The sequence below is a fragment of the Brassica napus genome, chromosome A5 (assembly GCF_020379485.1).
Source record: "Brassica napus cultivar Da-Ae chromosome A5, Da-Ae, whole genome shotgun sequence".
NCBI classification, from domain to species: domain Eukaryota; kingdom Viridiplantae; phylum Streptophyta; class Magnoliopsida; order Brassicales; family Brassicaceae; genus Brassica; species Brassica napus.
Window position 1 is genome coordinate 15795540 of NC_063438.1, and position 72089 is coordinate 15867628.

The window sequence follows — 72089 nt, forward strand, 5'->3', positions numbered from 1 at the left end:
ATGGTAAATGTGAGTATACCGAAAGGATGCTTGAAGGAAATTGAATCTCTGTGTAATCGGTTCTTATGGTCTGGGGACATTCAGAAGCGATGTTTAGCAAGTCGCGTGGCAGTCTAGCTGTTTACTGAAATCAGAGGGGAGACTGGGGTTGAGGAATTTCAAAGTTTGGAACAAAGCGTTTAATATCAAGCTACTATGGCTCCTTTTTGCATCTACCACTTCTTGATGGATTGCTTGGATGAGAAAGCACAAACTTAAATGACGAATACTTGGTCGCTTAAAGCAAAAGAAACAGATTCGTGGATTTAGGAAACTCTCCTATCATTCTGATCTCTAGTGAGTCAGATGTTGAGTGGTAGAGTAGGAGATGGAAGGAAAATCAATTTCGGGTATGATAATTAGTCTATTCATGGTCTTCTGGTTCGTTTCATTGACTCAAATGGACCACTTTTAATGGGTATCCAAGATCAATCATCCGTTGCTGAAGCGCTTTCAGTAAGGGACTGGCGGGCTCCTTCTCGAACTCGAAATCCGAATATTTCTCTTGTAAGGGCAACGCTTAGGGACTGGCCCCACCAAGCTGTCCCATCTGAACCGGATACATTCCTGTGGAGTCTTTCGAATAGTTGTAGTGATATTTTCTCTACAAAGAAAACTTGAAAATTTCTTAGGCCAAGGACTGAGGCAAAAGAATGGTCACAGGTGGTATGGTTCAAGAACATGGTTTCAAAAACTGTTTTTAATTTCTGGGTGGCTAATTTCAATAGACTCCCAAAAATGAGTGTTTGCACCAGTGGGGCTTGATGGACTCAAGAGTTTGTACTCTATGTTCCACTGACCAAGAATCAAGAGATCATCTGTTCATAAACTGTAGGTTCGCAGCAGATGCTTGGGAGTGCGGTAAGCAAAAACTCGGCTCCCCAGGGATTCGAACTACATCATGGAATGACTTGATTGAATGACTTCTTTTGAAGACTGGCTCAGTAAGGCGACAATGTCTCAGAAAGATTGTGTGCTAAACAGCAGTCTACTTCATTTGGAAGGAGAGAAATGACAAGAAGTGGGAAGCCTCCATCAACAAAATTGACAGAACAACTAAAGTCTCTCTTGGTTGCAGATAAAAATTAAAACTAAAGACATTTTTTTTGTTAACCATTGTATTAAGCCCTTGGGCTAAACAAGATTACAAATGAAAATCAAAACTTAAACCCAATACATTGATAAGCCCACCCGAAACTTAAACTGTAAAGATAAGATGACCAGATACAAACCATCTGTCCACTACGTGTCAACTATCGAAACAAGGTGAGAGCTACGTGTTATGCTGGGGCACTGAGTCGATTCTTTGCCAGAACCGCCGCCAACTCTGGTGGCGAAATCATTTCCAATCCCAGAAAATCAACTCTAATTTTGATTCCATTTGCTTGCCTCACTCCTTTATACGCCTTTGCCTCCAAAGATCTTCATCACTTACACCGAATGTGGATTCACCAAGAAGCTTCAATCGATTGGGTTCAGTCATCGTCGAAACACTTACAAAAGCAAGTTTTAACTTTTCTTAGACTGGACCAAACGATGAAGACAAACATGCAAAACTCGATTCTTTATCTCATTAGAATACTTTGCTTAAGTTTTAACAAGCAATGATTGACATCTTTTGGAGATAGAGATCAAGCATAACCGACAATAAGGAATAGGATCTCAGCAATAGGGAATTAAGATGAATAAAGAGAGTAGAAGCTTAAGACTTTATTAAAATCAAATCAAAACCGAAGATAAAAGATAAAGAGTGATGAAAAGCTTCAGTTTGATTTGAAGAGAAAAAACATGGTGAGAAGAATAGTATGTTCTGTATTCGCTATGCTTTGCAGGCTAGTATTCATACTATATGGAGGGAAAGAAATATGATCAGACATGGTGAGAAGCCATTATCATTATCAAAGTTGAAGAAGTTTATTGATAACGGAGTGCGAAACAAGTTAAATCTGATGAGATCTAAAGGAGTAAAGGGAAGAAAAACAATTCTTCAGTTTTGGTTTGAAACTAGATTGTAAATAACAATATAAAGGATGCAGTAGTTTTGTGTTATGGCAACTCTAATTGTAACAAAGTGTTTTTTAATGAATAAAATTTAGTATTTATTCAAAAAAAAAAAAAACACAACAAAATTCCGACAAGCAGAAACTACAAATCGCCTAAGCGAAAAGAGAATTCGCCATGCAAAAGTCAAAATCGATCCTAACATCGAAAATATTCACAACCAAAAAAACGATTCAATTGATAAAATTGAATCGAATATGAGACATCTCATCTCTTCTTCCCCGTGAAAGATTCAGAGAGAGAGAACGGTGAGAAGAGAGGGAGAGCACGTGATAACCATAATTTAATTCAACACTTTCCAAATAAACTAGACACACTTGATACATCCCAAACAATCATAACGCCATGTATTGTTTACAAACAATTAAGACAAATAAAAATTTCCAAAAGAGCGATGTAAAATTCTATACACTTAACAATTGAGGGGCACAACGTAAGTAATGAACAAAAAGATAAAACATTAAGTACAGAAAATCACACCCTTGTTTTTGCGACTGTCCTAGCTCCTAAAAGACCAGAATACACCTTCAATTCTGAAGAGTTCTTACACTTTTTTGTGTATACATGTGAACTCCAAGTTTTCCTCATAAAAATCTCCTCCATATCTGATTTGCTTGCTTTCAACAAGAGCAAAAACAACGTTCAGGACCTGGCTCAAAGCTAAAGTGCAAGTATCAAAAAGACTTTGGGACTACAGTCTTGCAGACGTCATGATGTTGGACGTTGGATGAAGAGCTCCAAGATTCTGGATGTTTCCAGTAGTCGAAAAATTGGAAGACAGATGAAAGATGCATTCACATTCGGGTAAAGGGTATGTGTAAATGGAAGTTTTCCGATTGATCTTTCTGAGTCTAGGTACCATTACTCCCTTTCGATCGCTTTCCCCTAGCATCTGTTTCATCTCCTTCTTGAAAACTTCCCATCTGTTAAAGGAATCAGATGAAATATTTGTACAAACTCTTAATCAATAGTAAGTCTCATAGGAGCTTTAAAAGATGCCAAATTCATTTTCTTGATTATTTCTTTATCAAAGCTCAACAAAATGAACGTAAATATCTTCAGGCATCTGTTGCCTATACATATCATCTAGGAAGATTATAGTACCTCATTTCCATGTCCTGAAGAAGGAGAACGAGTTTTGGCTTGTCGGGTATGATAGTTTTTGCATGTCCACCGAAGAGGAATCTCCGATGGCCCATCAAAAAATGAGGAAAATTTCCTCCTTGAGTTGTCACAAACACTTCACTTAGCAAACTCACTGTGTAGTCCAGAGCAGCCATTCTGGAAGAATATCCCTAAATAACCGGAGAAAGAAGAAAATATCAAATTTTACATGTAGCCGCCAACATAACTGCTTAGATTAATGGATTTTAAAGTAAAACCTCAAAGGGGGCAAGCTCCTCTGGAGTTGCGAGAGACTCTTTTGTGTAGAGACGAGGAAACATTTCCTGTAGAGGAGCCAAATGTTTCTCGGGTTGGTAGATTCTTCCCGAGGCCAAATATATGGAAGTGTTGTTATCGAACCCCATACCACGGAGCATCATACCGACCTATCCTGACGTGAAAACAGCAATTTGAAAGCTCACCAAAATAATAATACCTGAAATAAAACTGAAACTGAAATGGTGTTTACCTCTAATGGGGTAAGGGGACATTTTCCAATAACGCGGTTAAGGTCAGGCCTAATGACACGATCTCTTCGTTTGAACTTTCCTTTCCAACTTTTCTGCCGGATCACATCCATTTCAGATTTCTCAGCTCTTCCTCCTTCATAAAGACAACAAGAGAAGGCCACCATGTCCTAAAAACAAACAAAGGTTTTTTTTTAAAAAGAAAAAAAAGTATTAGACAAGACTAATATTAAACTCTTGAGTGAGGCAAACCAAGAGAAAATTTACCTCCTCAAATCGAAGGTGGACTGCGACATACTTTCCCCCGGTGTCTGAGCTTTTCTCAACCATCCGATCAACTAACTTTTCAGCTAGTGTTGATATTGGTGAAGAAAACTTCAATGCTTTGTAATTAGCTATGCACCTTAAAAGTTGGATATACGGTGGGACACTCATCGCTAATCGATTTGCGAAAGGAGAAATCCGTATAACCCTGAGTTGAATAAACAAACCCCTTTCAGAAACATAAAGAGCTAAAGTCACGTAACAGATTCAAGAGTAAAAAAATAAACCTACCCATGTTCCTTTAACATTGGATAGACTTCCCCGTTATAATACTTGACAGTAGCCCAAGCTTGAACGCGAATAGTAGGGATAGTTGTAAGATTGTAATCAAAACGGGCCATAACTTCATTCGGAACATGTCTCAAAACTTTCACATATCTTTCGAGGCTAGATATGAAATGATCTTCGTCATAGATATCCCCAAAGGTGCTGCCAGAAAATTTGCAATTCTTAGTCCAATATATATATTTTATTTAACAAGACTTGAGAAAGTTAATGCAAATTTTTTCTGGCTTCTTACCTTGAATCCTTCCAAATGGCGTGAAATTCAAACTCCGGTATGACTAAGACTGCGTTTAAGAGTCCCGCTACAGCCACAGCATTGCAAATCTGAAGCAATCGAAAAAACAAAAAAAAAAAACAAAAAGCAAGACAACAACTTAGGACATAGTGGATAACAAAATCAATGGTTATAGTGAAAAGAAGGTGTTACCGCAGAACGCTGCTGATTAAGACCGCCATTTGCCTCCACAATTAAGTAACCACTAAGAGTAAGAGCAGATGATTCTGGAAAATTTCATCAAACACATTAGTGCGCAAAGCATTAAAAGTAAGTCAGATTTGTCTAACGACGAACAAGAAAACTCTTAGGAATCCACACAATTGAATAGTATCCAGAATCTAAGGAAATTGGTTTGGCTCCTTACCTCCGTTAAGAGCAAGATGTGATGTAACTGTCGAATTCGGACAAGGTTTTTGCATTTTTGGTCTCCTTTTGTATTTCCACACAGAAGATAACTGGTTCCATAAACAGAAAGAAGCATTGACATACAAAATTAGAAAGCAAAAACGGATTTTTTTTTTAACTGTAAAAAACCTCGACGTCGGTGGAATTGTCAGCGAAAATGTCATCTCGGAGTTTCCGGTAAATCTCGGGGCTCCGATAAACAGACCCGGGAACATAGACCCAGCCGACGAGACCCGAGAAAGGACCGACACACATGAGAAGCCCAGAAGCGTAAATCATAGGAAGGAGAAGCAAGTAACGAAGCTTTCTCCGGAAAGAAAAAGAAGAAGCTCTGAACAGAGTTTGCCGCCGTTGACGACGAGGGACCCGGCGGTTCGGAGATAGAGGTGGGCTTGGAGACTCGCTTCGGCAGCCATTATCGCTACCTACAACACTATTATTGCTGTTTTGCTGGTGGTAGATTTTGCTTTTCATCGGAGACAAAAGAAATAAGCTTTGATTTTTATTTTAGAGGGAGAAAATAGGTAATGTATTAGAGAGAGATCTCTTGGAGTAGTAGCTACAGAGATATGTTTGGGAAGATGGATCTGTGGAAACTTCAGTACATTGAAGTTCTTTTTTCTGTTCTGACGCACAACAAAGACAGTGAGATTCTTAAAGAGGCCAAACATGATTACACTTAGAATATATTTAATCACTTTTTTTTATCCTTTTCTGTTGTTTGTCAAATTTTCGAAAGTTAATCTAATACGCCCCTCTAGCTGTCAAAAAAAAAAATTCTGATTTATCCATGTTATGAAATATAATTTATTTATTTTTTAAAAAATTTAAGTCAAAAGATAACTAAAGATAGAAAAGTCTTCGATGAATTAAAATATTTATCAAAATGTTCGAATCAATATTTAAATCCACTACTTAAGGTAGAAGATTTAATTAATCCAGTCGATCTCTCTTGACATAAAGTATATATTCACCAGGACGATGTGGATATTATAAAGAGTCGTCTAGCCATTAGCCGTAACCCAAAACCAGATTCATATGGATGGCATTTTACGGACCACGGTCGATATATGGTTAAATCAGGGTATCAAATGGATAAATTATTTCTGGATATGGGTTTTCAGGATAGAGTCTTGGGACCAGATATTAAACCACTTTTGGCTCATTCTTGGAAGCTTCACTGCTCACCAAAACTGAAACATTTTGTCTAGCAGATACTTTTGGGTAGTTTACCGGTAACCAAGAATCTTCATTCATGAGGAATAAAATGTGATGTGCAATGTCAAATATGCGGTGTAGAAGAATAATCTATTAATCATGTTCTGTTTCAATGTCCATTAGCACTTCAAACGTGGGTTTTATCTAATATCCCCTCATGCCCAGGAGTTTTTCCCACCTCGTCACTTTTCACAAATATGGACTATCTTTTCTAACGGTTACCCAATGAACCGGATTTGAAATATTTCCCATGGATATTGTGGTATATCTGGAAGAGTAGAAACGCTAAAGTTTTTAAGAATCAGATAAAAACCCCTTTTGATATTCTTCGGATGGCGGAGATAGAAAGTGTTTTGTGGGATGAAGCCCAGACAGAGGAGACTATAAATTGTGAATCTCTACATATTGCAGCGAATCATTTTCCACATGGAGTTAACAAGTGTTTTATAGATGGAGCATGAAAGGAACATGATCCTTATACATGGCAGAGATGGGTCTATAGAAAAGATGGATCAACTGATACTATGATGGATGCAATGTCTATTCGCACGAGTCTCTCACCTTTACATGTTGAATGTGAAGCTTTGATATGGGCGATGGAGTGCATGAAGACCCTACAAATCTCAGAGGTGGTGTTTGCAATAGACTGTTCTCAATTGGTGAAGATGGTGTCTACACCGACAAAATGGCCGGTGTTCACTACACACATGGAGGAGTTTCTGCGATGTAAGGAATTATTTCTTAACTTTACTATCCAGCATATACCGAGAGCGCAAAATACTCTGGCTGACAAGCTGGCACGAGGTGCTAGGACTTTGCTATTTGCTATGGTTTATGTTGATTATGTTCCCTCGAGGTGGCTCTCGGACCATGAACCTTCTTAGTTTCTTAGCCTTTTGTTGTAAAAAAAAAATTAAACTATTTACCAACCTTATCGGGTTTAAATCCGGATAACCAAGCCTCAACCACATCAATTTGGTTATACTCTCCTCTCTCTCTCTCTCTCTCTCTCTCTCTCCCTCTCTCTCTCTCTCTCTCTCCTCTCTCTCTCTCTCTCTCTCTCTCTCTCTCTCTCTCTCTCTCTCTCTCTCTCTCTCTCTCTCTCTCACTCTCACACACAGCTCTGGATATTTATCAGAGAGAGCAGAAATAGAAGAGAACATCGAGCAAATTTTTTTTATCAACTTAGAGCCCTCAAAAAGAGAGATGCAAAGCTAAAAAAGAAAGGTGAGCCTGGAAAGTTCGTAATCCTGTGCACTGTAACAGGACATGTGATATACCATGGATTTTACCACTTTTAGACCATGGTATATGTTCTTTCTTGAGTCTACTATATGGTTTTGCAGTCTGCTTTAGAGTATTTTCAGGTTCAAGTACGTTCTAGAGAACATTGGTGATTATGAAGCTTTTTGAGGTGAAGAACTGCACAGACGTGTCAGAGATTTAATTATGGATGGAGGCCTTCCTATGGTGATATTGAGGCCATCGAGCAAATTTTTTATCAACTTAGAGCCCTCAAAAAGAGAGATGCAAAGCTGAAAAAGAAAGGTGAGCCTGGCAAGTTCGTAGTCCCGTGCACTGTCACAGGACATGTGATATACCATGGATTTTACCACTTTTAGACCATGGTATATGTTCTTTCTTGAGTCTACTATATGGTTTTGCAGTCTGCTTTAGAGTATTTTCAGGTTCAGGTACGTTCTGGAGAACATCACAAACGTGTCAGAGGTTTAATTATGGATGGAGGCCTCCCTACGGTGATATTGAGGCCATCGTTTGACACAATATAAAGCTTTGAGTTAGATTTCCAATGCCACCGGTTTGAAGTCAATCAACATCATATAGAAGAAGTTAAACCCGCTTTACTGAAGTGTGGTATGTCTGCCTCGCAAGTGGAAGTTGTCAAGGATTAGAAGGAATGTCGATCAAGGACACAGCCTTGGTGTCCATATACACTGATGCCAGAAGACGGGCTGAGCCTATTTCATGACCTACTTGGGCCCATAAGTCACCAAATATTAGAAGAAGGCCTCTGGCCGATCTAAAATCCTATTTATGGATTTTCTAAACTATTGTTGATGGCTACGCTTTATTTTATTCATATTCATTAAGTTAGGAGAGAAGAGAGGAACTCCGTCAGATTCCTCCAGGAACTCCTTCAGAGTCCTCCTAGAACTCTTTTGGTTTTGGTTTTGGTTTTTATATATATTCATCTATGATTTATGTGACAACTATCATGTCTCAATAGTGTTAGAGGATTTTTGTGTAGGCTATTTGTGAGTACTACAAAACGATGGATAAGCTGATAGTTTATTTGTATTTCGTGAGGATTTAGAGAGGATAGGCTTGAAGAGACGTATTATTAATCATACAAACAAAAACAAGAGAGGTTACAAAGTATTGAGTAAGAACCCTAGTTCTAGCCGTCTAGTTCTAGTCTCTAAGCCTTGGGGAAGTCTATCCTTTGCTTTAGGGTTTTAGTAGTCCTTATATAGTCGTCTAGGAGTCGGTTTCCTGAGGTTAAATTCTTCCATATTCGGAAATATGGAAGGTTCTCCTTATCGGAAGTTTTTCATTTCTTGGAAGGGAGCTTGGTTCCAGGGACCGAACTCAGGGTTCCTTCTAGCGGGGACCTGGAGGGTCTGGGTCCTGCTTGGAGGCTGGAGGAAATGATACCGGAGTATTTTTCGCCCAACATTTTGTCTCTTATTTCTCGTTTTCGTCATCGAAGTCGAGGAATAACCTGTGCAATCAAGTCAACCGGAGTTGCTCATTCTCAGAAGGCTCCCCTTACGCAGGACCCCGTTCCGCTAGTCTTGCTAGCCTGGGTTCCACTCAAGCCGGAACTCATTCTGAACCCCGGCGAGGATTGGTTCCTTCGTGTTTGACCGAAGTCTAGTAGTAGTTTCTCTTATCTTCTGGAGACGATGAGGCTGGAGCTCTGAAGGTTTAACAATACGCGGGGCTGGAGATAATTCTTGCTGGGAGAATCTAGGGATCTTCGAGGCTATGATCCTTTGTTTTGAGGAAAAAAGGTAGAAACATTGCTTCCCTTGGAGCCTTTCCTTTTTCCAGGCCGGTCGTTTCTTTCGTAAAAGACTCTCCTAGAGATTTGGAAATATCTGATTTCCTTTTTCCTGGCTCCAAAAAGGAAAGAATCAGGCATATATTTAGGGTGTATGATGCGTAGAGTTTCATTTATCCCTTATTCCAGAAGATGAACTCTGATCTTCCTGTTTCGCTCGTGGGTGGTCGCGTGAGACCTTGCCGCCTGTTTACTGATCCTTTCTTCCCCCCTGTTGCTTCTTTTGGAGAAGTTTCTGAAACTGATAGCGAGGTGATTCCAAGAGCGCATTTGAAGCAACGTGGTTCCCTCGTTCTCGACGATGGCCCGCGTTTTGAAATTCAGGAGGGAGATCTGAAGGTGATACGGAGGAAGTACGGGATCCACTCTTCGATGAAGATGAGGAGTTCTTTGGAGTTTGAGCGCGCTCATGATGGGGGGCCAGGAGAGATAGCCATTTTTGAGGCATATTTGGTAGCAGGTTTTCGGAGAATCGTCCCTTCGCTTGTGGCTGAAGTATCGTCGTTTTTCAGTTTCTGTCCTTCTCAACTTACTCCTTCATCCTGGAAGACTTTAATGTCGATCCAAGTACTAGGGGAGCTTTATGGCCTTGATACCAGGGTACACGAAGTTCTATACTCCTACTATTTCGCCCCTCTGACAATCATGCCTGGGTTCTACCACCTCCAGCCTCGCGACGGCGCTCCCTTGGTTTGAAGAGCCTTCGGGAGGTACCTTGGGGTAGTTACCCCTTTGGGGACAACTGGACCAGTCGGTACGTGTTTATGAAGATCTAGGAACCCTTCTATTACCCTACGTTCTGGCGTACCGTTGGTAAACCTTGCTCCGGGCGCCTTTTCCTTTTTTAGTTGCTGGTCTACTGATAACTGATTTTTCTTTCAGATGTGTCTCGTCCAGTATCCTTTCTTTAGTAGAATCCCGTCTTGGTAGGGTCTAATTTCTTCATTTTTTACTCCCCAGGGAATATTGCGAGACTCCCTGTTTCTGTCTTCTATGACGAATATCAGCAGGCTGGAGCGCGAAGAAGACGCCCTTTCTATGCTCCCCCACCTCGTTTGACTAGGGTAACACCGCCAGCTGCTAGGACTAGGCCACTCCCCTCCAGGACCGTGATTGGAGATTCACTATTGATGGGCGTTCGACAGAGGCTTCTTTCTGAGTTGTTTATTCTTCGTAACCGGGTGCGAGACATGGCAGCTCAGCGTGACTTATTGGTTTGGCAGGTGAGAGCTTCAGCTAGATGGGAGCTTATGAAGGAATGGATGGAAGGAAGGACAGAATGCTGGTTTCCTGAAGAAGAATATCGTCGGCATCTGCTTGGTTCTGAAGGATCGGATCATCACTTTGGAGGGTGCCCTCAAGTAGATTCGAGGTCCGCTGCAGAGTCTCGAGTCTCGGGCAGTCCACCTTTCTAGATGTTTGTTGCTTTTTGTCGAGTCTGTTTTTTGAATAATGGCTTCTTGTTGCCTTTCTTGATTCTTCTTTGGAACGATGCTCTTTTGTATTGAATTTCTTTTCCTGCAAACCCTATTTCCTTTTTTCCCGTAAGTTCGGAATTGAGAACTTAGCTCGAAGGTCTTTTGAGGATCCGGAGGTTTTATCTTTGGATCCTGAGATCGTAGTCGGGACCGGGGGTTAATAAGAACCTGGAGGTTTACCTTTTCCAGGCCCTGAAGAAATTTGTTCAGGACCCTAAGACTGCATGGGGACCCGAAAGTTTTAATTTTAAGGGACCGTATTCTGCCATCCTAGGTGAGACCACTACCGGTACCTGTTGGGATTTCGTATTCTACCGCTCGGAAGCTGGTCACTATCGAGTTCCCGTCCTGCATGCTGCTTTCTGTAGAAAGCCATTATCAAACTTAGAAGGTGCTGGTGTAGGTGAAAACCCAAGTGCCAGACTTTGCTACTTTTCACGTTTGGAGAAGTAGAGTATTATGTGGTGCTCCCGGACTTTTGCACTTGTTCAATGGCAATTATACCTCGTGTCCCTTATATTATTCTAGCACGTAGCGTTTTGTACTTTCACATTTTTGGTATTTTTGTTCGGGACCCTGATATGCCTGAGGCTATACAGAGGTTGTAGGTAGTATTGACGGAATACTCAGGTTTGCGCAGACCCATTCCTACCTTATGTCTCATACCCGTTTTGCTTTTTCGTGGTAGTACCACTTGTTATTAAGGGTTTGTCAGGATCGAAGGTCTCTTGGACCTGATCCAGCTTGTTTGCACCTTTAAGTATTATGGCATTCCTACTACTCTTTTATAGTCGGAACTATTTTATTATATAAGCTTTTAGTCCGGGGACGTTTCAGCATACATAAGAGTAGGAAAACATAATGCTTAAACAATGGATATAGTGAATATGATCTAGTGATCTTTATTAGAAATGATAAGCTTTAAGGTGTAGGGCATTTCATCAATTGGGTTGTATTTTACGTTTGGCGTCTTGAAGCATGTATGCCCCTGCTCCACGTACCTCTATTATCTTGTAGGGTCCTTCCCATCCGGGGGTGAGTTTCCCAGTTGTTTTTTCTGTTCGTCGCAGGACCCAGTCGCCTTGCTGAAAAGTTCTGGTTCTGACCTTCTTGTTGTAGGTCTTGGCTACTTCTTGTTGGTAGGACCAATTTCTCAGTCGACCATTTTCTCTCTTTTCGTCGAGTAGGTCGAGACTTAGCGACATTAGCTCGTGGTTTTCTTCCTGAGAGGTAGTCTCCGAGACTGTGGTCTTTACGTGCATTTCAGTGGGGATTATAACCTCTGCTCCGTATACCAGTGCGTAAGAGGTTTTCTGGGTTGCTGTCTTGGGGGTGGTCCGATAGGCTCAGAGGACTCCGTGCAGCTCCTCTGCCCAGTTTCCCTTGGACCCCTCCAAGCGCTTCTTCAGCATGTTCACCACAATTTCATTTGTGGACTTCGCTTGCCCGTTAGACTGGGGGTGTCGCGGCGTAGCGAAGGAAAGTCTGATGCCCTAGTCTTTGCATAACTCCTTGAAATTGTGGCTCGTAAACTGGGGTCCGTTGTCAATGACGATTTCTTCTGGAACTCCGAACCGTGTGATTATGTTTATCCATATGAACTTTCTAATCTGGAGATCGGCTATTCTGCTGAGTGCTTCTTCCTCGATCCATTTCGAAAAATAGTCTGTCACTATTAAGAGGAAGACCTTCTGCCCCGGCGCGATGGGGAACTTTCCTACTATATCCATGCCCCATTTCCTGAACGGCCAGGGCGAGCTTATGGATTTGAGATTCTCCGGAGGTAGTCTGGAGACAGGCGTGTTGGGGAAAAATATCCCGGTATTATTTCTCCTAGCCTCCAGGCAGGACTCGGATCCCCGGATCCCTGGTAAATGGGTTCCCCGGGTCTCCACCAGAGGGAACCCTGGGCTCGATCCCTGGACTCTACTCCCTTCCTAGAAATAGAAAACTTCCGACAAGGAGAACTTTCCATATTTTTGAATATGGAAGAGTTTAACCTAATGAAACCGACTTCTAGACGACTATATAAGAGCGACAACAGCCATCAAACAAGTGATCGACTTCTCCAAGGCTTAGAAGACTAGGGTTAGATGGCTAGAATTAGGGTTCTTATAAAACATCTTGTAACGATACCTTGTTCTTGCCTAATCATCTAATAATACGTCTCTTCAAGAGTATTCTATTATTATTCTCTTTAAACATCCTAAAACCCTTACTAGGTAACAACAAACACTCGAGATTTACCAGCTTATCCATCGTTTGTGGTACTCTAAAAGAGCCTACACAAAAATCCCCTAACAGTTTGGCGCTAGAAGGAGGGGAGTAATCTTAGCTACGTGACGATGGCGGTGGATGAGCAAGACAATACATCAGAATTTACCCCAAGAGAAGCCGAGCTTCAACGACAGATCGACGAACTGCAGAGCCAAGTAACCGACTTGCATAAGGCTCGGGAAACAACCGAAAATCTAGAGCTTTCCTCCGAGGTTCAGAGCCTGAAGGAAAAACTTGGTGAACATTCCAAACAGCTGGAGTTAAGCGCCGAGAAACTCAACCAACTACAGACGGAGAACGTTGCACTCCAAGACTAGAACAAAGCTCCCAACACAGCGAGCAACAAGAAGCGTCGCTTCAACACTCGGGTTCGACCTATGGGAAGCCTGAGCACTCCCAACACCGGAGAAGGCACCACTAACGCGACTCCTGCATCCGGAGCGGCCGGGGAAACACGAGAAGGGATCGAGGATCACCAGATCGACGACCTAGAGGAAAGTGATTCCGAACCTGAACCCAAGAAAGAAGAACCCGAGAAGACGGCAGCCGAGTCTTCCCTAACCGCCTATCTGGAGCAGATGTTTTCCAAGAGGTTCGACGCCATGCAATCCATGGTGGAACGTCTACCAGGAGTAGCTCCCCCAATCCAGAGGAGCAACCCCGACTCGTACACAGATACTCCCTTCGCGGAGGAGATCGCCTCAGTCGAGATGCCTCAAAAATTCTCCTTCCCCAGCATCAAGATGTACGATGGGACCGAAGACCCCGACGATCATATCGCACAATATAAACAGAGGATGGTAGCGGTTGCGCTCCCCAAGGAGTCTCGTGAAGCTACCATGTGTAAAGGGTTCGGCTCCACTCTAATTGGACCCGCCTTGCAATGGTATATCAATCTCCCTACCAGGTCCATCTCTTCCTTTGCCGCCCTGAGCGACAAGTTTGTAGAACAATTCGCGAGTAACAGGAGCCTGGAGAAGACTTCAGATGGTCTCTACGAGATCCTCCAGCATCGAGTAGAACCCATGCAGGACTACATAGCCCGTTTCAATCAAGAGAAGGTAGCGGTCCCTGAATGCAGCATCCCTACTGCAATCTCTGCCTTCAAGAGAGGCCTACTTCCAGACGGAGGGCTCTACAAAGAGCTAACCATGTACCCTTGCAAAACCATGGACGATGTGCTGTCCCGAGCGTGGGCACATGTGAAGTGGGAAGAGGACGTCGCTAGCTGCACCAAGGCTCAACCCAAACAGGATCAGAGGTCCACCCGATCAAACCGGGGAGACCGAGAAGAAAGATCCTCCCAAAAGGGATCCAAGGACTCCAGAAGCAGGAACCGGGGCACGTTCCAATTCCGGCCATTAGAAAAAGAAGAGGGGATGTTTGTGTCTACCAGGCCCGATATCTCCCATCTCTCAATATCCACACCAGAGCTGGTCAACACGCTGAGGCAGATGGGCCAACATGTCAAGTGGCCCCCAAAGATGAAAGCACCTGACTCATTCCGGAACCCGGGACTCTGGTGCGACTTCCATCGCAATCACGGCCACAAAACTGAAGACTGCGTCGCCCTGAAGATCGAGGTCAACGAACTGCTCCAAAAGGGGCATCTCCAAGAATTCCTTTCAAAGAAAGCCAAGGCTCATCTTAGCAAAGAATCATCAGAGCAATCCAAAGGAGACGCACCAAGCTCACCACCTCACCAAGACCGGGTGATTCATGTCATCTCAGAAGGCTCTGAAGTAAGTGGCGTGAAACATGCAGCTGCGAGGAAGAGCACCCGTAATGCTAAACACGACCTGGAGACTGCTCACCTTAAATGCCTACTTCTAGGTACTGACGAGATAAGCTTCACAGCCAAGGAGCAAGAGAAGATATTAGCCCCCACCATGACACGCTAGTTGTCTCTCTCACCATAGTGAACTGTTTGGTGAAAAGTATACTAGTAGACAATGGGTCCTCCAACAATATCATCTTCCTGACGGCGTACCAAGACCTAGGGTTAGAGGAGAATACCCTGACGCGCAAAGTAACCCCACTCATCGGGTTCAACGGCAAGGTCAAGCAAACCGCTGGGGAGGTTGTTCTGCCAGTATATGCTGAAGGGATCAACCTATCTACCAAATTCCTGGTCGTGGACTGCCAATCGGCATAAAACATGATCTTAGGACGACCATGGATTCACGACATGGGAGTAGTCCCCTCAACCCTCCATCAAAAAGTAAAGTTCCCTACACCCTGAGGCATCAGAGCAATCCAAGGAGACTAGGAGAATTCTAGGTCCTGCTACCAGACCACCTTAAAGGGGAAGACCAAGGTCTTATAGCAATTATAGAGGAGACCTCAGATCCCGAGGAATCGGGAATCAGGGGTCAACAATAGGGGCAATTAAGGAACCCTCTGCATAGTCCGAACCCTACATCTAAAAAGCTTCCATAGAGCTTACGTCGACCGCTTCCCATGGTCTCCCCTAAGAACCTGCAAGGCTGCACCTGCTCGCGAAATCTGGTCCCCACAGGACCCTCGTCCTCCGCCTCACATAGATAAGACAGCCAGAAGCTTCAACAGTTATCAACCGGCGATCTCACAGATAAACAAGTGGGGCACGAACAACTCGACAAAACCCCCTCGGAAGAGAGCTCCCAGCAGGCACCAGACGGAGATAGGAGACCTCCGAACACATTTGCTCCAATGGATGAATGTGACTACATGCTTCATGGTAGCGCTGAAAACATCCATCGATAGGAGACAGTGGCCCCCGAACGTCAACAACACAGAGATCTGCAAGGGCTGGGGCATAAAACAACTTCCAAACGAGGTCCCTAGATTCAAAGATATGCAGAAGCCTACAGAGGATGAGGAACCCTCCAGCAAAGACATTCGTCTCAAAAGCAAGTCAAACCCCACGGGTCACGCAGAAATAAGAGGTAAAACATGGCCTAACCACCGGGGTATCTCGCAAGCTGATATGTTGTACGGTCTTCGGACCATGATTTCTATATAATTATTCTATCTTTTATTTAAGCATTATATTTTTCTACTCATATGTACGCTGAAAGTCTACGGACATAGCCTATATAATAAAATAATTCCGACTATATAGAGAGTACGAATACCATAATACTTAAAGGGGCAAACGAGCTGGATCAGGTCAAAGAGACCTCCGATCCTGGCCAACCCTCAATGATAAGTGGCACGACCACACAAAAACAAAACGGGTATGAGACATAAGGTAGGAATGGGTCTGTGCAAGCCCGAGTATGCCGTTAATATTACCTAAAACCCCTGTATAGCCTCAGGCATATCGGGGTCCCAAACTAAAATACCAAAAAAGTGAAAGGTACATGTATTAAAACGCTACGTGCTAAATTAATACAGGGGACACGAGGTATAATTGCCACTGAGCAAGTGCAAAATTCCGGGAGCACCTTAATAAATATCATGTTTCTCCAGACGTGGAAAACATCGTAAGTCTGGCACTTGGGTTTTCACCCACACCAGCACCCTCTAAGACTGATAGTGGCTTTCTGCAGAAAACAGAGTGCAGCACGGGAACTCGATAGTGATTAGCTTCCGAGCAGTAGAATACGAAATCCCCACAGGTACCGGTAGATGCCTCACCTAGGATGGCAGCATACGGTCCCTTTAAAATACAAACCGAAAGCCCCAGGGTTATCGAGAACTTTCGGTCCCCATGAAGTCTCCGGTTCTTGAACAAATTTCTTCAGGACCTGGAAAAGGTAAACCTCCAAGTTCTTTATAATGCTCGGGCCCAACTCCAATACAAGGACAAAACCCACGGGTTAGATCAATCTTTAAGAAGACCTCAGGGTCCAAAGACCACGAGTCTAAATCCAAGACCTCAGGGTCAAGAAACCTACAGGTTTTATAGAAAAGATTCCAGGGTCCAGGGACTACGAGTCCAATTCCGGACCTCAGGGTCTGGACTCATGGGTACCCTAAGAAGGGACCTCCGGGTCCCAACACTATTTATACTCTCTAAGCGATCCCAGAGTCCCCAAAAAGAGATTCAATCCTACGGGACCTATGAGGTCCGATCATCTGAAAGGCCTAGAAAGGCTCAAGGTTACCAAACGATTGGATCAACGCTTGACTCTCCAGTTCTTCGAAGATGATCCAAGATCCTAAGATCATCAGATGACCTGCATTTTTTCCAAAAGAAGAGACGTGCAAACAGAAGCAGAAGATCTCAAAAGGAGAAAAATGCGAGTCCAAAAAGAAAACACATCAAAAGACCACAGCATGGCCATTGTTCAGAACGATAAGATAAAAATGCACGAAGGCCCGATCCAAAAGTTCTAAAAACCCCCATCGGAGGTAAATACAAAAAGATATCCCTTGACGGAGTTAAAAACGCAACTAGCAGAAATAGAGATCAGTTGATAGGAGGATCATCGGCAGGAGGTTCCGATGCCCCCTTCATCTCATCACTACCAGGAACTTTAGGCTTATACTCGAAGGAAGGAGGTGGAAGTCCAAGGAACTCGGCTTCACTGATCTTCACCACCTTATATTGCTCAAAGGAAGTTATTGGATCCCAACGGTCGGTCTGATCATCAAGCCACTCCTGCATCAGTTCCCAACGAACTACAACCTTAGCGTCATTCACGACCTTTATCTTATCAGCATCAAATACTTCAGCGGCATGCCTAAGTTCGCATATCTCCTCCTCCTTATCCTCTAGCCGTCGCCTCAAGGAAACATCCTCCGCTTTCAGACGTTCCCTTTCCTCATCCAAATCCTGCACTTTGAGCTTCCAAGCGTCAATTTCCTCATCCTTGGCCAGGATAGCGTCCTTCTCTTCACGAAGCCGGATAGCCAACGCATCCCTTTCAGCCTTAGTAGCACTTCTGTTTTTCATCCTCCCCTTAAGGTGGAACAATTGAGACGCCACCTGTACCAACAAAACTCAGCTCTGAGCTCAAAAAGAAAGGAGTTACGAGAGTAATCGGAAGATTATTACCTGGAGAACATCACCCTGAAGGGAGCAGACAACCTTGGAGGTATCCTCATCTAATGACAGACGTGTGGGAGTCATAGGGAACACCTTCGAGTTCAAACTAGCCTGAGCCTTAGAGCAGCTGCGAGAGGCGGAAAGGGAAGGCTTGAAAACAGAGGCTTTAGACCTCTTCTTAGAAGACAAAGGAGCCACAATAGGAGCTGCTTGGTTCTTACCACTTCGGGTAAACTGAATATTACTGCCTCTAGCAGGAACTAACCGATGAATCACAGCCTTCCTCGCAGCCATCACCTCAAGAGCTTTCTTATACTCCTCCAACGCCTCCGCACCCCTAGGGTCTGATATCACGCATGAGGGACAAGAATCATTCAACAAACAACGAGAAAGAAACAAGGAAGTTACAAATATGAAGCTTACCCCTGATACTACACCGATCTAAAGCCTCTTCACTCACAAGAAACGAAATCTCACAAGGATCAACAGGAAGCCCTAACATTTGCTCAATTACGTACCTCCCTGAAGAGAAATCCGCGCGAGAAATATCTATGGAAGGAAAAATGAACGTTAATATCATAAAAGTCGATAAGAAATGCGATACTCTGCGCGACTCACCAGCCGTGTGCCAAGTTGAAGAAAATCCTGGAAGAGACATAAAAGCAAACTTCGATGCCCAAATCCCTTCAAAAACCGGATGATGCTTTTTCTCCGACCTCGATAGCTTCTGAACTGGGAGCATCCCGCCGCGAGGATGCAGATGATAGCTACGTTCTCCACCATTTAGAGGAAAAACAGAGTAACAGTACAGAACCTCGGCGACCCCAACAACTAAACCTTCGAGGTCACCAAGATTTTGCATAGCTATCAAAATCCTCCAGGCTGGAGGATTCAGCTGTCCCGGAGAGATATTCACCGCTCTCGAAACTTCGACAATCAAAGAAGGAACTTGATCCCTGAAACCAGATTCAAAAAAGCCTTCATAGATCAGGACTTCACCTGCCCTGAAATCTGAAACCGTGTCGAGAGGACCGGGAATTTGGATAACAAGATTCTCGGAGAGATAGAACTTCTGTCTCCAAAACGCAACCTCCTCTACTCCTATCTCCGATATGGGACCCACCGGCAAAGATCCACCTCCTTCCGGAAGCGGCGAGGTCTCCCTCATGCCTGCGTTCTTGATCTCTTCTATTTCGGCGGACAGGCCCAGAGAAGATCCCGAGGAGTTCATCGATTCGTAAACTTCGTCTCCAATCTTGCATCGAGAGCGAACCCTGACGCCAATCAATGATGAGCCGGAGGCAAAATCAGGCTCGCTTTTCATCTTACGAGATCCGGAGTAAAGAGACAAGAAAATGGAGAGCTGTCGAAGAGTCTAAAAATCTAGGTTTACTGCGGGAAGAGCTTTGAAAAGGAAACTCAAGAGTCCAAATAAAAAAGGGAAAAAGCCTTAGGATCGACACGTGTCAAGAGAGTGTGATCGCGCGGGAAAACAATCTCAGGATTTAATAAGGGATCTTTTCTTGAAGACCCGAGGGAACGACGAGGGACCAGTTACCAGCCAAATCTCCGATCCGCGCGTGAACCGCATGACAAAGCTCCAGCCTTGTCATCTAAGAAGACATAAGAAATTACTATCAGATATCGACTGAACACGAAGGGACCGGTCCTTACCTAGGTTCAGAATGAGTTCCGACTTGAGTGGAACCTAGGCTAACAAGATCATCGGAACAGGGTCCTGCCTAAAGGGAGCCTGCTGAGAATGAGCAACCCCGGTTGACTTGAGTGCACAGGTTATTCTCCGAGTTCGATGACAAAGTCAAGAAATAAGGGGCAAACTGTTGGGGAAAAATATCCTGGTATTATTTCCCCAGCCTCCAGGCAGGAGTCGGATCCCCGGATCCCTGGTAAATGGGTTCCCCGGGTCCCCACCAAAGGGAACCCTGGGCTCGATCCCTGGACCCTACTCTCTTCCAGGAAATGGAAAACTTCCGACAAGGAGAACTTTCCATATTTTTGAATATGGAAGAGTTTAACCTAATGAAACCGACTTCTAGACGACTATATAAGAGCGACAACAGCCCTCAAGCAAGGGATCGACTTCTTCAAGGCTTAGAGACTAGGATTAGACGGCTAGAATTAGGGTTCTTATAAAACATCTTGTAACGATACCTTGTTCTTGCCTAATCATCTAATAATACGTCTCTTCAAGCCTATTCTATTATTATTCTCTTTAAACATCCTAAAACCCTTACTAGGTAACCATAAACACTCGAGGTTTACCAGCTTATCCATCGTTCTGTAGTACTCTAAAAGAGCCTACAAAAAAATCCCCTAACAAGGCGCGTGCCTTTGGCATCTGTCACAATGTTTAGCTTTTTGGTTGGCGTCGTCGGCCATCGTGGGCCAATAATAACCTGCTCTTTTGGCTCTCAGCACTAGGCTCTTGCCGCTGGAATGAGACCCGCAATCTCCCTCGTGTAACTCCACTAGGATTTTGGTCGCTTCACGGGGTGTAACGCATCTCAGATATGGGCCAGAGAATGACCTGCAATATAGCTTTCCCTGAGAGAGGCAATACCTAGCGGCCTTCTTCTTGATTTTCCTGCTCTCGTTGCGGTCTTCCGGAAGTATTTCTTCCTCTAGATATCAGACCAGGGGAGTCATCCAGGTTTCTTCTTCTTCGATGGCGGAAATCTCTTCGTTTTGTGGCTCTAATAGGGTGGCTGGCCATCGGAGAACCAACAGGGGGATGCTTATCTGGGTCTGTGTCTCGAGGGCAGATCCTAAGTTCGCCAGAACATCAGCTTGTGAGTTCTGCTCCTTGGGGATCTGAGTGAGCTTACAGTTTTTGAACTTCTTGATGAGCCGTTGAGCGACTGCCAGATATCGGATCATATTGTCGTCTTTAGCCTGATACTCTCCATGTGCCTGGTTGATAATCAGTTCGGAGTCGCTATAGACTTAGATGTTCTCTGCGCACAGCTGGTGAGCGAGCGATAACCCAGCGATCAAGGCCTCATACTCGCTTTCATTGTCCGTTGCTTTGAAGTTGCATCTTACGGCCCTCAAGGCTGTGTTCCCTGTTGGGGACGTGAGTACGATTCCTACTCCTGCTCCCCGAACGTTACTGGAGCCGTCCACGTGTAGGACCCATTCCCCTTCTTCCTTTGTCCCACTCTGTAGGCGTACCTCCTGCTCGAGAGCCGGGAATAAAGCTGGAGAGAATTCGGCCACGAAGTTTGCTAAGACCTGGGACTTAATTTCCGTAGCGGGTCAGAAGATTATGTCATATTCTCCCAGTTTCACTGCCCACTTTGCCAATCGTCCGAAGACCTCAGGCTTATGTAGGACCAGCTTTATAGGGAAGGAAGTGACGACCACTACCGGATGAGCCTGAAAGTAAGGTCGTAATTTGCAAGCAGTGACCATCAGGGCCAGGGCCAACTTCTCCAGGTGACTATAGCGGGTTTCTGCGTCTAGAAGGGCTTTGCTCTCATAGTAGATTGGTAGTTGCTTGGTTCCCTCTTCTCGAACCAAGACGGCGCTAAGTGCATGCTCTGAGACAGCGAGGTATAGCAGTAAGACCTCGCCAAGCAAGGGTTTGGATAAGAGAGGGGGAGTAGTAAGATAGTCCTTGAACTCCTGGAGAGCTGATTCACACTTCTCGGTCCATTCGAAATCCTTTGGCTTCTTGAGAGTTTCAAAGAAGGCGTGGGACTTGTCAGAGAGCCTGGAGATGAATCTGCTTAAAGCCGCCATTCTGCCAATTAGCTTCTGGACTTCTTTTACGCTCCTCGGGGAAGGAATTGAATGGATAGCTCTGATCTGTTCTGGATTAGCTTCTATGCCCCGGTGGGTCATAATATACCCTAAGAATTTTCCATAGCTGACGCCGAAGGAGCATTTGGCTGGGTTGAGCTTCATATTGTATTTACGGAGGGTAGAAAAGGCCTGTTGCAGGTGCGAGATATGGTCCTCCGCCTCTAGGGATTTCACCAGCATGTCGTCAATGTAGACCTCCATAGTTTTTCCTATTTGATCCGCGAACATCATGTTCGCCAACCTCTGATATGTCGATCCGGCGTTCTTCAGGCCGAAGGGCATGACCTTGTAGCAGTAGATCCCCCGAGAAGTCATGAAGGAGGTTTTCTCTTGATCTTCGGGGTGCATGAGTATTTGGTTGTACCCGGAGAAAGCATCCAGAAGCTCATTAGCTGGTGTCCAGCCATAGCATCGACAAGCTTATCAATGTGCGGCAGAGGGAAAGGATCCTTCGGACATGACTTGTTGAGGTCTGTGAAATTGATGGAGACCCACCATTTTCCGTTCTTCTTCTTGACCACGACCTTGTTGGCTAGCCACTCTGGGTACTTCACCTCTCGGATGAACCCTACTTCTAATAGGTTCCTGACCTTTTCGTTGATTATAATGTCTCTTTCCGAAGCGAACTTTCTTCGCTTCTGTCTTGTAGGCTGGTGCGAGGGATCTACTTTCAGATGATGCATAATGATCCTGTGGTTGATCCCGGGCATGTCCGAATGGGACAACGCGAAGCAATCGGAATTGGACCTGAGAAAATCTACTAGTCTCCTTCTTAATCCCTCGGGGAGCTTGGACCCGATCTTGAGGTTACGAGTTGAATCGCCTTTGACTAGTGGCACGTCATCCATATCCTCGACTTTTGGTTCCTATTTGTGTGGAATTTGGGACTTGATTTGTGGGGGAGGTGCGGCCTCGATTTGTTTCTTCAGAGCGACTTGGTAGCAGCGGCGGGTAGTCTCCTGATCTCCTCTAATCGCCCTAACGCCCCAAGGAGTGGGAAATTTTATTGTTTGATGGAGAGTCGAGGGAACTGCCCCCATTCCATGAATCCACGCTCGGCCCAGGATCACGTTGTAGGGGGAGTGACAGTTGACTACCAGGACAGGCAGGATGACCTCCCCTGTTGTTGGCTTGACCTCCCCGCTGAATCCGACAAGGGGGATGGCTTTTCGTATTAGGGCTTTCTCCTCCAGCCCCAGACCTTGGTATGCGGTCTGGAAGATGATATTACTGGAGCTGCCGCTTGTTAGGGGATTTTTGTGTAGGCTATTTTAGAGTACCACGGAACGATGGATAAGCTAGTAAACCGAAGGTGTTTGTATGTATTTCGTGAGGATTTAGAGATGATAATGAAGAAATAGGCTTGAAGAGGCTTTTATTAGATAGAACGAACAAGATTACAAGGTATTGAGTAATTACCCTAATTCTAGCCTTCTAGTTCTAGTCTCTAAGCCTTGGAGAAGTCGATCCCTCGCTTGAGGGCTGTTGTAGCTCTTATATAGTCGTCTAGAAGTCGGGTTCATTAGGTTAAACTCTTCCATATTCATAAATATGGAAGGTTTCTCCTTGTCGGAAGTTTTCCATTCCCTGGAAGGAAGCAGGATCCAGGGACCGAGCTTAAGGTTCCCTCCGGCGGGGACCCGGAGAACTCATTTACCAGGGATCCGGGGATCTGAGTCCTGCCTGGAGGCTGGGGAAAATAATACTGGGATATTTTTCTCCAACACCGCTATCCACCAGTATTCGTTTAACCAGGCAGGTTGCTATAGTAAGCGAGATGACGAGGGCATTGTGGTGCGGCACCAAGACTCCCTCTCGTTCTTCGACGGTGAAGGTTATTTCATTGGTTTCGAGATACTCTTACTTGACCCTCTCGGAGTTGCCCCATACGTCGCGGGCGTTTTCCTGAATAGTGGCGTGGTTCACGCTGTACGCCTCCGGTTCTTCAGATATGACATGGACCGTCGTAGCTCGTAGGCATAGCGGGGCGGGCTCGGCTTTGACGAGTTCGTCTGCTCAACTTTGTAAGTTGTCGGATAAGCCTTGGGGCTTGATTCCTCTTTGAATAGCTTCGGGTAGCTTGTTACGTTTATCCATCGCCATTATCACGTAGTTAGATTAGTCCCCTCCTTCTAGCGCCAAACTGTTAGGGGATTTTTGTGTAGGCTCTTTGTGAGTACTACAGAACGATGGATAAGCTGATAGTTTATATGTATTTCGTGAGGATTTAGAGAGGATAGGCTTGAAGAGACGTATTATTAATCAGACAAACGAGAACAAGAGAGGTTACAAAGTATTAAGTAAGAACCTTAGTTCTAGCCGTCTAGCTAGTTCTAGTCTCTAAGTCTTGGGAAAGTCGATCCTTTGCATTAGGGTTTTAGTAGTCCTTATATAGTCGTCTAGGAGTCGGTTTCCTTAGATTAAACTCTTCCATATTCGGAAATATGGAAGGTTCTCCTTATCGGAAGTTTTTCTATTTCTTGGAAGGGAGCTCGGTTCCAGGGACCGAACTCAGGGTTCCTTCTAGCGGGACCTGGAGGGTCTGGGTCCTGCCTGGAGACTGGAAGAAATGATATCGAAGTATTTTTCCCCAACAAATAGATCCACTTGTTGATCTAGGTTTTCTAGGGTTTTGATGTTCTTCTGAGATATATAATTTATAGGGTGATTAATTGAATCCTTCACAGAATTAAATTTGTTGCTTGTGTTCTAAAGTAGCTAACTAGAACCTTGAATTTAGGATACTTAGGTGCACGCGACGGCTGGTTTAGTTAACCTAGTGGACATATCAATTAGGTCGTTAATGCTTGTCTGAAGAAGCATCGATCGACATTCACTGTATAGTGTCGATCGACGCTCGGTCCTTGTTCGCACGCGACAGTTGGAACAAAGACTTAGACATCTGATTAGTAATTGCATGCAAGAGCTTGGTTACTTTTTTATTGAATTGAGTTGTAGGATCAACCCTTAGTATCTATAAATTATAATTCTGATAACCTGAATTAAATCTTAAGTTTAGCAACCTTCATTCCATCGCAAACAACAAACTCCTATTTACTACTTTGCTTTATTTATTGCTTTTATACTATTTAACCTAGCATAGTATGAAGCTAAAATCTATTGTGTGAGATATTGAATCTCTGTGGATATGATCCTTTAGTGCTGCAATCGATTTCTTATTTGAGAGAATTTCTATGGGGTAATTTGAGCACATCAACATGTCTACTTGAATGCAATGTGTGATACAAGATCTTCAGTCAGCATTATGCCTAGAGCAATGACAGATCAAGTTGGGCTCACGCTGTACGTTCGGGAACACCTCGTTCGGGTACATCCTCTTTATTATCTCCATCATTTGCTCGTTCAGTCTATTCTGTGCCTCATAGCCCGCCTGTTGAGCCGCCATCTTCGTCTCCAACAAAGATATGCGATCATCCTTGTCCTTCAACTGAGCCGTAAGTACTTCTGATCAACAAAGGGCGGTGGTGCAGAAAAAGGAGCAGCCGAGCGGGAGCGACGACCCAAACCGACCAAACGTCCCTTCTTTTTTGGAACCGACTGAAATAGAAAATAGCCAAATTTAAATAATATAAAAAGATGATAAAATAAAAATCAAGAAATAAATGAATTGAACTTTAAAAAAAAAGAACTTACCGATTCAACGATTTCGTTGATTCGAATCCGGGACAAGTTGGTCGAAGCCGTCGAATCGTCATCCTCGGTTTGAAGCTGAGACACTTTTCCTTGCACCTGAGTTTGGACCAGGGTGACCACGTCCCTCACAAGACCATCATCAATCTGGCCGGTCTTCTTGTTGGTATACGCCCTCTTCATTAGGGCGAGATCATCAACCGGCTCGCCATCATTTTCTTCCGCCTTGAAAAAAACATAAATTAAACAAACATTAGAAATTTGAAGAAATGCACAAAAAATAAAATTTCAAAACTTAAATAATTGAAGAAAAAGCGGCTGAACTTACCATGCGATCCCCCAGAGTGGCAATAGATTGAGCACCCAAGTTATGCTTGTAGACGCCCTTCCCTTTACGGTCGCTCCTGCGGTTGTTGGAGTTGGTGGAAGAAGTTTCTTTCGTCTCTTCCTTATCCCAATGCGCACACAACTCCTTCCAAACTGTGTCGTTCATCGACTTTGGGACCTTTTAATTAAAAAAAAAAAGAAAATAGTTAAGTAAATTAAAAAATAGTTTAATAAATTAAAAACTACCTTGTTTATTTCCCACTTCTTCTTCCACTCGTACATCTGCTTCCCATAGTTGTCCATAACTTTATGGACGAAGTGGTGATAGATAGAGAACGTATCATCGGAATTCCAGTTGAATTCTTGCTGAAAAAAAAACTCAATTAGTAGAAACTTTATATTAAAGATTAAAAATATAAGTAAAAAATTAGATTACTTACCGCAAACTGACGAAACCACAGATGCTGCTTCTCGGTAGGGAAGTCAGTGAAAGTCGGATGTCCCTTGTCGAGGGCCGAGTACATCATACGGTTGATCCATGCGCTGATCCCGTTCCCGGATCGGTTGAACCTAATAAAAAGAACAAATTATTAATAATGAATCAAATTTTAATGAAAAAAAATAAAAGTTTAATTACCATGTTTGACCCCGTCCATGTGGATACGGAGTGAGATAGGGAAGATATCACGACCGGGCTGTCGAACCCGGGGGAGCAGGAGCGGGTGCAGCAGCCGGAGCGGGAGGAGCAGGAGCGGGTAATGGAGAGGGAGATGTATGGTAGGAGCTGTGGGGCGAAACGGAATCCTGAATATGGCTGGACGAACCCCGAGACTGGCTCCCCGTACCACCACGACTACGACGCTGTCGAGGCCGGGTCTGATCATCATTAGACCCGTAAATTAAAAAAAAACATATTTAAAAATTAGTTCTAATAATTTATATAAATAAAAAAAACAGTTTAAATAAACAATAGTTTAAAAATAGTTTAAAAATAGTTTTTAATCACAAAAATATAAATAGTTTAATAATTACAAAAAATAGTTTTAATAAATAAAAAATGGGACATTTGCTAAAAACAACCCAAATATTCAAGTCAAATCTAAAAGTGTACCCCACTTTCAGTCAAATGCAAAACCAACCTAAAGAGGTATTGAAAGTACTATTTAACTCTTATGACCAAACAAAAAAATAGAATGTATTTTACGTTTATATCCTTCGGAAGTCTACACATAATAAAAGAAGTCTACATATATATAGACTTCCTACGAAGTCTACCTTATAGACTTATTTTGTAGTCTACACTCTAATTTGATCAAATAATTTAATTTTTAAAATGTATAAAAATAATTATTGTGATATTTTTAACTAATCATCAATATAATGGATAATACGAAGTAAATAAATTAAATTTTTATATAATTGAACAATTTTAAAGAATATATACTAATTTGGTTACCAAGTGTTAGACAATGTTCATAGTTTAGAAACAAAAGGTTCTAACATGTTATGTCTCATTAGATTTCTAAGGGTTAGATTTTAGATTGAGATTTTTTTTGTTTTATTATTTAAATTTATATATTAATGATTAGTAGTTTATATTTTGTATATTTGGATATTTGAACCAATAATTGAGATTTTTTTATTACCAAGCAAACATTTAGGGTTTGTGATTTGTGGTTTAGGGTTTAGTAGACTTACAATAAAGTCTACTTCACTATAGACGGCTTTTTCAGTAGTCGGTATTACAAAAAAAAAAATATTTTAAAATTAAATTTTGTTATTTAAGATAAAAATATGTCATTTTATATTTTAAGTATTAAAATAAAGAAATAAATTTAATAAATTATATATTAAAATTAATAAAACAATAACTTATTAAAGGAATGAAGAAAAAAATCATAAAAAGTGTGGGAACCCAAAGTTTACACTGTCGATTTCCGTTTAAATAAGGAAACTAGGAAAACCCTAATTTCCCAGAGGACCCGGATATCTGTTAATTACCACACGTCAAGCAATCAGAACACGAGAATAACAACGATAAAAATAAGAAATCGAAAAGAGAGCAAAGTAGATCTTATTCCGAATCTGCGTATGAGCGTTACAACAAGGTATAAGCCTGGGCTCGAGAGCTGTCGGCGAGATTCCTAGTTCTAGCAACCCTAAGACGGCTAAACCTAATTGAGTCGCAGCTCGAAATAACAAAAACGGAAAATTGCCTAAATTGCTCTAAGTGCTAAGTTTGCTCTGAAAAAGTTATCCCCCTTGCTCCTCGCCTAGGACTCCTTATATACTAGCTCCAAGGTCGGTTTACGCTTTTACTCTTCTGCCCTTAAGCCGTCATAGCATAAAAATGGAGATATTCCATTTTTCCCGATCTTCACAATTATCTTCAAAACTTCCGTATTTATCCGCGGAAACTTGACATTTATCCTTCCTCGTGGGCCAAGCGTGAACCATGCTGTGGTTCACGGGCTTTTGGTTAGGAAAAATCGTAGGATGGGCCTCGAGTCGTGTTTTAGGTCCCTTTGGGCCGTCTTCCGACTCGACACGTTTACTACGAGTTTTCCGCGGTTTCTAATCCGCGAAGTTTTATCGATGAATTAGAATAGCGGGAAACATGGACTGAGCTTGCTACGGTCTTCGGGAGATAGCATTCGAAGGTTTGACGAGAATGCAAGGACTGGTGTCGTATCGATGTTCGTAAAGGTTCAATCGCTACACAGCGACCGAACTTTGGCTCGAGCCCGGTCGCTACGTAGCGACCGAGCGGGACGATCGCTCGGTCGCTACGTAGCGACCGAGCTTTGGCTCGAGCTCGGTCGCTACGTAGCGACCGAGCGGGACGATCGCTCGGTCGCTACGTAGCGACCGAGCTTGGCTGAGCTCGGTCGCTACGTAGCGACCGAGCGGGACGTAGCGATCGCTCGGTCGCTACGTAGCGACCGAGCTTTGGCTCGAGCTCGGTCGCTACGTAGCGACCGAGCTTGGCTGAGCTCGCTCGCTACGTAGCGACCGAGCGGGACGATCGCTCGGTCGCTACGTAGCGACCGAGCTTTGGCTCGAGCTCGGTCGCTACGTAGCGACCGAGCGGGACGATCGCTCGGTCGCTACGTAGCAACCGAGCGGGACGATCGCTCGGTCGCTACGTAGCGACCGAGCTTGGCTGAGCTCGGTCGCTACGTAGGGACCGAGCGGGACGATCGCTCGGTCGCTACGTAGCGACCGAGCTTTGGCTTGAGCTCGGTCGCTACGTAGCGACCGAGCGGGACGATCGCTCGGTCGCTACGTAGCGACCGAGCTTCGCTCGGGTTTGGTTGCTGCATAGCGACCGGACGGCGTGTATGCGTGGTGACCGAGCTTGGTTTGTTCGGTTTGAATCCCAAAGGATACTTCTTCGTAAAAACTTCGTATTGGTTATTTTTACGAAAATTACATCTCTTCTTTTACTATCTCTTTCGGAAATACGATCTCCGAGGATTTTCGGGTGGTAATTCTGTCGTAACCGTTTTTGACCCCAACAGTTAACCCCCCAGCCCGTTAGGATCATGCATCGTAGGATCCTAGCGTGCGGTTAGGCATGTTTGGCAAGTTAGGCGTGATGGATGGAATTAATATCCGAAAGTCCGAGCTTGAATAGTAAATCCTCATGCTTATAAGAAGGGAGGTAACTTGTTCCATAATTTTTTCACTTTCTTGTTTTTCTCTAAGATCTTTCTTAAAAAAAAACTTTCTATCTTTCTCTCCACCCTTTTTCTCTATTCTCTCAAGAGAAGTGTAAAGATGTCGAGCAAGAAAAAGATTGCGAAAAAAGGGTCTTCGTCCGCGAGTCCTTATGAAGAGCTCGTCGTTCCGAAGATGGAGTTCGTGCCTCACTCGGTGCATCCTGCCGAGAACGAGGCATGGTGGGTTGCTCATTATGGCTCGTTGACCCCTCCCAAGGAGAAGCCGTTCCCGGTCCTGGTCCATCGTGGAGTCGAGGAAGAGGATGCAAGCAGGACTACTGACGAGTTTCTCGCGACGATGCGATCGTTCTACCACATCCCGGATGCTGTGGAGTTCCGGGTTCCCTGCCGCGGGGAATGTGCTAACAGCCCCCCGGAGGGTTACTTTACTTGCTATGAGGCGTTCGTAGTGCGTTGTCGCCTATGGTTCCCCATACCCGAAATTCTCGTCCGAGTGTTGGATCGTTTCGAAGTTGCGATAAGTCAGTTGACACCCCTTGCCATTCAGCATCTTATTGGGATCCTGATCCTAAGCTACGAGCATGGCCTTTCCCTTTCCGTCGATCATTATGAAGCGCTTTTGAGGCTTCAACTTGTCAGGGGTACGGATAAGCATAGGTTGGTCCCTCGGAAATTTATGTCAGTGGTTAAGAAGTTTATTTCGAACTTCAACTCGTGGAAGAAGTTCTTTTTCTTTGTTCGTATAGACGCTGCATCCGTCGAAGAGAGTTGCATTCCACTGTTCCGGAGGTTGCCGAATGATCGTCCCTTCATCAACCCTTTGCTCCGTTCCCCGAGGACATCATTTCGGTGAGGGATCTTCTCAGGAATGGTCCCTTCTTCTGGACTTCTTTTACGCCGAAGAGGGTTCGGAAGGCACTGAGATTCGTGCAACCCGGTCCTGCTTTGGATGCGGACACGGGAAGCGACTCCGAACCCGACGACCAGAATCCCGTCGAAGCTCCAACAGCTGTGCCGGAGTCGAGCTCTTGGAAGGGAAAAGATGTCGATCTTGGCGACATAGAGTTTTCGATGGATGACTCTATGCTTCCAGGATGGGATCCGAACCTTGCTTACGGCGACGGGAGCGGTTCGAGCGAGGCCCCTATTCCGGATTTCGATGATTTCTTTGCTGGGCTGCCATCGGGTTTCGATGCTCCTCCTCCTACGAAAGAATCGGCGAGGCCGAGAGTCGTTGCGGAAGGATCTCGCATCATCAATGGGGTTAGTTTTTTGAGAATTTTTTGGTGATTGTCCTGTGTATATGTTTATAACATGCCAATCGATTTTGCAGGGCCTGAGCTTGCTGGGCTCGGCCATTGAGGCGGGCCATAGAGAAGCCATGGTCTACCGCTTCAAAGCGGAGAAAGCGGAGCGGGATCTCGCTCGCGTGCAAGGCGAGATGCTGGAGCGAGAGGCGCAACTTACTCGTGATCATGCGCGGGCTGTTCGTAAAGCGGAGAGGAAAGGCAAAAGAGAAATCGTCGAGGTGATGAAGACTCGTGCATCTCAATTCCAGGTTGAGTATGGGAACCTCAAGAATGCCTTTACCTCGGTGGGTGACTTTCGCGAGTGCCGCGGTTCGGTCGGAAGTCTTTGGAGGACGCGAGCCGATGACTATGTGTTTGAAGAGGAAATGAGCTTGATGAAGAGTGGGATGAGTGAACGTGCCCATGCTGAGGCGCTTATCCCTCCGATTGACGAGAAGATTCAAGGGTTCTGGGATTCCATCCCGGTTTCCCCTGATACCGAGGAGGTTCCGACCGGGTTTCCCGATGGTGGCGAGGAAGTGGATCGTCCCGCGGATGCGTTCGGTGCTTCGTTGTCCGGGGACTTTGACTTTGGATTATGAGGGGCGGATTAGTTATCCTTTTATCTGTTTTCGGCCAAGTGTGGCCCTTTGAATTTGGATTTTGTTTAGGCCTAGATGGCCGTATTTGTATTTACCGGGACTGGCCGTTGGTGGCTTTGAATCCCTTGCCGCTTTACGCGGTTTATTTATATGATAAATGTTTTGTTTCGAGTTTTCCTGAGTAGGGTTGAAGTAAATACGAGTTGTCGTCTCGTATTTAGTTCTGATTAGACGTTCAATCTGTTGGTTCGTTCGTGATTTTCGTAAAAATTTACTTATCTTTACGATTTTCGAGAACATTGAGATATGAACGGAGAGACATGGTTTAGGATCTCGTATCTTTTAGATATCATGCCTTGAGATGTTTGAGACCAGAGCGTTGGGTTTAGGGCAAGACCTAGGTTTACTTTCGGTTAAGGTTTGTGCGGTGACTAGCCGGCTATCGTTTTTCCTGTTGCGATTTCTTCCTGACTCGCACCGATTTAAAGTCCGCGATATGTTCTCGGCTTATATGACTTGTATGGTACGAATCGAGCATCTTCTCAGAATCAACTGGAAGTGCTAAACCAAAATTTCGGATTTTTGTTGTAGCGCGCTTTTGTCCTTGTGCTGGACGTTTTTAAAGATCAAAAGAGTGATCGAATTGCGTTTGTTTAAGACGGCTGGCGTGTTCGTCGGGGCCAATCGACGAACGGGGTGTAAGGTTTTTGGTGGTCGCGTTCGGACAATTTGTTAGCATTGTCCTCGAATTTTAACTTTTGCGACGTCTCGCAGTTATTTCGAGGATTATACGTGTATTTTTGTGTTTGAAAGATGATAATCTTTACGATTTTTGGGCCGGAAGGGGCCGCAGACAAGAGTCTTAACGTTTTCAGGCGTGTCCTGAAAGTTTCTTTTGTGTTTTACTGAAGCGTAAACGTTTTCGATAAAAAGGACAACGTATATTGTAATAAAAGTTTTTGAAGTTTCTAAAAACTCGATTACAATAATGAAGATTTTTCTAAGTGGGAGTATACGAGTATACGCACCCACTCCCCCCCCCCTTTTTAGAGAGGGGGATAGCTGAACTCGTCTTTTGACGAGCTGCCTACGTACCCCTTTCGAGGATCAAGCCATCTCGTAGTTCTGTTTCATGCCGCGAGTGTTCTTACTCGGCGGTAGATGTCGCGATGTCCGCCTTGACCGTGTCGATCGTGGCTGGGTCGACGCTATTTTCCGGATGTTCCGGTTGAGTTGTCGCGTGGGCTTCGGATTTATGTCGAGCTTCGACGTCCGATGCGTTTGCGTTGATAGACGATTTTACTTCGTCTTCTCCCGGGGCGCTTTTGGCTGAAGATCGATCTATCTTCGCGCGTTTGCCGTTTGCGGAAGCCGTGATTTGCCTTAACTTATGCTCCGCGAGGAAGCATAGTCGCGACTGTTTTTGGCATCCCCAGATGGCCGCGACTCCGCTCGGCGTTGGGAACTTGAGACCCAGGTGGTAGGTTGACGGAACTGCCTGCATGGCGTTGAGCCATGGGGTTCCCATGATCACGTTGTAGATAGCGGGATGATCGACTACCGCGAATTCGACGATTTTCGTGATCTCCTTGGCCATGACTGGCAATTGGATTGATCCGAGAGTCATCGACACTTCGCCTGAAAAACCCGTGAGTGGTTTTGGCGTCGGAATTACTTCTCCGAGTTCGATACTCATCCGCTTGAGAGTGTCGCGGAAGATTACGTTGACCGTGCTTCCCGTGTCGACGAGTACCCTTCCGACTTCTAAATCTCGTATGACGAGATCTATGACGAGCGGGTCGCAGTGAGGTTGGTCGATACCGCCGGCTTCTTCCTCTGTGAAGGTGATCGAGCAACTTTGGCCGTCTCGAGGAGGAGACCATGTAGGCCAATTTGCACTTGATTCTGCCTTCCGTTGGTAAGCCTTGATGGCCGACACGGTATCGCCGCAGTATTGTGATCCTCCGATGATCATATTGACTCTGCGACGATTGTTATCGTTCCCTTTGTCATCCGGCCTCCTACCGCGTTTATCCCCAGGATGGTTTCGTTGAGGGGATTTTTCAGCGGGCGGATTTCTATCCGTCTTTGGAGGCCGATCAGAATCGAGGATGAGATCCTTGACGCTAGTTACTTCCGAAAGCTCTCCAGCGAGTAGCTTCGCGGCCAGTCTTGCTCCCAAGACTTTGCAATTGGTCGTGGAGTGTCCTCGGGATTGGTGGAACTCGCAGAAGGTGTTTTCGTCATACCCTTGATTGCGAGTCCATGTGTTGCCCGTGGTCCGGCCTTGATCCGAACTGATCGCATAGTTATGCGCCCCTTGGAGATCTTCCCCCTCGTGATGGACGTACTTGTCGTTACGAGAGTTCTTCTTTTTCCCCTTCGGATCTGCGTCTTTCGAGGATGGTCTTGCCGGCTTATGTTTTTGCGATAAGACTTTAGTTTCTTCCTCGACTATGATGTAGTCCGTTGCTTTGTGGAGGGCGTCCTGGATCGTTCGCGGTTTGTCGAGAGTTATCCATTTTCTGAATTTCGACTTGTACCAGAGCGTCTTTCTCAGCGCGTCGATGGCCACTTTGTCGCTTATCCCGCTGACCCTGGACATTATCAGCTTGAACCGACTGATAAACTCGCGGAGGGGTTCGTCTTCCCTCTGGGAGAGACTCCAGAGGTCAACATCGGAGGTTTCCCTGTCTATGAATACAGAGTACTGTTTGAGGAATTCCGATGCGAGCTGTCGAAAACTCCCGATGGTGTTGCGACGAAGGCGTGCGAACCATTCGAGCGCTGCTCCTTCGAGATTTTCGACGAACAGGCGGCAATAGCCGGCATCTTTTTCGCCGTCCTTCAGTCTTGCTCTTCCCATCGCGATGTGGAAAGCCTGAAGGTGCGCTTTTGGATCGGCCGTACCATCGTACTTCGGTACTTTGATCTTTCCCGGATCGGACACCCTCATGTCCGAAATGCGACTGGTAAAGGGGGTCTTTCGAGCTCCTTCCAGCAGTCGATCGATCTCGGGGGATTTGAGACTTTACGGCTCTCACTTCTGCCGCAGTCTTAGTGATGTAGTCGCGAAGATCGCAGATATCCGATGTCTCGTCAGTGGATTTCCGAGCCTGTCGGCGTTTACTGCGAGTGAGCTCGGTTTGCCTTTCGGCCAGCTCCTCTTGTTCGTTCCAATAGGCGACTTCTTCTTCTTCCGTCATTGGTTTTTCGAACGGGGAGCCTTCCCGATCGGATCGGCTTCTGGTCCTTCTCGGATGTCTGTCTACATCCTCGTCGGTGTCGTTGGAGACATCGCTAGGATCCAGGTCAATGGGTTCGGCTTCGTTATCCTCCGAGTCCTTTGCAGGGGGCGGAAGATTTTCAGGGTTCCCCTTTTCGACGGGAGATTTCTCGCTAGGGTTTTGACCGGAAGGTCGTTCCCGCGCGAGTCCTGCTCTATCGAGTGGGGTGGCGAAGTCGAGCCTCTTCCCGCGGATTTTGGTGGTTCCGCGGGGACGGATAGCTTGGGTTCTTGCCGTTAAGGTTTCAACCTGTTTGGTCAAGGTATTCACGAGCTTATCCTGTTCTTCCGACCTTTTCTCATAGGTGGCGAACATCTTTTTGAACTCCTCGAGCGTCGCGGCGTTGGCTTGCGCGTTGGCCGCGGATACGTCCGCTACTGGAGTGTGGAGATCGGTGCCGCTGCCTCCATTAAGAGGAGTTTGCACGTTATCCGCGTCGTTGGTTGACATGTCAGATTGTGTGTGGCTTTTGCGGGTTAGATTGATCCGTAAGTCCCCCTCCTTCTAGCGCCAAACTGTGGGAACCGAAATTCACACTGTCGATTTCCGTTTAAATAAGGAAACTAGGAAAACCCTAATTTCCCAGAGGACCCGGATATCTGTTAATTACCACACGTCAAGCAATCAGAACACGAGAATAACAACGATAAAAATAAGAAATCGAAAAGAGAGCAAAGTAGATCTTATTCCGAATCTGCGTATGAGCGTTACAACAAGGTATAAGCCTGGGCTCGAGAGCTGTCGGCGAGATTCCTAGTTCTAGCAACCCTAAGACGGCTAAACCTAATTGAGTCGCAGCTCGAAATAACAAAAACGGAAAATTGCCTAAATTGCTCTAAGTGCTAAGTTTGCTCTGAAAAAGTTCTCCCCCTTGCTCCTCGCCTAGGACTCCTTATATACTAGCTCCAAGGTCGGTTTACGCTTTTACTCTTCTGCCCTTAAGCCGTCATAGCATAAAAATGGAGATATTCCATTTTTCCCGATCTTCACAATTATCTTCAAAACTTCCGTATTTATCCGCGGAAACTTGACATTTATCCTTCCTCGTGGGCCAAGCGTGAACCATGCTGTGGTTCACGGGCTTTTGGTTAGGAAAAATCGTAGGATGGGCCTCGAGTCGTGTTTTAGGTCCCTTTGGGCCGTCTTCCGACTCGACACGTTTACTACGAGTTTTCCGCGGTTTCTAATCCGCGAAGTTTGATCGATGAATTAGAATAGCGGGAAACATGGACTGAGCTTGCTACGGTCTTCGGGAGATAGCATTCGAAGGTTTGACGAGAATGCAAGGACTGGTGTCGTATCGATGTTCGGAAAGGTTCAATCGCTACACAGCGACCGAACTTTGGCTCGAGCCCGGTCGCTACGTAGCGACCGAGCTTGGCCGAGCTCGGTCGCTACGTAGCGACCGAGCGGGACGATCGCTCGGTCGCTACGTAGCGACCGAGCTTTGGCTCGAGCTCGGTCGCTTCGTAGCGACCGAGCGGGACGATCGCTCGGTCGCTACGTAGCGACCGAGCTTGGCTGAGCTCGGTCGCTACATAGCGACAAAGCGGGACGATCGCTCGGTCGCTACGTAGCGACCGAGCTTTGGCTCGAGCTCGGTCGCTACGTAGCGACCGAGCGGGACGATCGCTCGGTCGCTACGTAGCGACCGAGCTTTGGCTCGAGCTCGGTCGCTACGTAGCGACCGAGCGGGACGATCGCTCGGTCGCTACGTAGCAACCGAGCTTGGCTGAGCTCGGTCGCTACGTAGCGACCGAGCGGGACGATCGCTCGGTCGCTACGTAGCAACCGAGCTTGGCTGAGCTCGGTCACTACGTAGCGACCGAGCGGGACGATCGCTCGGTCGCTACGTAGCGACCGAGCTTCGCTCGGGTTTGGTTGCTGCATAGCGACCGGACGGCGTGTATGCGTGGTGACCGAGCTTGGTTTGTTCGGTTTGAATCCCAAAGGATACTTTTTCGTAAAAACTTCGTATTGGTTATTTTTACGAAAATTACATCTCTTCTTTTACTATCTCTTTCGGAAATACGATCTCCGAGGATTTTCGGGTGGTAATTCCGTCGTAACCGTTTTTGACCCCAACAAAAAGGTTACATATTATATTTTTAATAATAAAGATAAGAAAAATCAAATTCTAGTAGACTTAAAAATATGTCTACCAAACCGTAAATATTTTAACCTAACCAGATTTTAACCAAAATAATTTAACTTAACCAAAATTAAACCATAAAAGTTTAACCTAACCGGATGTAGTACCCAACATATAAATACATTTTATTTTGTGAAATTTGGTAAAAACACAAAACCTAGCGCCGTTGCGGCTCTCTCTTCCTTCTTCTCCCACTCGCCGTCCTCTCCGAATCACCATCACCACCGTCCTTGTTCATCTCTCAGCCATCTCCACCTCGTCACTACCGTTCCTCTACTCCTGTTGTAATATCTCTTTCTTTACCTCTCTCTCTCTCTCTCTCTCTCTCTCTCTCTCTCTCTCTATTTGCTCGGGTATTTCCTTACAATCCAATGTAAGCACCTCTTGTCCGATTACTTTTCAGCAAGAGTCTCGGGAGTGAGGACAGTGGTGAGCCGGAGATGAGTAGTGGCGGTGAGGAGACAGAGCTTAACTTCGACTTCCATGGAGTTCTTCCGTGTGCTCGAACTCGAGGGATGAGATTGAGTTGGATTCAAAGGTAAGTCTCTTACCCTCTTTCTGAGATTCAGTTTCATTTCTGATTCATTGTAATTGATTATGGAGGAAACGAAGACGCGGTGCGACGGAGGGTGGGGTCGTGTCCATGAGCTTGAAGTGTCCTGAGTGAATATAGCTGCTGAATCACATTTTCCAAAACTGTAAAAACTTCTTCTTCGTGTAACATGATTAAATACCTTATATTCTATAGTTTTCTACTGTCTTTTGCTCCTTGGTTCGTGTAATATGATTTTATTAATGACTGTGCCTTGTACATTTCTGTTTGCAGGTACGTTAAGGCTTGGGCATTGATGAATAACTGCCACAAACCAGCTGAGGACGACATTGTAAGTGTATCAATTGTCTCGATCTATTGTTATTTTGTTGTGTCTGGACTCTGGTTTCTTAATGATTGTATCTCAGTTGGTTTCTTTATATATTTTGGTCAGAAGTGTTTCAGATTTTTATTGACTGTGAAGGTGACTTCTTATGCAAACTAATTCACATGTTTGATTCACATAAAGTCTCTGTCTGTCAAAGATTAAATCTAGAGTTTATGCTAATTGAACATGTTAAGGATTACTTTAAGAGAATCAAAGAGAATGGGTTCATCGATGTTAGGAACATAAAAGTAAATTATTTTCATCTTTTTAATTTTGTGATTGTTACAGCCAAAGAACATGGAGTATGGCATGGGTTTAATTCCTTGTCCTTTTTGTGTTGTAGGAAAGTTTGAATATAGAGTAACCGAAGAGATTCAAAAGGATCGTCTCACAAACAATACTCATGAAGCATGTCTCCCAATTCATGAAAACTGTAGGTAAGCTCTGCAATCATCTTACTCTATAAGGATTTGTCTCTTTGGTTTCAGTATGATGGCTGAACTAATGGTTCTCTCAAAAATTTCCAGGGTTTTAACAGCTCATGGGTCAAATACAATCGTGTATGTAACAGATGATCATGTTGATATCAGTACAAGTAACCGAGACACTGGGAGATCAGCAGTAGAGTTGTCTTTATATCGTCTTCTAAGCAGTAGAGTTTGTTATTGATGAAAACTGAGTTGTCTTGTTTTACTTAATCAGAAAAGCTCAAAAAAGATTTGAGTAAACTATTTTGTATCAGAATGATGTATTGTTGGTGTAACAAATTTGTGTAGTTTGCTTCTAGGAGATTTCTCTTCTAATTTTATGTAAAAGAAGACTAATATTGAAGTCTACTTAGCATAAAGTAGACTTGGTTAATACACTTGATGTTTTGTAATCGTCATTGACATTTTCAACATACACAAATTCAAAAATTAATATATCATTATGTCTTGGATAACTTGATCAAGTTCTTGCATTGCAATCATTTGTGGCACTCATAGGAGTATCAACACAACTTTAACACATAAGACAACTCCAAAGCAATAAGACATCTCATAAGTTCAACACAGTTACCCAAACTCTCACAAATAGTCTTTCACCAGCTATTCTCCGTAACTGAACTATTTTCTGTAAAAAATACGGTTTACATAATTAGCGAACAAATATTTCATGCTTGATAAAATTATAAACGTAGACTTACAAATACGTCTACAATTATTAGCTAACAAAATAGTCAAATCAAATGTATTATACTTTCATAACTATAACAGATTTTTTTTTCAAAATCACTCAAACCTATTAAGATTATTTAACACACACGGTCAAACAAAAAAATCTTAAAAAAACTTAATGAATAATACACAAATTCACTTTTAATATATTTTTCTATGTAGGCTCCATATTCAGTCTAAGGAGATGTAGACGTTCTTTTCAGTTTACTAGTGTGGACTGTCAAATAGGTCTACTTTTTGGGTTAGTTTTTGCAATTGCAAATTTTACGAGTTACTTTTTATATTTGAAAAAAAATTGTGATTTCATAAAAGTAGACTTCATTTTCAGTCTACACTTTAAACAGGTTAGTTTTTGCTATTGACCAAAATTCACTTAGGATTTGACTTTCAGAATTAGACTTCATATGGAATCTGCATGTTTGAATTTTTTTGAAAGAGGTTAGTTTTACAATTGACCATGTTTGACTTTCAACGAGTAGATTGAAATGAACATCTAAAATTGTGAAGACTTCGCATGAAGTCTCTTTCAAATCCGATGGGTTAGTTTTGCATTTGACCAAAATAAAAAAGTAGACTTTACATGCAGTCTACATTTTTTTTTCTAATATTAGAAGACTGCATATGAAGTCTACAATTTAATAAATTTTTGAAATATTTTTAAACTTTTTTGTCAAACACAAAACGAACCTATTCAACGAAATCAAAGTTTTGGTCAAATGCAAAACTGACCTTTTGTAGATTTCTCGGGCAGTCTACATTTTGTAGACATCCGGTGAAGTCTACTTTGAAAAGTCAAAAGTTCGGTCAAATGCAAAATTAACCTCTTTTGCGTAGACGTTTTAGTAAGTCTACCTAAATTTTTGTTTTTGTTGCCAAAGGTAAAGACGTAGACTGCTGGGAAAGTCTCTGTTACCAAAAAATTTCTTTTGGTCAATTGCAAAACTGACTTGTGCGTTGACAAGTAGACTGCATCGTAAGTCTACACGTAGGCGTAGACATACAAAACAGTCTACTATCGCGACACAGATCTGAAAAATGACGAAAACCATGTAAATAGTTACCTTTTTCCGGTATAAAGCTCATTTCCAACCTTTTCAACCGTCCAAACTCCAAACATAAGCAAAAAAGCACTTTTGACGATTTACTGATGAAGAAACTCAAAAATATGAAGTTTGTGATTATGAAAATGAAAGTTATGAGAGACTTTTAGATGGAAATGTAGAGGAAATGAAAGGAAATGAAGATTTATTGGTTTAGAATGAGAGATAAGTGGTTGAAAATTAAATTTTAGAGCTTTAAGAGTTCAAAAATGGTGATTCATGGTGGTTGAAAAAATTGATGATGATGGCATTATTGTAAATAAGAAGAAATTGTTAGGATGTATTTGGTTTTTTGTTAATTTCGAAATTAACAAAAAAATAAATTATAATGGCAATTTTGTAAATAATTTAAAAACATAAGGATAGTATGGAAAATTCATTGATGAACAGTAATGACAAAAAAAAAAGGGTTGGTTTTAGGTTTGACTTGAAAAAATGGGTTGGTTTTGAAAAACACCCATAAAAAATAGTTTAATAATTACAAAAAATAGTTTTAATAAATCCCAAAAAATAGTTTAATAATTACAAAAAATAGTTTTAATAATATTTAAAATGTTTAATAAATATAGAAAATAGTTTAATAATTACAAAAAATAGTTTTAATAAATAAAAAATAGTTTAATAATTACAAAAAATAGTTTTAATAATATTAAAAATGTTTAATAAATATAGAAATTTATATTATATATATAAAAATACATATATATATATATATCTATATATATATATATTTTAAAAAAAAATCCCAAATAAAAGTTTTTAATCACAAAAAAAGTTTTATAGATATTAAAAATGTTTAATAAATATATAAATGATTTCCTAATGCAAAAAATAGATTTTATATACAAAAACGTTTTCATATTATATATACATAATTATCTATTAGATTTTTAAAACCACAAAATTAATAAAAACTTAAAAAAAAATTCCAAATCAAGTGAATACCATAATCAAACTCGATTTTACACAATCCTACCATTCACCCTAACAAAAATCTATAAATATCATTCCAAAATCATCAAATCTACTTAAAAACCATACAAATCTAACCTAAGAGAGTGGGATAGGGTTCATACATGAGGATTAGGGTGGAATCGTCGGAAATCGCGAGGGAGAAGAGAGAGTGCGCCGGAAATCGCAAGGGATAAACAAGATGCTCCATAACATCAAAAAATGAGGGAGGAAATATCTTCTCAAGGTTGCACTGAATTACGGCTATGTTAGTCTTCAAATTTTCAATACCTTCAAGAGTCACTGATCTCGTGCATAAATCGCGGAAGAAACCACTTATCCCTGCAATTGCTTCATGAACATTTCGTGGTAATAGTTCCTTGAAGGCAAACGGAAGGAGGCGCTGCATCATTACATGGCAATCGTGGCTTTTCAAGCTAGTAAACTGTCCTTCCTTTCTGTCGATACAGTTACGCAAATTAGATGCGTAACCGTCTGGAAATTCCACATCGTTTGAAATCCAATCAAAGAACGCATCTTTTCAAAACATCATTTTTTTGCCGTATTTCGTTTCTTATACAATTGTAATGCATTCCATTGAGGATTCTTTTTATAGATGATCATAAATCATGAAATAACAAAATTTCAAAAATAATTATAAGTATTCCCTTTAACGTTTATTAAAGTGTATAAGTGTTTCTCTTATGTTGTGTGGTTTTCTTTCATGCAATCGTAAAAGTGTTTGTTATTGCGTAAAACACCAAAGTTTGACTTCATAATCTGGTTAAGACACTTAATGAAGGTTATATAAGTGTAATTCAATCTGCAACACGTTATTTTCGGTTAAAAACCCCTAGTTCCTCGGAATTTTCTCGGAATATTCCGAGGGATTTCCGAGGAAATAATGGAATTTCCGAGGAAACCCTTATCTTCCTCGCAATTCCGTCGGAATATTCCGAGGAAATTCCGAGGAAAAATACTCTATAATCAAATCCCTTAATCGACAAGGTCTATTCCGAGGAAAACCTATCTTCCCTTGGAATTTCCTCGGTATTTCTATTAAAAAAAAAAAAAAGTCGACGCTAGTCTGTTTCCGAGTCATCATCACCAGATGAAGCTGAATCTGGATCTTGGTGAAACTCTCCAATCACTGGTTCATCCTCTACGTGAACGGCGGCTTCCTCTCCGAAGTCAAGTTAAATCCAGTACAAGGCCAACTCCAGCTAAATCTTCTGCTGCACTTAAGTTGCCGGATGTGCTTGGTTGTAGTGGGTCTTCCAGCTCAGAACTTCCCTGAACTTGGCCTCTCGGGTTGAGTCTTGTAACAGTAACCCATGGATCATCTCTGTTCCTTAGCCGTGGGTACTTGATATAACAAACCTGTAACATTTAAAAAATTATTAGTAAAATTATAAATTAATACACATGATGATGAATCCTTCTGAATAATTAACACTTAATTACCTGATCGGCCTGAGAAGCAAGAATGAAATGATCATAATATTGCAGCTTTCGCCTCGAATTTACTGATGTAACACCAAATGCATCTGTTCTCACACCTCGATCTGGAGTGTTGTCGTGCCAATCACAATAGAAAACAGTACAGCGCAATCCAACCATGCCCAAATACTTGATTTCCAAAATCTCATGTATGTGTCCGTAGTATACATCATCTCCTGATGCAGAACAAACGCCAGCATCATAAGTCGTACTCGAACGTCTCCTCTTCTGAGTTGTGAATGCATATCCTCGAGTACAAAATCTCGGATATGACTTCACAACAAAGTTTGGTCCAACGACCATCTCGCGTATCCAATTGTCAAATGTTTCACCTCTGGCCAAACCAGCAGACACCTATTAATAGCACATATATATGTTATATCAATAAATGTGAATTAGTATAAATATGTGATAAATGATATTTTAATTTGTTTAAAGCACTCACATAAGTAAACATCCATCCAGCAAATTCTCTCTGCTTCATTTCTTCTAGTTCATCCTCTGTGGCGTATCTATATTCGAACCGCTTTTCTGCCATGAAAATCCTGTACATATGATGACAATAATGTAATTAATTAAGATTTAAATTTCAACTTGTTAAAATAAAAATTTGTAAGCTAATTTATTTACCTCTCATATTGAAGAACATCTTCGCAGTTGGTGAGCAAATATGTTTGCAAATGACTGTGCTCCTGCTCAGTAAGTCGACGGTCCTTTGGTTTTCCGCTAAGTCATCCAATGTATGTGAAAATGTCTGGAACCGTAACATGATATGTTGCCCGTTCGCCTCTATCATCATGCCGAGCAGGTCTTCTGTTTTTGGTCTGAACTTCTGCTGGAAAGTAGTACTCGGCAAAGTTTGAAGTTTCTTCATTGATCATCTGTGCGACTATAGAACCTTCCACCCTACTTAAATTTTTCACCATCTTCTTCAAATGGAACATATACCGCTCATACAGATACATCCATCTATACTGTACAGGACCACCAAGTTCCAATTCTCTTACCAGGTGAATAACAAGATGCTCCATAACATCAAAAAATGAGGGAGGAAATATCTTCTCAAGGTTGCACTGAATCACGGCTATGTTAGTCTTCAAATTTTCAATACCTTCAAGAGTCACTGATCTCGTGCATAAATCGCGGAAGAAACCACTTATCCCTGCAATTGCTTCATGAACATTTCGTGGTAATAGTTCCTTGAAGGCAAACGGAAGGAGGCGCTGCATCATTACATGGCAATCGTGGCTTTTCAAGCCAGTAAACTTTCCTTCCTTTCTGTCGATACAGTTACGCAAATTAGATGCGTAACTGTCTGGAAATTCCACATCGTTTGAAATCCAATCAAAGAACGCATCTTTTCCCGCTGCATCAAGTCGGTATATGGGAAAATGAGCCCTACCATTCTCATCAACATGAAGTTCTGAACGAGCACATATATCGACTAAATCCAGTCTTGAGTTCAAATTATCCTTTGTTTTACCTTGAACATTAAGGATCGTGTTCATGAGATTGTCAAAAAAGTTCTTCTCAATATGCATGACATCTAAATTATGCCTTAGTAGATGATCCTCCCAGTATGGCAGATCCCAGAAAATACTTTTTTTGTGCCAGTTATGTAGGTCTCCAACACCATCTACCAGAAAACGCTCATGTCCACCGACGTCTGGTGTCCTTTCTGCCCCAAAATCTCTAAGTTGTGTCTTCAAATCTTTCCCACAAATTTCCGGAGGTGGACTGTCAAACACCCTCTTGTTCTTCGTAAACAAATTCCTACTTCTACGATATGGATGATCTGGTGGTAGGAATCTCCTGTGACAGTCAAACCAACACGTTTTCCTTTCGTGTTTTAGTTGGAGAGCATAAGTGTTATCTTGACAATATGGACATGATAGCCTTCCATGCGTTGTCCATCCAGATAACATGCCATATGCTGGAAAATTACTTATTGTCCACATTAGTACTGCCCGCATTTGAAAGTTTTCTTTACACGAAACATCGTATGTTTCAGCACCTTGAGCCCATAGTTGTTGCAACTCATATATTAGTGGCTGAAGAAACACATCAAGTGATCTCTTAGGATGCTCTGGTCCGGGAACGAGAATCGAGAGAAACAAAAACTCTCGTCGCAAGCACAAGTTTGGGGGTAGGTTGTCTGGTGTAAGAATGACTGGCCGTAGATAATATTGTCTTCCACTCTTGCCAAACGTGCTGAAACCATCAGTACATAATCCAAGGTAGACATTTCTTCTCTCATACGCAAAGTCGGGATACTTTGATTGGAAATGCTTCCACGCTTTTGCATCTGAAGGATGTCTGATCTCACCATTTGTTGAGTGCTCCGCATGCCATCTCATTGGTTGCGCTGTGTGTTCAGACAGATACAACCTCTGCAACATTTCCGTCAAAGGCAAATACCACATCCTTTTATATGGCACTGGAACTCTTCCACTCGTATCTTTATAACGAGGCTTCCCACAAAATTTGCATGTAACCCGCTGTTCATCCGCCCTCCAATAAATCATGCAGTTGTCGCTGCATACATCTATTACCTGATACGATAAACCAAGACCAGCTACGAGTTTCTGAACCTCGTAGTATGAACCAGGAGTTACATTATCCTCGGGTAGAATACATTTTACAAAATCAGCAATCGCATCCACACAGTCTTCAGCCAAATTATAATCTGTTTTAATGCCCATCAATCTTGTAGAAGATGATAAAGCTGAATGACCATCTCTGCAACCTTCGTACAATGGTTGCTTTCCAGCATCCAACATATCATAAAATCTCCTAGCTTCTGCATTGGGTAAATCTTCCCCTCTAAAATGATCATTTACTATCTGCTCAGTACCTACACCATAATCTACATCCGTTCTAATTGGTTCTTCTAATCTAACCGCTGGCTGAGGTTCGCTAGTACTACCATGTTCATAATCCGTTTCCCCGTGATGATACCAAATTTTGTAACTTCGTGTAAACCAACTCAAATATAGATGAGTCCAAACATCCCACTCTTTAATAACCTTTCTATTTTTACAATTAGAGCAAGGACATCTTAACATACATGTTTTTGCTTCCGGTTGTCGGTGAACTAACCCCATGAATTCGGTTATACCTCGTTGGTATTCTTCCGTAAGCAATCTCGTGTTCGGATCCAAATGAGGTCGATCGATCCAAGAACGAAAATAATTTGAAGAAGACATGTTTTTTATGAATCAAATTCGTGTGTAAAGAGAGTAAGAGGGAGGATGAAGATATGGAGTGAATGAAGAGGAAGAGGGGTGCTTGTATTTATAGTTGAAATCCTGCCGACAGACCGAGGAAATTCCGACGGAATTCCGATGCCAACGTCTAGTTCGTCGGAATTTCCTCGAAATTTTTAAAATCCCTCAACGGCTCTCCAACGGCTCTCTAATGGCTATAATATATCCTCGGAATTCATCGGTTTTTTCCGAGGAATACAATTTTCCTCGGTATTCCATAAGAATATTCCAACGGATTGATATTTCCTCGGAATTTCGTCGGTATATTCCGAAGAAATTCCGAGGAAACCAAATTTTTTGTTTCCTCGGAATATCCTCGGAAATTCCTCGGGATATTCCGAGGATTTCATTTTTCGTCGAAATGTCCGTCAGAATACCGCTGTTTTCTTGTAGTGTAAAAACCAAAAAATCTATAGGCATAGAAAAAATATTCGAGAAAGAAGCTAATCTTTGGTGAAGAAAAATGTCCTTTTCTAATTACAAATAGCAACCAAAATTGAGGTGTTAACATAAATATCAAAAATTGGGCAAGTGATAGCGTCCAAATTGCATCATCCAGAACAACTGTGCAGTTTTAATAGTAACAAAAACATATAGATATATAGATATGTAAAGATTTTTGTTACTTTAATTACGATCAGCTTGTAAATATTCGGAGCCATATTCATTTTTCTGTTGGTTTAGGTATTTGAAATTTCAAAAACCAATAAAATAGGATATCAAAGCGAGAAGTAGTTAATAGCGCATTTATTTATATAAATGTCTATTTTTATCTTTTAATTTCAACCACTGAATTAAACATGATCTAATTTGATAGGTAGGACTCATCTACAAATTTTAGTTATCTTATCCTTCTCGCGTTAACCAGCGTCATTTGAAGCTAGAGAATCAATTTATTAGTCAATAAAATTCAAGATGAAAAAAAGTATTAAAATAGTAGAAATATATTTTAAATATTTAAATTGTTCACAACTAAAAATAATATAAACTTTCATTATCTTATTATTTTATACTATTTTATACTATTTTATACTATTTCATTTACAAATTATATATTTATTTTACAATTAAAATCATAACATAACCAAATAAGAAGATGAAACTATAGCACAAATATATAATCTAAACCAAAAACCTCCACAATCACAGAGAAGCAAAAATGCCATAGTAATACAATAAAGGCCTGGAACTGAAAGTCAAGAACGAAGACTAACTTACCTCACCTTACCATAGATTGTCTTGACTAGAACAAGCAGATATCATAAAAAGGGTAGAAAGATAAATTTGAGACATGGGATCAATCACCAATGCAAAAAACCAAGAAAACAGATTATAGGAAGAATAACACCTGAAGGCCAAGGTCACCACGAAGGAGGAAGACATGTGCCTAAAGCACCGGAAGCACAACCACCAGCTAAAAGGTAAGAAGCACCGTATAAACTAAATAACCACAGAGAAGCACTAGTAGAAATATTGGCTATAGCTACGACATAGCTACGAAATTTTCGTAGCAAATTCTAAAAAGCTATGAAAAAGCTACGTAATCAAAAACGCAGCTTTTCGTGTGTAAATCGTAGCAAAAAAAGCTACGAAATTGCTACGGAAAAAACGTAGCAAGATATAGCTATGATTTTGCTACGAAGATTTCGTGGCAAAATAGATACGAAACAAACCGTAGCAAAAATCGTGACTAACTACAAAAAAATATCTTTTAGCTACGATTTTTGCCACTAAAAAATTCATAGCTATTTAAAACCCTATACCCTAAACATGTTTTTAACCCCATAAACTCTAAAAGTAAATCTTAAATTCTAATCCTCATATTATATCTCAAAATCGTAAACCTAAACTCAAATTTAATTACTTTAAAAATCTAATATCAATTTTTAAATCAAAACTCAAAACTCTAAACTCTATATATTACTCTATATTCCAAATCATGAATCTAAACACTAAATATACTTTTTCAAAGTTAAACAACAAATCTAAAACTAAAACTCAAAAGTTAATCTTTTTAAAAAAAAAATTAATTCCAAAATTTAAATCTAAACTTCAAACACTACACTCCAAACCTTACACTCTAACCCTAAACCTTATACCCCAAATCATAAAACCCAAATACTAATTTTAACATTTCAAATTTAAACATCAAAACTTAAACATAAACTACTAATCTAAAATTTTCAAATTCTAAATTACAAATCGTTGAATCATACTTGTATAGTTAAAATAGTTTAATCTTACCATTTACATTTAATAACTTTAACATTTACTATGAACCATAATTTTAAATTTTAATTCTAAGCTCTATCTATCTAAACTGTAAACTCCATTCACTAAACTATAAACACTAATCATGAAAATAACTATTAACCATTATATTTTTATTTTTAACTAAATATAAAATATAAAACCAAAACTTTATATTCCAAGTCTTGTTAAATATGGCGATGGCTAAAGTTTTTTGGATTAACATATTAATGTACTGCCTTATTCAAAACCAGACAATTTAATAATATAAATTTCTTTAACTTATCTTATCCTCTAACTTTCTTCTCATTGGTCCAAATGTTATGGCAAGGATCATCATCTCAACGATTGATAATTTAAATCAATGGCCACACTTCACTATTGCTTTCATTTTCTTTTCTTCTCTTTTCGTTTCAGATCTGAGACATATTCATTATCCCAAGTCCCAACCATCTCTCTTTGTGCACATCTTCTGTTCTTCTTTTCTCTACGCCATTACAATGTCTTCATCTCTTTCTTCTATTCGTCTCCTCCTCTGCCTCTCTCATCCGTGAAGTCACCAAGAATCGTGAGGCCTCATCTCCTCCTCTATCTCTATCCTCCATGAAGTCACCGTGACGCCTCTTTCCTCCATGACATCTCTTTTTCATGACGCCTCTTTTCTTCCTCTGTCGCTCTCCGTGAAGTCTCCGCCCCGTAAGCTTCCTCTCATTTGTATCGTCTTTCTTCATATGGTCAAAGTTGGATTTTGAATCTGATTTTGTTAGTGGGCCCTTAATAGAATGTTTCGTGCAGGAGAATCTGGGAAAGCTTAGAGAAGACAGAAAAAAGTGGCGTCGGAAAAGACCGAGGAGAAGACGACAGGAGCTACGCCGGATATGGTCGAGGAGCTGGCCGGAGAGAAGAGAAACGAAGAGGATTGGACGGACATTAGGTTTAATTTGGCTTTAGCCTTTTTGGTTTAGTTTCTTAAACCACTTTAATTTGTAAATGTAAATCGATTTAATTTGATTATCAATTCTCGTTTAATATTTTTACACTAGATTTTCACCCGCACAACCGTGCAGCTATATATTTTAACATTTATATATATAGATATTTGTTTTACATACTATGTATTTTTAATGTTACTCACATTTTAAAATGTTTGTATAATTATGCCAAATATAATAATTTTATAATTTTCATGCTGTAAATTAAAATCATCACATATCTATGTTGCTTATTATATATTTATCCTATTGAATTAGCGTTTGATTACTAAACTAAATTTTTTAATGCATGAAACAACATATATGAAAACAATTTTGTATTTAATTTATTATAATCATGATCCTTAATTCAAATCGCTAGATTTTTTTAGTAATTTTTAATGTTTATTAATTTTATATAACAAATTACTGTACATTAAAAAGTTTAAGATCAGTTAAATTTTTATATAGTTTACTACTATTAACCCGTTGTACCAACATATTATATTTTTAGCATAAATATTTTATATTTATGAAAATAAAATATGTTAACTTATCAATTTAAAATAATTTTATCATATTTTGTTCAATATAACGTTTGTATTTTAAAATGATAGATATTATTATAAAATTAAAAAAATAGGATATAATTTTATTCTTTTAGTAACATTTAATTACTAATTACAAAATTAGTTGAAAATATTTATATTCAATTTATGACAATTAAGATCTTATTATAATCTTTTTAGGAGATTTGTTAGAATTTTAATTTTTTTTTAAAAATAAAAGATATAAAAGATATTATGATTAAAGTAGTTAAAAATATTATATATATTAGCATTAGTGATATACATTTAATAGAAAATTTAAATGATGGTCTAACTAAAAATATCACTCATCAAAAAATCATGATTTTTATTTTATTAGAAAACAAATTTGAAAAAATTAAAACAGAAATAAATATTTATTTCTAACAAAATCTTTAAAAATTATTAGTAAATGTATTTTTTAAATTAATTAATTTTATTTTATTTAAATTTTCGTTTATAAACCAAAACTATATTCAAATTTAATTTCTAAATATATTTTATGATAATTTAAATTAAACTAACTAATTTTTGAAAGTAAATTTTAAAAGATTCTAAGAAGATTTTAAAAAGATTTTGTCAGAACATTTAAATATATTCATTTGTATTTCAAATAAAAAGATAAAAATATTAAAAGATATAATAATGAACTTATGTAAAATATGATATTTTGTAGGAATGGTCCAAACTAAAAAAATCACACATGAAAAGAAGTCATGACTTCTGTTTTAATATATAAGATTTACAAAAATTATTATTATTTTTTCTTCTAATTTGATTTATTTTTTTAATATATTTTTTTAGAAAGCCACAGTTTTAGCTACAGTCTGTTTCGTAGCAAAAACAGATACGTAATATTTCGTGGCAAAACATGGCTTATTTGCTACGAATTCATCGTCTCAAAGGCGTAGCATTTTGCTTCGACTTTTGCTACGATTTTTTTCTGCTACGATCGTATAGCTACCATTTTATTTTCGTAGCATTTTCGTAGCAAGAACTCATATAGCTACGAAATGTGTCCCATAGCTACGAAAATGCACCGTGGCTATGACCGTTTTTTTACTAGTGAAGGTGCCCATGCCAGCGAAGAACCACAAAGCTCTGCCCACCTATACCAAGGAAAGCAGGGGAAGAAGAGAAACAACTTGAGAGGGAGGGAGAATAGAAGCAAACCATCGAGAAATCAGAGCCAAACCTTGAGACCAGAAACAACTTTCTAAGCCAACAAAGCATACACAGAGAAAACACTATCCAAAATAGGAGTAGCAAACATGGTGAAAAAGAGAGCCATCAGAGACGCGTGCAGGGATGCAAGCTACAACGAGATGAGAAAACAGAGAGGGGAGGGGAAATAAAACAAAACAAGCAAACCATGGAGCCGTCCTTGAGCTATGAAAGAGAGCATAGAAGTCAGATCACCAAAAACCAGATCTTTAAAACCAAGACGAGTAAGGACTAACGACGACAAGAGAACGACGAGGAAGACAACATCAAAGACGACTAACTCTAACCCAAAAAAAAGAGAAGGAGTCCTTAACGTTAGTCAAAATCTAAAGAAGAAGAGGAGCAGCCAATATTGACCGGAACAGTCTCCAACGCTGTGAGAAACGCACAACTGGGAACTAATATATGGTGTTTTTAATACCATTATATGTGTTCTTTGAGTTAATTCTCAGTCTTAATTCGTGCTTATTTGATATCATTCCAGGTTTGGAGCAGGTGAAAGAGTGAAGATGAGAGTGCCATGAAGGAAGATGCCATTTTGGAATATCTAATGCAGAACAGCCAGTCAGATCAATCCGAAGGTTGTTCCCAAAGAGAGCAAGCGACTGACTATTCCCGACTATTAAGGAAACATCCAAGATTTCAAGGGTTTGCCCTAGATTTTCTCTCCTTTCTCTTTACCACTGGCGCCTCCATATAAAAAGCATATGCTATCATTTCTATTTTTGTACGCCAGTTTTACAAGAGACCTAGAACGGTTTTTGGATTGAGCAACTTGTAAGGGAGAAGGCTTCATCTCTCATTTTTACGAGAAGATCATCCTGAACCCTTGTCTTTCTACTTTATTTTATAAGTAGTATTATTCAAAAATCATGTCTGTGTCATCTTGCTCTATGATTGAGTAGTCGGCTAAGCTTGCTTAGGGTTTTAGGGTGTCAATCGCATGAGCTAAATGCAAATAAGTGATTTTAATTGTTCTTCATTCATATTGTTCTTACTACTTGCATTGAATTGATCACTTAATGTTTGATCTCTAGTTTAATCACCTAGCTAACCGCTTAGGATAAATTGACATATATTGAATGAGCTTCATATCCCTAATCAGCGAGAGTAGATATTAGGGTATTAAGTGAACTAAACGGACCTGATCTCTAAGGCTTGCTATCGCGTCTTGTTCCAAGTGAGAGCTTAGGACTTAAGACCGATCAGCAAAGGGAACTAGTCCACGATAGTGGATTGTTCTAACTGAGTGATCCAAGTTCTAGACTGCACCTCATTGCACTTGAATAGTTGTTTGGTTCCGCATTGCCACCCGATAAACAACCCTAAGCCGGCTTTCATTTAAATCGAATTTGAATCTCTAAGTATTCTAGTTACTTGCGTCACAATTTATTTTAAAACCCCACTTGTTTCCCAGCTTAATATTGAATCATAAGAGTAAAGAGTAAACTGGTCCTCTCGATTGAATCTCAAATATTACAATTACCAATGTTAACTTGACAGTAGCAAGGATTCATTTTTAGTGTAACAAGTTTTGGCGCCGTTGCGACGGGGACCAGGCTTTTACCTTTATTTTTTGGTTTAATATTTAGTCTGAGATATCTAACTTGCTTTTAATTCTTTGCTGGCACAGATAATCCAAGTGCATGACCAGTAGACATACTCGGAGCAACGCACAAGGACCACTACATCAACTGACCAACGACAAACTCGCAAGATTAGAAAGACAGAACCGTCAACAGCCGAGAACAACCGACACCAACATGGTTGATCACGGCAATCATGATGACCTCACTGCTGCATTGGCAATCATTCAACAACAAATGCAGACTCAGCAACAACAGATGTTGCAGATGCAGCAGACCATCCAAAATCAGCAACAAGTTGCTCAAGAAGCAGCTGAGAACGCCGCGCAAGAAGAGCGTGGTGCTTCTATTGGGGAGCAGAACCTTCCGTAGAACTTCGCTACTAACCGCTCCCCCATCAACCCTCCTTCTTGCACCCGGCAAGACGATGAGATCAAACCTGCACTGATAAGTCTGGTACAGAAGAGCACGTTCAGTGGTCTCACTACTGACATCCCAATGGACCACATCGAAGCCTTTGAGAGAATCTACAATTTCTCTCGCTCTAACGGAGTGCCACCAGACTATGTCAAATGCATGATGTTCCCATTCTCTCTTGAAGGGAAAGCTTCTCGCTGGCTCCAATCTCTACCGACCGGTTCTCTTACCTCATGGGACCAGGTCCGATCAGCGTTCCTGAGCCACTTCTACACGAAGTCTATAACCGCGGCTTTACGGCACATGATCTCCAATTTCAAGCAAAAGTCCGATGAACCTTTTCATGAAGCTTGGGAGAGGTACAAGGAGTACCAGAGAGAGTGCCCACACCATGGGTTTGATGATGACTATATATTGGAGGTGTTCTATGATGGAGTGAGCTATGAGTTTTGAAACACCCTTGATTCTTCGAGTAATGGAGATTTCATGACTCAAACCACACCTGGTGCGTTCGAGCTGATTGAGAACATGGCTTCAAGTCCACTAAACAAGAACAAGGAGCATGACCGCTCGAAGAGTGTGAACATCATAGATGATCTCGCTGCAAAGGTGGACCAACTGCTTAAGGGAAACCAAAGCCAAGTGTTCATAATGGAAGAAGCAGCTCCTAAGAAGAGTGTCGGTGGCCTGGTGTCTGATGCTGAAATATCAGGAGACGATCAGCAAGAGGTGAGCTACGTGAATGTGCAAGGATGGCAGCTCAAAAACTACCACCCAAACCCTAACGTGAGGAACAACCCACAGCTTTTCTGGCCTAAGCAAGACAAACCAGCTGATCCTGCACAGAGTAACCAAGGTCAGTATGTCGGGTATCAAAAGAACTACCAACCCCGGACCTATGTTCTAAGCCAACCGCAGAACAATCCACCGCAGATGCAGAAACACCAGAACACTCAGCCAGCTACCTCCGCTCCTGTCGCTGTTCTGCAAGATGAGACAAAAGATATGTTGCAGCAGCTGCTCCAAAGACAACAGCTCCGAGGGAAGGCTCTAAACCAGGTTACTACCGAGATCAATACCAGAATGAACCATATGTTCAGCGATTTGAGCACCAAATACGACAATGTCGCGGGTCATATGAGACATATGGACATTCAGATTGCTCAGATTGCTGAGAGCGTCAAGAGGCAACAAGGTACTCTACCTGGGAAAACCAACAAAAACCTTAAGGAGTGCAATGCGGCTAAGTTGAGAAGTGGAAAGCAATTGTCTGAGCCGGTAAAGAAGAGGTTCACTGCAGCTCAGAAGGGGAAGCAGAAAGAGTCGGAACAACCACCAGCTGATGCCCCAGCAGCTAAGAAGGAGATGGTACCAACAGTTGGAACCAATTTGCCAGGACCAGAACAACCAGCTGAGGCTGTCAACCCGATCCCAGAGCCTGTTCATGCTCGCGAATACACTCCTAAAGTCCCTTACCCTGTTCCAGCAAAGGCTACTCGTAAGGACCGAGAGGAGATGAAGTGCAGAAAGATGCTGGAGGACCTAACCGTTCGACTCCCTTTGATGGATGCGATCCAGATGATGCCCTCCATGCACAGCTTTGTGAAGGGATTGATCTCAGGAAAAATATCAGAGGAGAGCGAATTCATGACTGTCTCTAAGGAGTGCAGCGCGGTGCTTCAGAACATGTAGATAAAGAAGCGAGGAGACCCTGACAAGTTCGTCCTCTCTGTCCAGATTGGGAAGACAATTTTCTCATGCTCCTTGGTTGATCTGGGATCCAGCGTACATCTCATGCCCTAATCTGTAGCACGACGTCTGGGATACACGCATTTCAAACCAACTAGGATGTCCTTGGTGTTCGCGGATAGATCAGTTAAGTCCCCGTTTGGTATTCTAGAGGATCTCCAAGTAAAAATCGGGAACACCTCTGTTCCAGCAGACTTTGTAGTTCTAGAGCTAGAAGAGGAATCCAAAGATCCTCTCATCTTAGGAAGACCGTTCCTATGTACTGTTGGAGCCATAATTGATGTGCGGCAAGGGAAGATTGATCTCCATCTGGGGGACATAGTCATGCAGTTCGAGATGGATGAACTGCTGAAGAAGCAGATGCTGGATGGACAGACCTTCGAGGTGAATAAAGGGATTGATCCGCTGAAACCTCGCGAAGGGATGATCGAGGAGATTCTTACAGAAGATACACTCGAGCTTGCACTAGTAAGAGCTGAGGCCGAGCAGAGTGTCGAGAACATTGACGCAAATGGGTATGCTAAGATGCTTGACTCCGCAAGGAGTATGGGAAGAATGGTGGCGAGTCTACGTCTGGGGTAAGAGAGTAACAAGGACGAGGACACTCCAACTGGAGCGACCCCTTTACCGAACTCGCCTGTTCCGCCGAACCAACCTGATGATCCCTGGAGCGAGTTGAAGGCTCCCAAGGTTGAGCTAAAACCCCTTCCAAAGGGGCTCAGGTACGCTTTCTTAGGTCCCAAATTCCACTTACCCTGTCATTGTGAACGCTGAACTCCATAATATGGAAACTGCATTGCTTTTGTGTGAGCTTAGGAAGTATCATAAGGCATTAGGATATTCACTAGCTGACATACCTGGCATCTCACCTGATTTATGCATGCATAGAATACACCTAGAAGATGAATCAATGACTTCTGTTTAACATCAGAGGAGGTTAAACCCGAATCTAAAAGATGTTGTTAAGAAAGAGATAATGAAACTTCTTGAAGCGGGTGTGATCTATGCTAAATCTGATAGTAAGTGGGTTAGCCCTGTTCATGTAGTACCTAAGAAAGGTGGGATCACTGTTATCACAAATGAAAAGAATGAATTGATCCGTACTATAACAGTGACAGGACATCGCATGTGCATTGATTTCAGAAAATTAAATGCAGCCACTAGAAAGGATCACTTTCCACTTCTTTTCATTGATCAAATACTTGAGAGATTGGCTAACCACCTATATTACTGCTTTTTAGATGGTTATTCAGGTTTCTTTCAGATCCCTATCCATCTAAATGATCAGGAGAAGATGATGTTCACATGCCCATACGGAACGTACGCATACAGGAGAATGCCATTCCGCCTGTGCAATGCGCCAGCAACATTTCAGCTCTGCATGATGTCGATCTTTACTGACCTGATTGAAGACATTATGGAGGTTTTCATGGACGATTTCAATGTCTATGGAAGCTCCTTTAGTGTTTGTTTGTCAAACTTGTGTAGGGTACTCAAAAGGTGTGAGGAGAAACATCTGGTGCTCAATTGGGAGAAGTGCCACTTCATGGTCAGAGATGGGATTGTTCTAGGGCATAAGATCTCCGAGAAAGGCATTGAGGTGGATAAAGCAAAGATCGAGGTGATGATGAGCTTGCAACCACCAACAACTGTGAAAGCTATCAGAAGCTTCTTGGATCATGCAAGGTTTTACAGGAGGTTCATCCAGGATTTCTCAAAAATATGCTCTGCATGGAGATCAAGTTTGATTTCGACAGCGAGTGCTTAGCTGCATTCCATACGATCAAAGGAGCTCTAGTCAGCGCACCTGTTGTACAACCGCCAGACTGGGATCTCCCTTTTGAGATCATGACTGATGCTAGCGACTTTGTAGTTGGAGCAGTCCTTGGGCAGCGCAAGGATAAGAAACTTCATGTGATCTAATACGCAAGCAAAACCATGGATGAAGCTCAATGCAAATACGCTACGACTGAGAAGGAACTCCTGGCTATTGTTTTTGCATTCGAGAAGTTCAGATCCTACCTGGTGGGATCGAAGGTGATTGTGCACACAGACCATGCTGCTCTTAAGTACTTACTCACAAAGAAAGATGCAAAACCGAGGTTGTTGAGGTGGATTCTTCTTCTCCAAGAATTTGATCTCGAGATAAAAGACAAAAAGGGAGTCGAGAATGGGGTTGCAGACCACTTGTCCAGAATGAAGATTGAAGATGACACAACTCTTGATGAAGAACACACAGTCGAAAACGTCAACGCGATTGGTCTGCGCTTCGCGGAACAACCCCTGAGCATAACGTCCGATTGTTCTCGCGTACCAGAACAACCAGTAGCCGCGATCCAAAAGCAGTACTCTCACCTCTCCTGGTTTTCTGAGATTGCGAACTTCCTAGCTGCTGAAAAGGAACCACTTAAGTTCAGTGGAAACGAGAAGAGAAAATTCTTAAGAGAAGCGAGGCAGTATGTTTGGGATGAAGGATGAACCGTACTTGTACAAACATTGCAAGGATGGCATATTCAGAAGGTGTGTTCCAGAAGCAGATATTCCAGGGATTCTACATCATTGCCATGGTTCCTCTTACGCAGGGTACTTCGCCACATTCAAAACGGTTTCCAAAATCCTCCAAACAGGTTTCTGGTGGCCAACTATGTTCAGAGATGCTCACGCCTACATAGCTCGATGCGATGCATTCCGGCGACTTGGGATCATCAGCTAAAGGAATGAGATGCCTCAGAATTACATTTTAGAAGTTGAGGTGTTCGACTGGTGTGAAGTCGATTTCATGGGACCATTTCCTCCGTCCTTCAAGAACGAGTACATCCTGGTCGCCGTTGACTATGTCTCCAAGTTGGTAGAAGCAGTGGCGAGTCCCACTAATGATGCAAAAGTGGTGACTAAGATGTTCAGCTCCATCATCTTTTCGATTTGAGGTGCCTAGAGTGGTCATTAGCGATGGCGGAACACACTTCATCAACAAGGCATTTCAGGACCTGTTGAAGAAGAATGGGGGTGAAACACAAGGTGGCTACCGCTTATCATCCCCAGACGAGTAGACAGGTTGAAGTTTCAAACAGGGAGGTCAAGAACATTCTCCAGAAAATTGTCAATACCTCGCGCAAGGACTGGTCGCTTAAGCTGGACGATGCTCTTTGGGCCTATAGAACAGCCTACAAAACGCCGCTAGGGATCACCCTCTATTACCTGGTCTACGGTAAGGCTTGTCATCTTCCTGTCGAGCTCGAATACAAGGCTGCATGGGCGGTCAAGTTACTGTATTTCGACATCAAGCCAGCAATTGATAGGCGCATGATCCAAGTCCATGAGCTGGAATAGATAAAACACCTCGCCTATGAGGGTTCCAAAATTTATAAGGAGAAGACCAAAGCCTACCATGACAAGCGAATCATTGCCAGACGTTTCGAACCAGACGATAAGGTCTTGCTCTTCAACTCCAGACTTAGGCTGTTCCCAGGCAAGCTGAAATCTAGATGGTCCAGACCCTTCACCATTAAGGAAGTCCGATGTTACGGAGCTGTTGTGTTGCTGGACAGAAAGCGATACGAGTTCGTTGTCAATGGTCAGCGCATCAAGCATTACCTTGCTGACTCCACTATCGCAGAAGGTGAAGAAATTCTCCTAAGCGATCCCCCATCAGCCTGATCGGCTGAGCCAAGTCAAGCTAATGACTTTAACTAAGCGCTTGGTGGGAGGCAACCCACTGGTGAGTGTATATATTGTTTTCTATAGTCTATTTTATTTCTTTTCAGATTTAGTTTGTAGGTCAAAAGCAAGAAAAACCGAACACTTCCGTCAGAACAGCCGAAAGACTGTTCTTCTAGTAGAACAACCCATCGCCTGTTCTAGGTAAGTGTTCCGGACCCAAAAATAAAAATAGAGAGAAATAATGTAGAGCGGTTAGGGTTTCACCTATTTAAGGCCCCATCCTTCCACTTTCCCCTTTCACTGAGCCGTACACTGCTCCCTCGCTTGCGTTTTTGAAGCCGTCACCAAAACCTAATTCTCACTCTTTTTAAGTGATTCTTGCTTGTAATCCAATTGGATTTTTGAGTTCTCTCTGTTTTTTGCAGTTCATTTGCTTCGATTATCACGGTAAGAGGTTCGGCAATCACCATACAATCGCGATTTCGGTTTGAAAAGCTCACCCTTCTAAACCGCTTGATAGTTCGATTCTTGTTAGAAATAGCTTGATCCGAAATTCCTTTTTGCTGTTAGGGTTGATTTTAGAAGTTGAACTTTTGTCTCTTAGCTCTAGAGAATCGCGGTTTCATTTCCCCTTTGTTTGAGCAAGTTCTGATTTAGACAAAATATTGCATCTTGATATACACTGCGCATATAAATTGTGATTGAGCAAATTTGAAATGGTCTGATTTGGCGAGTTGTTGCTCTGGTTTGTTGAAAGCGGGTTGCATAGAAGGAAAAAGGAATAGTTCCTAAAAGTGGATTAGTTTGATTCCTTTTCCTCTATGCAACCGACGATGGAACTAATGAAAAACTTTTGTTTGCCTTGCAGATGCCTCGACGCACCAAGCAATCGGCAAATAAAACAAGGAAGACGAACAACACGCCCCCACAGCGAGCACAACAACCAACCTCTCCGCCTCTTACCCATGGCCGCGAGAACAGGAGGACGAGCCAATCAATCTCGATGACCCTTGGCTCTTAGATTTCAATTTTCAAGGGTGGGACAAGGAGACAACTAGTCGGTACAACACTCTCCTCAAGGTCGAGCTACTACCTACCCGTTTTTGCCACGCGGACTCTCGTTGAGCTCGATATCAACGAAGATGTGTTCGAGACGCTGCAAGCGATGGGGATCGCTCCCCTTTGTTATGCTATGCACGAGCTCTACCCTGACCTTGTCTGCCAGGTGCTCGCCACTGCCACCATCAGCTATAAGGACTTCTCTGCTCCTTCCTACGCCAACTGCTCCTTCTCATTCATGGCTGATGGAGAGTATTGCTCACTATCCCTCGACAAACTCAATGAAATCTATGAGATCGCGAATGAGCCGAGAGGGGTAGCAGTGGCAAAAAAGTTCACCCCATCAAACATCTTCTGGGACTTCATCGTGACTGGGAACTTCACACCCGGCAAAGCCTACCAGTCGCAGATCAGGAACCCGACACTTAGAGTCATTGCAAAGATCATTTCAAACCTCCTGTTCGCCAAGGATCAGACTTCCAAAGTGACAAACGGGGAGCTGTAAACCTTGTATGCAGGTATTGAGGATGAGAACCGCGCTTCAGGGTATGGCATTCCAATTCAGAAGGTCAAGACGAACCCAGGCTTTCATTTCATCACCATTCTTTGCGAGAGGAGGCTCTGTTTGATGCACGACACGAACAAGAAGGACAGAAGCAGTAGCTTGCTCACGCCGCTGTTCAAGCATTTCAGCATTGATCTCAACAAATACAAGGTGAACACGGAGATTCAGTACCTCGACATCAAGTACCTTATAGCGTGCAACATCATGCGAGATGAGGATACCTACAACTTCTTCGACAAGGAGGGTACCCAGCTGTTCACCAAGCTGCCTCACCCCGAGATCACCAGGCTCAGCGTGTTCGACAACATACGCTTCCTCCCACCACCCGAGCTCCTATGCACTGATCCTCGTGCAGCTGCACCTGACGCGGATATGGAGGATGTCGAGGACATTACTCCAGAAGCTGACCCATCATATGACCTCGGAGAGCTGGCGGATGTGACAGATGATCAGGCTTACCGACGCTGGATGGTTGACTCGCAGCCGAAGAAAAACAGTCTCATGCGGAGGATCCTCCATCTCGTTACCGGCGGCTGCATTGGCGGAAGTAACCAGCGACAGTCACCAGCAGAGCAGACTCCACGATCGCACTGTCCAGGAAAGGCGCCTATGGGAACAGGCCCGTCAACTGAGGAGGTTCATCGCTCGCGCAACAGACGTTCGTTTGATCCGGCCAAGAGCGGCGAGTCCGACTGAGTCCGCAAGGACTATTGTCTATCCATTATTCTATGCATCTGAACTCTTTATTTTTATGCTTTGTGCTGTTATTTGGCTGACCTTGATTTGGTTTCACACCAGGGATGGTGTAAATTAAGTCTGGGAGAAGCACTTGTTGTGTGCTGATACTCTATGTTTTTATTTCTGAGTCAGTCCTTATGTCATTTGGATGTTTTATTGAGTTAGTTTAGGATCGAGTCAGCTAAAACTCTTGTGGAATTAGAACCTTGTGTTGTGATAATCGTTTAACCACCTCGTGCTCTAACATTCTTATCCAGTGACCTTAGCAGTGATGAAAGACTCACACTTGGACCTGGAACACCCCTGACTTATCTCATTTTATTCTTCAGAAGCTCTCAACTGATCAGGTTACGCTGGGTAGACTCAACTCCACCTAACTTGAACCTAATCTTGACTTAATTTCTTCTTACTTCTTTTACCAATCTTGCTGATCCTGAGTGGCTAGCTCATCTTTAGCTAGTCCCCACCTTGCGCCTAAACCTTTATTTTTACCCTCATGCACTCTGTTTTTCAGTGTCATATGTGCAGATATGTGCAAAAGGGTTAGAGAGAAAAGGATCGACGCAGCATCTTACTCGTTAATGCCATACACTCAGAGAAGAGAGATCAAGCATGAAGAGAACAGTCGATGAGACCATGCTCTAACAAGAGAAAGAGAACAGTCGACGAGACAATGCTCTAACAAGAGAACAGTCTATGGGCACATGTTCTAACCAGAGGAACAATGGCGACCAGTGAGAAACAAAAGAATAGACCACCAGTGGCTGCAAAACATTCATCATGTTGCCTCTCCCTCTGAACCCCATCCCCTTGTAAAAAAAATAAAATAATAATAATATATATATATATATATATATATATATATATATTTATCTATTTTATGGTGATGGAGATGGGGAAGGTGAATCCGAAAAATACACGCCACTGGGAAGGTTGAGCAAGGAGTTGGTTCAAATTTTTGAGGAGTAGGCAAAAGGAAGTCAAGAACTGAAGAACAGTGCCACGGTTGATTCGAAGGAGAGACCAACTGCACCCGTGAAGCAGAAACGAGTAAGGGTTGTGGACATCAATAGATCCGTCATCTCCTACTATTTTGCGCGATATCCTGCATCCACTTAAAATTGGTAGCCCCTAAACACTCTTAGCTCGACCATGAAATAGCCTGTTCCTTACCCATCCTGTCTACCCTGAATAGTGTCTGTGATGAGAAGCTCACACTGTTCTTAATTGAATTTAAGGAGTTTTGTCTCGATAGTGTACCCTTTTTCAGGTATGAGATACATAGTATGTAGCTGATTTTCGAACAGCAATCGTGGGTGTTCTGGTAAGGGTGTGTGGTCTGAGTCTACAGCTTGTATGGTTCAGAGATGTGTGGTAAGAGTATGGTTATTGGGGTCCAGCGAGTTTCCACTCTTTCAAACATTTCCCCCTGTTCTTGAGGCTTGGCCTTGTTCGAAGACAACCAATGATCTAAGTCTCGGAGAATTGATATATGGTGTTTTTAATACCATTATATGTGTTCTTTGAGTTAATTCTCACTCCTAATTCGTGCTTATTTGATATCATTCTAGGTTTGGAGCAGGTGAAAGAGTAAAGACGAAAGTGCCATGAAAGAAGATGCCATTTTGGAATATCTAATGCAGAATAGCCAGTCAGATCAATCCGAAGGTTGTTCCCAAAGAGAGCAAGCGACTGACTGTTCCCGACTATTAAGGAAACCTCCAAGATTTCAGGGGTTTGCCCTAGATTTTCTCTCCTTTCTCTTTACCACTGGCGCCTCCATATAAAATGCCTATGCTATCATTTCTAATTTTTTTTACGCCAGTTTTACAAGAGACCTAGAATGATTTTTGGATTGAGCAACTTGTAAGGGAGAAGGCTTCATATCTCATTTTCACGAGAAGATCATCTTGAACCCTTATCTTTCTACTTTATTTTATATGCAGTATTATTCAGAAATCATGTTTGTGTCATCTTGCTCTATGATTGAGTAGTCGGCTAAGCTTGCTTAGGGTTTTAGGGTGTCAATCGCATGAGCTAAACGCAAATAAGTGATTTTAATTGTTCTTCATTCATATTGTTCTTACTGCTTGCATTGAATTGATCACTTAATGTTCGATCTCTAGTTTAATCACCTAGCTAACCGCTTTGGAGATAAATTGACATATATTGAATGAGCTTCATTTCCATAATCAGCGAGAGTAGATATTAGGATATTAAGTGAACTAATCGGACCTGATATCTAAGGCTTGCTATCGCGTCTTGTTCCAAGTGAGAGCTTAGGATTCAAGACCGATCAGCAAAGGGAATGAGTCAGCGATAGTGGATTGTTCTAACTGAGTGATCTGAGTTCTAGACTGCACCTCATTGCACTTGAATAGTTGTTTGGTTCTGCATTGACACCCGATGAACAACCCTAAGCCGACTTTCATTTAAATCGAGTTTGAATCTCTAAGTATTCTAGTTACTTGCGTCACCATTGATTTTAAAACCCCACTTGTTTCCCAGCTTAATTTTGCACTCATAAGAGTAAAGAGTAAACTGGTCTTCTGGATTGAATCTCAAATATTACAATTACCACTGTTAACTTGACAGTAGCAAGGATTCATTTTTAGTGTATCAGGAACTAATAAACCCAATGTCCAACAAATACCAGATAATTTCATACGAGAAGAAGGCGATGAAGAACAAGAGAGCAGAGCTGATTCGTTTTCCGATGATATGAGAAGCACCGCACACCGAAAAGGTAAACAAAATATATAGATGGTGACAGCTAAAGCCAAAATATGTGGAGAGGCAAAAAACATTTTAACACAATAATGTTCATAATTTTGAAAAAAAATAAAACAAACTTTTGACGCTGCTGAACCCATTAATCTTAGAATCGACAAATGCCAAAATGCAAAGTTATTGAAATTCAATATGCTTTACATCAGAGGCTCACTTCACCACTAACAAGTACACAAAACAACACATTATTGAAAAAATAAATGCATAATATATTAACTTATCACAAATTACAACATAACAATAAAAACCAAAATAATGTTATTAACAAATAAAGACGACCACATAATTATATCATCCAAAAAAATCATACTTAACAACAATAAAACAATATCTCATGCGAAGCACTGGTACACCCCTAGTAAAAAATAAATTGATATATAAAATTTATGAAGGAAACACCAAAAAATATTATTTAAATAAAAAATCTAAATGTGATCCCATATAAATTATAACATACGTACTTACAAATATATTCTTAGATAGGCTTGGAACTGTTTTACGTATGGATATATTATTTTATAACTAAACATAATTTTGGTTTGGCTAATGTAATTGATCAGATATAAAATTTTGACACTCTAATAGATAGTTGAATCTGATTCCCCTTCATATGCTTCGTTGAGCTTGTTGGCTACGAAGCTATTACTATCACTGGGGATAAGACAGATGGTACATTCTGGATATCAAAAGTTGTATTTGGGGGGACCCATGGATTTTCCACTACTCCGGCAAGGGCAGCCAGAGCAGCTGTGACAGTAGTCCATCAATATATGACAGCTGAGTGATTTTATATGTGGTTCGCCAAGAGTGTGGAATGTCGATATGCTAGAACAATTTGTGTTACAAGAGGATATACCCCTTATTAGGAGTTTCGACATAAGCCAATCGAATAGAGATGGCAGATACTGTTGAGACTATACGAAAAGTGGGTTGTATACTGTGAAATCGAGATATTGGGTTGCAAGGACTATCCTTAACCGAAATCCAAAAGTAATGGTATCAGAACCAAGTATTACAAAATTTAAAGCTTACGCTTGGAAAATCAACGCTCCCAGAAGATGTGGCACCTAATATGGAAAACGGCCTCAGGATATTTGGCAGTGACAGGAAACTTAACACGTCGCCATATGCGAAGCGATAATCACTGTCCTCAATGTACAGAAGATGACGAAACAATCAATCATGCAATTTTTGAATGCCCACATGCTTTACAAACATGGGCCTTGACCTCGAATCCATCTTGTCCCACCATTTTTCCTATATCGAGTGTGTACTCCAATATATATTCTGTTATGGAGAAAGAATGAAACAGAAGACCAAAAACTAGATAGAGATCCATATCCATGGATTATTTGGTATCTTTGAGAAACCAGGAATGAATGGATCATCTGGTATATTTAGGAAGCTAGGAATGATAAGTTGTTTAGAGGAATCAGCCAGGACCTGGTGGAGCTAATTAGACATGCCAAAACCGAATGTAATGCTTGTCTGATGCAAACTCAAAACCCGACAATGATGTACATCCACCACACTAGACACAAAATACACAGGCCTTATGCTTGTAGATTATTTGTTTTGTAGATGTATCTTGGACTGCGAATCACACTGTATACTGTTGGGTATGGTCTAGATGAAGTGGAAAATGAACAACTCATGGGGTTAAGAAACAAGGAGACATGATTGTCCTCTTTACACTCAGAATTGGATTCTCTTATTTGGTCAGTTGATACACTCAAATTATCCTAATGAGTGAATTACTCTCTCAAATAAGAGGTTCAATTGTAGTACTTAGAGATCAAATCCACAAGGAGCTAAATAACCTAATAAATCTAATTGGATTTGTTAAGCAAGGTGGTTTAATGATTTAAATGTAAAGTTGCAATTGTTGAGCAAGTAATTGCTCGATTGATTGGTTGAGGTTTTGGTGCTTAAAAGAAAATAGCTAGACTTATGGTTTTTATTCAGGAAATTTGGAATTATAATCCTATAGATGTCTAACAACATGCATGCATGATATTGTAGAGCTTAACACTTATAAACGAACCACTATGCTCTCGCTTTCTAGGTTCGTTTATTGACCAGTGTCGATTGATTGGTTGAGGTTTTGGTACTTAAAAGAAAATAGCTAGACTTATGGTTTTTATTCAGAAAATTTGGAATTATAATCCTATAGATGTCTAACAACATGCATGCATGATATTGTAGAGCTCAACACTTATAAACGAACCACTATGCTCTCCCTTTCTAGGTTCGTTTATTGACCAGTGTCGATCGATGATTCTATATGAATATCGATCGATTCACTATTCAAAACGTCGATCGGTTATTCTATTTGAATATCAATCGACGATGTTGGTCAAGCGTTAATGCGCGGGTTGAATGTACTCACTAAGCTAACTAGATCAGCTCTTGCCTTACTCTTAGCAAGATCTTAGCTCAATTAGAATGGTTTCAGGATGAGATGAAAGCTATCACTTATATGTAACAATCCTAGGGCAAGTTGTAGGTAGCTAATCTAGAATCATTAATGACAATCCTAATGATTAATATCACAACTTAGCAATCTATAGTTGGGGCTAATCCCTCATAACCTATCTAAACCGTAAAATCTAACAAGAGAACTACTAAGACATGGCCAAGCAATTCATAACAGCAAATAGGTATGAAAACTGCATTAAACTAATAGATAAATATTAATGGAGTTCCAATCACAAATACCTTGAATCTTCTCTCTAATCTACTAAAAATCCTAGAAAACCTTTTCTGTGAAAAACAATAAAACAAAAAAGCACACTTTTCCTATAATATGTTGGCAAAGCTTATATAATTAGGTTAAAACTCGTCAGGAGTAATCTTGTAAATTGGTGAAGACTTGGGCTCTAAGTCAGTTGTGACCAAACGGGCTTTATGCGCATTTCGCTGTCGATCGATGTCAAGATTTGAACATCGATCGATTATTCCTCTTAAATATCGACTGATGATCGAGCTTGATGGTCATCTCGGGTGCTTACTCCAAATATCTCCAAAATGCTCCAAAATCATCACTTTCATCCAAATCACTCATGATCTTATGAATACTCTAAATAGACTCTATAATATAATAATTAGTAATTAAAACACTTGTAAGCCATTGGTAAAAGTGGGTCAAATCCATGGTCTATCAACTCTCTCAGACTTATCCTTTTGTTTGTCCTCAAGCAAAACAAACAGATAGTCTCTCTGAAATAGGTTTGAAAACAGCAGGGACTCACATGATTTAAAACTTAGAATCATCACCTTTACAATATTGCAATCCACATCTAATAAGTTATAATCACAAAAGCACATTATACCATATCCTAGCTTAGCAACCAAATTCACCTAGTCAACATCTTAGCAAATCTTGTCTGACATTGCCCTCTACCAACCTCATTTCTTAGCATAAATAAAAGTGTAGGCTTTACCTTGGGAATATCGATCATAGGATGCAAAGATTTTCAAACAAGTATCTGGACCTGCAAGTAAACATTAGTTCCTATCCTCTCTCTCTACTAATTGTTTCTCTCAGTCAAAGTCTGCTTACATTGCAAAATCATTGACCAAGATTGGACAGGCTTCCATGAATCAAGCCTTAATGGTGGTTGCCACCAAGTCCTGTTCACTTCTTTTTGACCTATATCCTAGGATTATTTGTGAAGCAAGCATTAATGGTTGTAGCCACCAAGTCATGTTCTAATCTTTTACCTATAGAATTCTTATAAAGCAAGCCTTAATGGTTGTAGCCACCAAGTCCTTTTTGAATCCCTTCCTAATAAATCTTTAATATATATATATATATATATATATTAAATTTTAATGTTTTTTTAAATCTATGTTTTGAAAATAAAGAGAAAGAGGGTAATAAATCTATCTACACTAGGCTTTACCTTCCAGACTTGTTTGAAGAATCCGATCCCATGTATACCAAGCCCCAAGACAAGCAGTTGTGTCAAGTTTAGTGTTGGAGGTCAGTTTTGGTTCCTTCAAACAATCTCAGCAAGTGTGAATAGTTGAGAGGTTGATACACTTTAGTATCTTTAGTACTATCTGCAATCAGTAAGTCTAGAATGGTGCTAAAGAGTGGTTAGATAACAAGTCAAGTTCATTATCCCCTTTTTGAATCAATAAAATTTTTTTTTAAAACATTTTAGTAAAACTCATAAATAAATTACAATCAGTAAACCTCCCCCCAGACTTAAACTACACTGTCCCCTGTGTATATTCGGTCAGAGTTATGATGATAACTAAATCATAAGGACTCAATGTAACAAGTTAGAACGATATACCAGACTGTAATGGATGTCGACCGATGTAAAGGTGTTGATATCGGTTGTGGCAGGTGTTGTTTTGTCGAACAATGTCAGCAGTGTTTCGTCAGTCGATACTCACGGCAATCGTCTACTCGGATTTTTTTTATGACCTGTAATAAATAAATGAAAACCAACATAAATACTAGATCAATAAAACCAATTAAGTATTATCTAATAGTGAGTTACCTCCCACTCAGTGCTTTGTTATAGTCATTTAACTTAATTTTGGAGGTAATTTGGTTAATAGTGTTGAAAGCTAGAACTTGCTGGAAAATAATCGATCCAGAGGATTAAAAATTTACAATACAAAACAGAATCGAAGCCTCCCTTGTGAAATATATGGGTTTGATAACAAGGGAGGTTGGAAAGAAAAATTCTCTTTCAAGAGAGGAGAGAAATTTTTTCCGGTTATAAATAGGATACACTACGTAAGTACATAATCATGCTATTCGTTTTTGCTTTTTTAAGAAAATCATGCTATTCGTTTCATATTTGTCAAACACATTATAATTTTTTTCAAATGTTTATACCAACAGGTATCTTACATAAAATTTTGATTGCCTTAAGTCATACCATAGACATTTGAACCGCTTTATATGATTGCATTATCGTCCTATTATTTTACAGTGACAGTATAATTATGTTGGGTTATATGATTGCGTAAAACCTTCCAACCAATCGTAGTATATATACTCATATTTAAAAAGTTCAAAGCATATTCCAGAAAATATATTTATTTATTGTTGCAAATCATAAACAATACATATATCTTAAAATTCTATGTTTTAGTTACTAAATCTCCATAAAATAAATAAATGTAACATGTTGACATATTAAATTTAATTTTTTTTGTATTGGTTAATTTAATTGAGTCACATATCAACATATCTAGAATGCTAAATTAAAAAAAAATCACATAATTTTTTTAATTAATTTAAATAAAAAATAATGTTATAATATTTATTTTTAATATACAGTTATATTTGTAAACAAAAATTAGCACATAAATAGTACAATTTCATCACATAAACTTTATAAAGTTTTGAAACTGCATTTATTTACAAAATAATTTAAAATTGAAAAACATATATATATATATATATATATATATATATATAACATCATGTTAATTTAAAAGTTACTATTAAAATAAAAATATATCCGCTTATAGGTGGAACCTCTTGTCATCTTTTTTTTTTTTTTTGATGTCAAAAGGTCATTCTATTACTCAAACTTGAAGTGGTCTGGGTAAGCAAACCGGAATAGAACAACCAACAAAATGTAACTCCCTACGGAAAGATCTAGCAGTCTTAGCTAAAAAATCAGCAGTGTGATTGTGCGCCCGTGGAACGTGAATGATGTTGAAATCTGGGAAGCATATATGCAGCGTGTCTATTCTCTCCAATTCCATCGCAAAGCTTGGCCACGCCTGAGGGTCCTTTACCATTGCAATTAGTTCCTTACACTCTGTCCCAAAGCTCTGGCAGGTCGAATGTTGCAGCATATTCTCCATCGCCCACTGCAGTGCTTCTACTTCCGAATGCAAGGCTGATTCGCGTCGAGGAAAGTTTTTTGTCCCCATAAGCTGAGTGTTCCCAGAACTATCCATCCATGTCCAGCCACATCCACTAAAGTTAGCAGAAGATATCCAAGATCCATCTAACAAACAAATATTTCTCAAGCTTACGACTTGGGGTTCCTCATTTATATTATCTTGTGCCACTGCTTGTACCATTTCATTAGCATCAAACCAGGCTTGACATTCACTCTCAGCATGTCTAACTAGTTCCAAAGGATCTCTATCTATTCCCATGAAGAGTTTTTCATTCCTATCCTTCCAAATGTACCATACTATCCAGGGATAAGGATCCTTATCTTGCTTTGGCGCAATGATACTATTTTTCCTCTAGAATAGATAATCCATATTTGTGTAGACGCTCGATACCGGGAAAATATTTGAGCATGTCGGAGTTGATGATAAAGACCACACTTGAAGAGCTGGTAGGCATTCAAAGATTGCATGTGTGACGGTCTCCTCTGCTTCTCCACATCTTGGGCAATAATTGTCACACCTCATATTACGTCTAACTAAGTTCCTCGTTACTGCCACATGACCAGTTAACAACTGCCATATAAGGTGACATATCTTCGTAGGAGCCTTCAATTTCCACGCAAAAGCTTGGAGCTTTGTAATACTTGGCTCCAAAACTTCCTTTTCCTCCGTTAACTTTAATAAATTCTGAGCCACCCAGTATCCAGATTTGACCGTGTATTGGCCATTTCTTGTAAAGTTCCAACAAAAACTATCACGGCGATGAGTTGAGCTTATGGCCAAACTCTTTATGAGTGGTATATCCTCAGGATGAACATAGTTCTCCAATAGTCCCACATCCCACTCCTTCAATCCCTGATCAATAAGATCACTTACTCTCATATTAGGATGCATAACTGGGGCTATAGGGACAGCTGGCCTCGCGGGGTTCGATGGAATCCATGGATCCTCCCATACTTTAACTTAATAACCTGAGTGTATCTTCTGTCTAATTTTCAGTAATAGCAATTTCCTTGCAGCAGAAATGCTAGTCCACACATAGGATGGACTGCTAGCAACGTTTACTCTCAATGGAGAGCTCAATCTATAATATATTTCCCGTAAGACTCGAGCCACCAGAGAATCAGGAAACTGTACTAGTCTCCATAGTTGTTTAGCCAAAAGCGCCAGATTAAACTCGTGAATCAATCGGAAGCCAATTCCACTCTCCTCTCTGGGTAGGCAGACTTTTTCCCATTTCGCCCAGTGTATTCCTCTTTTTGGTGGGTTCGAGCTCCACCAGAACTGGGCGATGGCACAGGCTAAATTTTCACATAACTCCAATGGGAGCAGGAAAGTCGACATGACGTATGTCGGAAGAGCGAGCAGAATGGATTTAATCAGCACTTCTTTTCCAGCTTTTGAGAGTCATCTACCTGTCCATCCATTCACTCTATGCATCAGCTTATCTTTCAAAAATGCAAAAAAAATTGCATTTAGATCCGCTTATGTCTTCGGGAATACCTAAGTATGTTCCCATTCCTCCTTCATTCTGTATCCCAAGTGCATCTTTAATCTCTTGTCTAGTATTTGCATTAATCCGCTTACCAAAGAGTAAGGACGATTTGTCAAAGTTGATGCATTGACCAGATGCTTTACCATATTTCCTGACTACTTTCATTACTTCTTCACATTCACGGGGCTCCGCCTTACAGAAGAAAAGGCTATCATCAGCAAAGAGAAGGTGGGATACCGACGGACATGTGCGTGTAACACGCATCCCTGTTATCTTCCCTTGGATCTCTGCATGATTAAGAAGGCTAGCGAGCGCTTCCGTGCATAGAATAAAAATGAAAGGAGACAAAAGATCTCCTTGATGTAGTCCTCTACCTGGAATAATATTACCTCTTGGCTCTCCATTCATGAGAACCTTATATTTCACCGATGTAATGCATTGCATGACCCAACTGATCCAAGTTTCTGAGAAACCCATCTTGCGCAGGACAGCTTCGATAAAAGACCACTCCATCCTATCATATGCTTTGCTCATGTCTGTCTTGATGGCCATCCTTTTGTTTTGCCCACTTGGTTTCGTTCGCAAAGCGTGGAACATTTCCTGAACGATCATAACATTATCTGAAATCTGTCTCCTAGCAACAAACGCTGACTGGGTTTCCGATATCAAACTTGGTAGCACTTTTTTTAACCTCTGGCATAAGATTTTAGAGATTATCTTGTAGCTGGCGTTGCACATGCTAATGGGTCTAAACTGAGCCATTGCATTAGGCTTTGTTATCTTCGGGATGAGACATATATTTGTATCATTCAGTCCATTCGCCACCGTCCCCTCAAAAAGGAATCTATTAACCATAAGAGTTAAATCCTCCATTACTATATCCCAAAATTTCTGGTAGAAAAGCGCAGTCATCCCGTCTGGTCCTGGTGCCTTCTCTGGGTGCATGGCAAAAAAATGCTAATTTGACCTCCCATTCAGAGACCAGAGCTGTAAGGTTGTCATTAATAGCACTAGTTATCGTCGTTGGCACTTGAGCTAGCGTCTCCTCAATTTCCTCCGGATTCGATGATTCAAAAATCTGCCTAAAGTAACTAGTAGCAATGGCTACTAGTCCTTCTTCGTCCTCAACAATATTTCTATTCTCATCTAAGAGCTGTGTGATCTTATTTCTTGCTCTTCTTTACTTCGTCAAAGCATGAAATTTTTTTATATTTTTATCTCCTTCTCTCAACCAAAACACCCGACTCTTCTGCTTCCAGAACATCTCTTCCGCTTTAAAAGCATGTAAAAGTT

At 41.5% G+C, this 72089-nt stretch overlaps 1 protein-coding gene, 2 long non-coding RNA genes and 1 other non-coding gene across 5 annotated transcripts; 2 read left to right on the forward strand and 2 right to left on the reverse strand.

The window, feature by feature from the left end:
• Positions 1-2403: 2403 nt before the first annotated feature.
• LOC106357827 (O-fucosyltransferase 10) lies at positions 2404-5681 on the reverse strand. Its single transcript, XM_013797529.3, has 10 exons — positions 5152-5681; positions 4982-5072; positions 4768-4841; positions 4576-4664; positions 4287-4484; positions 3999-4203; positions 3734-3901; positions 3483-3650; positions 3205-3395; positions 2404-3023 (listed from the first exon to the last, which is right to left on the reverse strand). The coding sequence occupies exons 1-10, from the start codon at positions 5494-5496 to the stop codon at positions 2792-2794; spliced, it is 1761 nt and encodes a 586-aa protein (XP_013652983.1). The 5' UTR covers positions 5497-5681; the 3' UTR covers positions 2404-2791.
• Positions 5682-36898: 31217 nt separating this feature from the next.
• On the forward strand, positions 36899-38580 carry LOC106414170. 2 transcript variants are annotated; one of them, XR_001282786.3, is made up of 6 exons: positions 36899-37155; positions 37275-37409; positions 37475-37569; positions 37698-37755; positions 38135-38228; positions 38319-38580. It is a non-coding gene; the product is annotated as an uncharacterized LOC106414170 (long non-coding RNA). The 2 variants fall into 2 exon arrangements; XR_007339781.1 differs by having other exon boundaries at positions 37275-37569.
• A 9299-nt stretch (positions 38581-47879) lies between these two features.
• On the forward strand, positions 47880-49106 carry LOC125609622. Its single transcript, XR_007339789.1, has 2 exons — positions 47880-48771; positions 48871-49106. It is a non-coding gene; the product is annotated as an uncharacterized LOC125609622 (long non-coding RNA).
• Positions 49107-53150: 4044 nt separating this feature from the next.
• Positions 53151-53258, reverse strand: LOC125609662. Its single transcript, XR_007339814.1, has one exon. It is a non-coding gene; the product is annotated as a small nucleolar RNA R71 (small nucleolar RNA).
• Positions 53259-72089: the final 18831 nt, after the last annotated feature.

What these genes read in the sequence shown, in the direction of transcription:
- LOC106357827 (XM_013797529.3), bottom strand. Translation starts at nt 5,496, where the DNA reads ATGAAAAGCAAAATCTACCACCAGCAAAACAGCAATAATAGTGTTGTA. An exon ending in GTCCCCTTACCCCATTAGAG is followed by an intron (nt 3,651 to 3,733) that starts GTAAACACCATT and finishes ACGTCAGGATAG; the next exon opens with GTCGGTATGATGCTCCGTGG. An exon ending in CTTCAGGACATGGAAATGAG is followed by an intron (nt 3,024 to 3,204) that starts GTACTATAATCT and finishes TTCCTTTAACAG; the next exon opens with ATGGGAAGTTTTCAAGAAGG.